Here is a 72,089-nt window from a genome sequence, read left to right as displayed (position 1 = left end):
TAGTGAGTGAATGACTGTCTCAATAGTATCTTTATGAGTAACTACATATGTTTTAAACTATATATGTGAGTATTGATGTATATAAGTGAGTATATGTGAGAGTGTGAGAGATTGGAAGAGTTCCTGTATAAATAAGTATGTGTTTCTATAAGTGATTGTTTAAGAGAGTAAGTATGAGTATGTTTCTGTAAAAGTAAGTTTAGTGCTGTGTTTATAGCTGTATATGCAAGTAAATGGATGTTTGATAGTTTATTTGCATGTGTGAGTAAGTCTATGGATGAGTATCGGTGTGTAACAGGATGTATAGGTGTATGAGTACATGTGATGAGTAAGTGCATGTATGAGTGACTATATAGAACTGTTGGCGAATGAGTGGATGTGTATGTACATTTTATTATTACTGAATAGGTTGTTGTAACTGGTATTGGTATCTCCATTGTTTAGAAAATTTTAGTTTCTATTTTTCAATGTGTTTATCAAAGGTTATATTACGGTGCGAGGAGGTCTGCCACTCTTTCACAAGGATGATGTCATCAGTGATGTCATTTGAGATGTCATCAGTGATGTCATGAGTGATGTCACTGACCATGTCATGAGTGATGTAATATGTGACGTCATCAGCAGTGCATTGCGGGCGCATGAGTTATAGTTAGCTGAACTAACTATTACGGGGAAATTTCAATGGTTTTGTATGAGTGAAATGTCCAGCTAATTATAACATGTGTGAAACCTATGTTTTTTTCAGTAAATTTCTAAGGTGTTTAAATGCTAATTCCTAACTATAACGTTGCTGAAACCTATGGTTTTCTTAGTGAATATATATATATATATATATATATATATATATATATATATATATATATATATATATATATATATATATATATATATATATATATTACCTACTGGCGGTCACAAGTAGGTATATATAGTTAGGATTTTTTCTCTATGGAACTTTTGAAAATTCCATGTCTAATAACTTTGGCGTTTGTGGACTGAATCGGCTGAAAATTTCAGGAAAATGGCACATTATGTTTCTGAGCAGCCCCTAAAAATTTGGGGGGGTTTCGTCAAGGGGGCTGAGAAAAAAGGGGGGTCCCAAAACGCGTTTTTCCCATTCATTTTTCCATAGGGCGTTTGGCCTCACTTTTAGCTCGAACGGCTGAATGGATTTACACGAAACTTGGCAAAATTGTAGGGACTGTTAGCCCGATGTGCCTTTGCTGGGTCTCAATATATGTGCTCCAGTGGATTTCGAGAAATTAACGTTTAAAAAAACAGATATATCTGTGACAGCGTCCCGGATAGCGCTCCAGATCGCGTACTTTTCGCGTAACGGAGCTTTGCGAAGCGAAGCTGATTGGCTCTCCGGCGTCTGTCAACATTCTAAACAGTCCGGTGCGGCCGCCATCTTGTCTCTCGGTAGGATCGAGGGACAAGAGGAGGAGAAAAATGAAGGGGGAATTTAATGAAAGGGGGCAAGGTAGACCCCTCTTGACCCCCTAGGAATGATGTTGGGGTTATTAAAGGGTCCCGTGGGGCAAATAAAAAAAATTAGATTTTTCGCGGTAGAAGCGCTTCTCGGTTCGCGAACCGGGTCGCAAACTGGTAGCGAAACGGGAATTCGCCATTTTGTGTTTCGATTTAATTAAATTACAAGATGGAGGAAAAGCAATGTGAGTATTGAGTATAAGGGGGTATGGGAGACAGATCCTGACCCCCTATGTTTTCTGAGGGTGGTTGAGGAGGCTCATATATGTTGATACTTGTCTTCCAGCGGGTGCGCGTGAGCGTTTTTTTTTTTGCCGCTTGACTTCTGTTAACGTTCGATTCGAAGGAAATCAGGAAGTGTTGACCGCCATTTTGACACTGTGAGTAAATATATTGTTAAAAATAATTGTTACAAATTAATCCGTATTGATAAACATTGTCTGCGCCATCTTGCTTTTTTTCCAATGCCACACTTTTGTCGTGCACGGCAGCCATTTTAGATGCCTTGACCAGACCCACTCTCTGCACGCCGCCGATCGTGACGTCTGTTAACGTTCGATTCGAAGGAAATCAGGAAGTGTTGACCGCCATTTTGACACTGCGAGTAAATATATTGTTAAAAATAATTGTTATAAATTAATTCGTATTGATAAACATTGTCTGCGCCATCTTGCTTTTTTTCCAATGCCACACTTTTGTCGTGCACGGCAGCCATTTTAGATGCCTTGACCAGACCCACTCTCTGCACGCCGCCGATCCTCAGCATGTCTCCCCACCCTCGCAAGCATCTCCCCCACGCACTGGTCCCCCCTGCTCTCTCTCTCATGCATGGGCCATAAACCTCCCCCCATCTGCGCTGCTCTTCCCTGAGTATCACACCCTGTGCCCGCCCGACACCTCCTTTTCACCCTATTCACTACCGCACCCTCTGACACTCCTCTTCCTCTGTGTCTGATTGTCCAGGCCGGTCCCAGGCTATCACCTAGCCCTGCGGATGTAGTTTATGGCCCCAACTGTAGAGAATCACCCCTGTTCAAAGGAGTTACAGTAGATCAAGGCCCCCACCTCATGAGATCCGTCACACCACACGCGTTCCTACTATCTGATAACGATCCTCTATTGTGATTGGGGAGGGGATTCTCACTGTCAGGGTGTGTGGGACCGAGCCTGAAGCGGAAGATTCCAGGGATGCCTTTTTGTACATCAAAGTCTTCACAATTATGTGTCACATTAAAAATATATAGCACTCTAACATAGTAGTAGGATTATAACACTTTAATAACTTATAAATATATACAACACTCCAACAAAGTAAACACGTTAAAAAAAAACATTTTAAAAACTATTTACATGACATTGCTTTAACCAGGATAGACAAAGAAATGACACAGTGATGTAAAAGTTTCTGAAAGAAATGCCAAGAACGTCCCATGTGAAAGTGAATTTTATCTGGCAATTTTTTTCTTTTCCTTCTCATGAAATGAAAGTTAATGCCAGGTTCGTTACCTGCCTCATCTGCAAAAAAAAAACTCTCGAGAGGGACCGAAAAAAAATATAGCTATGGTAATCATACCATGCATCGGCACATGGAGAGGTGGCACCCTCTTAATTATTCTAAAGCACAACTTCGAGATTTGGTGGATAACCCCCGACCGGCAAAAACATCCACCAATGACTTAGCAATAAGTGAGTCAGAGGCAAGGGAAACGGTCCCAAATCTGCAAAAGAACTTTGGGCAGATGAGATTGACTTGTGTAGCATGTGGAAAATTAATTTCATGCGGAGAGATGAGTATTACTTTAATAAATAGATCATATGAAAATCATCAATGTCCAAAACGTCCTAGAAAGTAATTTTTGTCATTTTTGAGGAAGAGAGATAACCTACAGTGGTACGGGGTCGTTTTCGTTCGTACTAGGGGGGCCAGGTGACATTCCTTCGGGGTGGCTTAGGGGCATTTAAAACAAATTCCCTGATACAGCTAGCAAATAAAGTAGAGGCTAAATACCAGGATCTTTATCGATTGCTTTATGCTGTACAAAATGAAAAACACATACAACAAACCTGGACCATTCATATTTTCAATGTTTCTGCGTATTATACTTTTTAACCCTTAACTAATTGAGTTGCTTCATTTCACCTGCTTTTTAAAAAAAAAAAAAAAATTCGGAAACAGTGGCCATTTATTCGAAACTTACCAATCTACACGTTACAACTACGTTTGCATTTTCAAAAACCTTTAATAAAAATGTTGGTGCACAAATGCGGGCCTACAACCCCGTGGGCCGGCCACGGAGCAGGCTGGAACTGTAAATGGGGGGGGGGGGGGGGGGTATTTATTTGTGGAAAACATAACAGAGTCAGTGGTCATTGATTTCATAGTAAAAAGTGCGACAAGTGCAACAAAATCATATCGATAATTCATTGTGAGCAAGTACCAAAAGTGTCGACAATTCGAACCTTCAATAATAAATACAGTAATCAATGATGCATTAGAACTTAATATCAATTCATTGTTCGAACGTGTAATCAGTACCCTTCCCATGTTAATTCATTGTTCGAACGTATAATCAATACCCATCCCGGATCAATTTATTGTCCGAACATATAATCAGTCTTATCCCATATCAATTCATGTGCTAAAAACTGCATACATATCTCATGATATCAAGGCTGAGCAATCGGGGCACAACAAGGAGTTGAGAGTTTCATTTGTACCGGCGCCATTTTGGGTGAGGTCAGGAAGGTCCAAGTATAGTCAAAATGTCTCCACCAACTCGTTGTTGGACCGGGACCTCTTTCGGCAGTCCAAAAGTTTTCGTTGAAGGGTAGCAGAGGGGACTGGCGACATGAACCATCAGTCAAAGTGGGGTGGGAGGCAACAATCTCTCCTACCGGGTCATACTGGTGTCCCACCGGAATTGATCAAGTTGGTAGTCTTGCAGGATTTTGATCATTTCAAGACTGAGGCCGGCGCCGGCATGAGCGCGCCGTCGTCCCTCGGCTACGTCGTGGTCGTTCCGTGGGTGATCATGGCAGTCATTCCCCATCGGGGGTCAGGAGCCCCGTGGCTCTTATAGAATCTTCAAAGTTGAGGAGAACGTTTCTGGACGCAGGAAACTAGAAGCGTCGTTGCACCGCAACAGTGGAGGAGACCCCCGCTGGGTGAGCGGAGCATCATTGCCTCGCAATAGTGGTCGAGACCTTTTGTTGGGTGAGTGGAGCGTTAGGGGTGCAGCTGAAGGGCCCCCACCTGGGGGTGTGGGAGAGGCTCGTTCGCGCCGCCTCTCCCTCCCAGCGCACCCCACGCCGACACCTGGCGTTGATATCCGTGATGTCCAGACCAGGCGATAAAAGAGGGGGGGGTCGGAGGCAGAGGCAAGACATCCCCCCCGTGGCCTGCAGGGTGCCACTTCAGGACTGAACGGGGAGGCCAGACCAGGAGATAGGAGGGGGGGGGGGGCGGGTCGGTGGCATGTGCAAGACATCCCCCCCCGTTGTCGCAGACATTAATGAAGAAAGAAGAGGGATCCCGTCGGCCTCGGCTCCTCTCCTGGCCCGGGGGGGGGGGTCAGTGGCATGTGCAAGACTTCCCCCCCCGTTGTCGCAGACATTATTGAAGAAAGAAGAGGGATCCCGTCGGCCTCGGCTCCTCTCCTGGCCCGGGGGGGGTCGGTGGCATGTGCAAGACTTCCCCCCCCCCGTTGTCGCAGACATTAATGAAGAAAGAAGAGGGATCCCGTCGGCCTCGGCTCCTCTCCTGGCCTGGGGGGGGGGGTCAGTGGCATGTGCAAGACATCCCCCCCCGTTGTCGCAGAAATTATTGAAGAAAGAAGAGGGATCCCGTCGGCCTCGGCTCCTCTCCTGGCCCGGGGGGGGGGGGGTCGGTGGCATGTGCAAGACATTCCCCCCCCCCGTTGTCGCAGACATTAATGAAGAAAGAAGAGGGATCCCGTCGGCCTCGGCTCCTCTCCTGGCCTAGGGGGGGGGGGTCAGTGGCATGTGCAAGACACCCCCCCGTTGTCGCAGAAATTATTTAAGAAAAAAGAGGGATCCCATCGGCCTCGGCTCCTCTCCTGGCCCAGGGGGGGGTCGGTGGCATGTGCAAGACATCCCCCCCGTTGTCACAGACATTATTGAAGAAAGAAGAGGGATCCCGTCGGCCTCGGCTCCTCTCCCGGCCCGGGAGGGGGGGGTCGGTGGCATGTGCAAGACATCCCCCCCCCGTTGTTGCAGCCATTATTGAAAAAAGAAAAGGATGGGACAAGGGATCCCGTCGGCCTCGGCTCCTCTCCTGGCCCACCTTACGCGACGACCTCCCCGGCCGACGGCTGTCAGCAGGACTCGCCCTACACGTGCCGAAGGCCTCGTCTTCCGGATTGGCGTAGCCGCGAACCTGTTGCACTTCGGGAGTTTCCGGAATGGGGGTAGGTATCTGCTGATTTGTATCTATTTCATGTTACCGTTATTGGGCGTGGCGGGCGGTGGGACAGACATGCTTGGAGCAGTGGGGGGGGTGGCGGAGCCTAGCTACCTCGTGGCTGCCGTAACGTTAAGCTTGGCTTCTCTCACCACTTTCATGTTTCTTATTTCTAGCGAAGTCAAAAACTCATCAGTGGCCTACTGAATATGTTCGATTTCTTTCCCTTCCTTTTGAAGTGTGTTTCATGCTAAAGTTTCTGTTTAATAGGATACAGTGATTACTTCGTATTTTACATATGTCTTCTTTATTAGGGGTACCCTCCGGTTGAGCCAGATGATGTACCTCTAATAAATGTGCCAGGTGGAACTAGTTTATCAATCAGTGGGGAGTAGATGGGCATCACAGATTACAACGGGGGACAAAGGTCCGCAATACCCACCCTTCACTACTTGCAAAGACTAGACAGAATATTTCTATTCCACGTTATTTGCAAACAGAGAATACCTCGAAAGAACTATTCCTTGAACAATAAATGTCCAGTCAATCAATCAATCAGTGGGGAGAAAAACAGGCATGACGGATTACAACGGGGGACAAAAGTCCGCATTACCTATCCTTCACTATCTGCAAAGGGAGACAGAATATTCCTATTCTTCTCTGTTTGTAGACAGGGAATATCTCAAAGAGCAATAATCGATGAAAAATTTGTAGGATTATAACACTTTAATAACTTATAAATATATACATCGCAACAAAAACAGTAAAAACCTTAAAACATTTTTTATTAAAACAGAAGCAACAATGACAACTAACAGTAGTGATATCCTGGGCGGGTGATGGAACTGGGATTGTTAATGGAAAAAGATCTACAGAGAAAGCTATTGGTGAATTATACTTCTCCAGAAATTTAAAACTCACAAATGTTTCATTTGTGTAATCGTTTCAGGTCAAACGGATTGTGGGACAATGTTCAGAATTGAAGAGTCACCAAAAGGCAAAAAGTTCTGCTTGACCCCGGGAGCCGGCCGCCTATGTCGGGGGCGATCTCAGGCCACACCAGGGCAACAAGACTTGGGGAGGGGGTCGGAGCCAAACGCCCCCTCCAAGTCCACGCCATCACATCGTCCCTCGGGGGCCTCCGTCAAGCGGTTTAGGGAGGCACCGTATCATATTGTTTTCAAATGCAGTCAGGTCCACAAACGGCCCCCACTTACTTTGAGAATAGTGAAGCTGCAGCAGGTGCAAATAAGCTTCAGACAGTGTTACAAGCGCTGCTCAGAACTCTGAACTATGGCACCCAACATCCAGGACTTATGCCATTTGTGCAAGGCAGTGACATCGAAGCAACTCAGGGACCAAAAACAAGAATGTACACTCATGTATGAAAATCTTACTATTGATGCTTGACTGAGGCCAAGGAGATTAGAGTGCATGAGTCTCATGCTCGATCGATTGAGCTAGCCGGATCGGGCAACAAAAAGTATAAAATAGTTATGTAAATAGTTATTTAATAAAATGTTTTACCCTGTTACTTTGCTGGTGTGTTGTATATATTTATAATATTTGCATAGGGTTTGTCGTTATTTTGGGTGGGGTGGGTGGCGGAGCCGAGCTGTTTTGCAGCCATCATCGTGTGGAGCTCAGTTCCTCTCACTAGTTTCGTATTTCTCATGAGGGGTTGTTCTTAATGTTTCTATTTTAGCAAGGTCAAAAAGAGATCCCATTAGTGGCCTACTGATTTTGCTCGATTCCTTTTGTTTTTTTAAATGTTTTTTTACTATCTGCAAAGACTAAACAGAGTATTGCGACTCTGTGCTTGTTTGTAAATAGAGAATGAACCAAAGAGAACCAATTCTAAAACAGTAAATGCTTGGATAACAATCAATCAAATGGAGAGAGAAGCAGGCACGACGGATTACAACGGGGGCAAAGGCCTGCGTTAACTACCCTTCACTATCTGCAAAGAGAGAGTACTCCTAAGAGAAAAGAGGGGGGGGGGCAGTGTTCAAAGCACATCAGCGTGCATAAACACGAAAATGTTTTTACCTATCACGTACTTGACATTTGACAGCTTTTGATATTTGCTACTAAAAAACCATTGAAATTCACTGAAAAAACCATAGGTTATAGACCATATATAGTTAGGAATTAGCATTTACAAAACCTTGAAAATTCACTGAAAAAACCATAGGTTATAGACCATATATAGTTAGGAATTAGCATTTACAAAACCTTAATTTACTCGCACAAAACCATAGAAATTTGCATATATAGTTAGTTGCAATAACTATATAGCGCGCACCCGCAATCCACTGCTGATGATGTCACATATTACATCATTCATGACATGGTCAGTTACATCACTGATGACTTCACTGATGACATCTCAAATGACATCACTGATGACATCACTGATGACATCATCCAGTGACTGTATTTTTCTGTAAAGTAAAATTATGTCTTACATATTGAAGAATGAGTGGATGTATAAGTGTCTGGATGAAGGATTTAGTAGGTGCATGACTGACTGTATGAGAGAATGATTAAATGTGTCTCACTGAGTGCAAGGGTTAATGACTAAACTGTCTTAATTTGTGCATTATTATGTCTGTTGTTATGTAAACTGCTGCATGTGTTGATCAGTAGCTATATGAGTAACTATATGGGTTATTGATTGGTTGCCCAGGTATTTGTATGGGAGACTGAGTATGTGTGTGGGTGGCTGGGAGGTGTATGACTCTGTGCATAGATGTGTGAGCAGTTGATTCACTAGATGTATGGGTTCAAAAGTGCAAGTGGAAACAGCTGTAAGGGCAGTTGACTGTGTGCATGAGTGTATTGGTGAATGAATGGATATCTCAGTGCTACATGTCAAAGTAAGTACATATGTAAAACACAGTCCATGTGAGAGTTGACATATATAAATAACTGTGCATAAGAGCCAGTGAATGTGTGAGTGGCTGTATGGATCATTGTGAACTTGTATCAGGGATTGTATAAGAGAGTAAATTTGTGTTAGTATATGTTTTAATAAGTAAGGTATGTATAACTGTATAGTTGAGGGAATGGAGGTGTGATTGATTCTTTGCATGACTGACTAGGTGTGTGAGTAACTCCATGGATGAGTGACAGTCTGTGAGTGTCTGTTTACACTGATTGTATCTAAGGTTATATTAGAGTCTGAAGAGATTCATCGTTTTATCACATGAATGATATCATCAATGATGTGATCAGTAATGTCAAATGAGATGTTATCAGTGATGTCATCAATGATGTCATTTGAGATGTCATCAGTGATGTTATCAGTGATGTCATTTGAGTTGTCATCAATGATGTCATTTGAGATGACATCAGTGATGTCATCAGTGATGTCATTTGAGTTGTCATCAGTGATATCATCAGTGATGTCATTTGAGATGTCATCAGTGAAGTCATCAGTGATGTCACTGACCATGTCATGAATGATGTAATATGTGAAATCATCAGCAGTGGATTGCGGGTGCGCGATATATAGTTATTGCAACAAACTGTATATGCGAATTTCTATGGTTTTGTGCGAGTAAATTAAGGGTTTGTAAATGCTAATTCCTAACTATATATGGTCTATAACCTATGGTTTTTTCAGTGAATTTTCAAGGTTTTGTAAATGCTAATTCCTAACTATAAATGGTCTATAACCTATGTTTTTTTCAGTGAATATATATATATATATAGATATATATAGATAGATATAGATATATATATATAGATATATATAAATATATATTTCATATTCTTAATGTAAAATAATAAAACTAAATTCAATGTTTTTTGTTTATTAATTACATTTTTTTTCAAAATATTAAAATTAAATTCTATATAATTCTTTTTTCATTTTTTTAGGGATAATCTTACCATACGCGTATGGTAATCGCACTATACTTTGTACAGTAATTTATACTCTGCGCATAGACGTCACGAGTGCACTTTGATTTTACGCTTCGCATCTACGCTTCCATGTGACGTCATGTATGGTGTTCCGTAAGCGTATGGCGCAAAAGTTTCTAATTGTCCCAAAAAATATATTTAGGTATTTAATGTACATATTAGGGGAAGACATTATCTGGCATAATCATGAAACTATTTTTTTTAACTTATAATAAGCGTATATTACTTTTAAAAATCGCAGAAGTACATCATTCACACTTGCATCGTAAGAGCACCGTAAACGTACGCAAAGCCATCTGACTTAAAAAGAAGAGATTAGATTGCTTCATAACACTTCCTATTCCAACTCTTGAAAGACCTCTAATATTTAACTCATTCTATTTTGACTTTCTAAGAAGAAGTATCTCTTCTCTGAAGCCTGTCAAATTAGAACGATGACAACACCTATGGACTCATCTTTCAGCCACTCCTCTGATGGAGAATTTATTGAAGGGGCAAAAAAGGTCAATGCACCTCTTGTGACCTGTAAAAGTTGCCAAACTACACTTTCCAGGGGTGATCCTGCAAAGAAATATGCATTTGGCACTGCAATTTTGCAAGAGCTGCAACACGGAGGTCGCAAGAGGACCCACCTGCTGCTGTAGCAAGTACATCAAGTGCACCACCTGTGGAAAGCAGTCCACAACCACAGATCGAACATGATTTTAGTGAAGTTAAAATCCTCTGCATTTATTGTGAAGAACGTTTATGTTACGGGGAACAGTCCATCGACCTCATAAAACGCAGGAAGTGTGAGCATTGCTGTCATCGTCATTACTTTTTTTCACATTCCATTTTGTTCCTGTTGGACACTTTTTGGGTTCCTGCTCTATTTTTTTAGCTAAAAAAAAAACTTGTTCAAAAAATACAAAAAAAATAGAAAACTAAAAACACAAAAAACTGTTCTTTTTAGAACTGCTTACACTGCTCAAAGAAAGAACAATATTTCAATGTTAGTCTGTAAAAGTCAGAATGAATGTGTAGTTCATAAATGAATGAATGAATACATTACTACTGTAAGGTGAATGTGAAACTGCATAACTATAAGGAAGTGATACAGCATAAATCTATAAGGTATTTATAGTATAGTGTAGTACTTCCGAAGCACTTGAATGTAACAAATCCATATAAATATGTTACAAGTCTATGCTTCAATTTGCACTGCTAGTGAAACTACCTGGGTAAATTTGTATGTGTTAGGAACGGGTTTACAACACCCTTGTGCCTCTTTTACACATCTGTTGCGTCACTTTCGTGATGCAGCGGTGGTGCAAAAGATGTGCCATAGTGTGTGGTATAAACAATGACATGCATATGGAAAGTACATCACATTGTAAAGCCCTGCACCAGAAGGAGGCTTTCCTGCGCAGAGAGGGGGGAGTGGAGGTGTTCTGGTGCAGGAACGCCTCCTAAAAGTCACTGAGTGAAATCTATAAGATTTCATTCAGTCACTTTTATGCTTATGCTGCATCAAAACCCTGCATCTGCTTGAAACAGGTGTGAGGATTGACACAACATTGTAAGCATAGGGCCCCAAGAGCATTGCTGGAGCTGCATGATGTTTCCAATGCAAGTCAAGCACTGTGCCACCTTCACAACACAAATACATCACATATCTGTACCGTTTTTGCCCCATAATATACCACATTGTAAATACAGTGCATCCATGATGGTGATGTCACAGTGCACAATAACTGCCATGTCTCTGGGGACGTACCACTTATTGTACATCTGCTGATTACTGTTTGAATGTAGTGAATGGATTACTACACACTGATTAATGAGTCGCTACAAAACTATAACAGGAATGACAGAGTGCTTTGTGCCAGTGTAAGGATAAAGACTGGGGAATTGAACATATAAAAGGTAAATTTGCAGATGCACATAACAGTGCATGCATAGTCTATAGGAGATTTAAGCAGTCCATGCCCTAAGGCCCACTTTGCACCAAGAGTACTTAGGTACTGACTGCATTATTACAGTTCTGCAAGCAGAGTGTGTGGCTGAATGCATAGCAGCCGTACTTTTACAACAATGTATAGATAAACACATACAACTATATGGTTCACTACAATACTGAAACAGTAGTAGGATAGTGTTTGCTGGACATGTAAGGATCCACATTGAGGAATTGAAGGTATAAAAGATAGGTTTGCTGGAGCATAGAGCAGTGCATGCACAGTCTATAGGAGTTTGAAACAGTCTATGGGCTAAGGCCGGTTTTAATCCATGAGTATCTAGATAGTGAGGGATCATTACAGTTCTGCAAAGAAAGTTCCTCACTACATTTATTACAGCTTTAGTTTTACCATGGTACAATGGAAAAGAACATACTGCTGACTGGCTCACTACAATGCTAAAACAGCAGTTTCAGAGTGTTTGGTGGAAGTCTAAGGATACAGACTTGGGAATTGAAGGTATAAAACACAAGTTTCAGGTGAATAGAAGACTGCATGTATACTCCATATGGATTTTAAGCAATCCATACCCTCAGACCCACTTTGCATATTTTAAATCGATACAACAATGTAAAGAATGTATAACTGAATCTATAAGTGCTTCACTTTTAGTACAATGCATACATTAGTAGATAGTGCTCAAACCTTTATTATTTTTAAACAATAAATGTATTCTTCTAACATCTCATAATTTAACAGACCTTCGAAAACAAGTTCATCAGTTATTTCATACCCATCAATTCCCTCGTTAGCAGTTTCGGAATAAATTTCAACATAATTTAATGCTTCCAGAAAATCTGCATCAAAGCTTTCGTCTTCGAAATCATAGCTCATGTCTGCAGCACTAATTTCCCCTTCTTCACTCTCATTGCCTGTGACAGATACGATTAGTTCTTCAATTACACTCAAAGTAAGATCCAAAATCTTCTCAGTATGAAGCTGTTCTCTTTCCATAATTTTTCCTTTATTTTGTTGCTCCTTGTATAAAAATATAAACAGTTTATTTTATCAGTTTTCGTAATATGTAATATGTAATACAAAACTATCGTTTTCACCTATTTTGGCCTAAAAAAAAATAAGGATATCCTGTTCTTAGGTTTTCTTAAATTTTGAAACAAGTCACTCCTTATGATTATAGGAAAATACTCAGGCTGTTATAGTAAAATACAGTACAAAAAAATGTACAATATGTCTATTCACCTTACCGATTCCAAAATAGTAAATGTGTTCTAGTAAAATGCAAGAGATACTATTGATTGTCCAGAATAACACTGTGTATCTGTGTGTATTTAGATATTTTATTTATTTATTTATTTTGGAGATTTATAGAGCGCATGGCTGCCCGAGAGCGTCCCAGCGCTAATTGAAATCCACTATCAACTCCAGAGGAGGGGACCGGCGGGAAAGAAGAGATCAGGGGAACAGCCATGTCTTCAGGGATTTGCGGAATGAAAGGAGATTAGGTTGGGCCCGAAGGTCTGGTGGAAGAGTATTCCACATCTTGGACGCCTGAAATGAGAACTGTCGACCTCCAAAACGTGTTTTTTTGATCTTAGGTATTTTGGTCAGGTGGGCATTGGTTGAGCGTAGGGTTCTGATTGTCGTGTGAGGGGTCACGAGATCTTTCAGGACCGGGGGGGCTTTTCCATGCAGGATTTTGTGGGTTAGGCACATGGCCTTGAACTGCACCCTTTGTTCAACCGGGAGCCAATGGAGCTCCTTGAGTGCAGGTTTGGCGGAGCAGCGTTTTTTGGTGCCAGTGAGAATTCTGGCGGCCGCATTTTGCACCACCTGCAGCCTGGAGATGACTTTTTTTGGGGAACCAAGATATAGGGCGTTGCCGTAGTCAAGTCTAGACAATATGAGGCCCTGCATGACCAATTTTCTTGACTGGAATGGTAGGAGTGGGAGAATTTTACGGATGGAACGGAGCAGGCCGAAGCAAATTCCTGCAGTTTTCTTGGCCTGCGTGTTGAGAGTAAGTTTGTCATCCAGCCAAATCCCCAGACTCTTGATATCAGTTTTGGGGATTGGTGGTGGGCCCATACTGGAAGGCCAGAGAGACTCCGGGCGGAAGTGGGACTGGTTGCCTAGTACCATTAGCTCAGTTTTTTCCCCGTTGAGCTTTAAGTGGGAGTCGCTCATCCAGCTGACTATATTCTCTAAGCAGGAATACAGATCAATGGTGGGGGGTTCTGACTGGCTGAGGGAGACGACCAGCTGTGTGTCGTCCGCGTATGTCAAGAGTTTAATGCCATAGGGGACGACGATCTGTTCCAGAGGTGCCATGTATACGTTGAAGAGTGTAGGGCTCAATGAGGAGCCCTGGGGCACTCCGCAACGTATAGGGGTTTCCCTAGAGATGCAGTCTCCTTCTGCCACCTGAAAGGAGCGATTGTGGAGGAAGGATTTTAGCCATTCAAGGGCTTTCCCAGTGATGGCGAGGTTTTCCAGGCGTTGGGCAAGGATGCTATGGTTGACGGTGTCGAATCCTGCGCTGAGGTCCAGGAGGATCACTGCCACTGATCCTCCTGCATCGATGATTTTCCTGGTTTCTTCGACTACCGCCACCATTGCCGTTTCTGTCCCTTGGCCCGGGCGGAAACCAGTTTGGGAGGTTTGGGATCATTATCACACTACTTTTTGAATACTTCATGTGTTTTCACACAAATAAACTCTTAAAAACCTATCCAGTACTCATCTTTTAACATAATTAGAAAGTAGTAATTCCTTATATAAGTCGAAAATAGTCACAACAACAGGTATATAACACTGGTACTGTCAGGAACAGTAAGCCCAGAAACTCTTACCGAACACTTGCACAGGAACAGATGACACTAGTTCCCAACTCCCTCTCCAGGGGCCTTATTTATGAAGGCCTTGCGTCAGTTTTGCGCCGCTGGTGCGTCACTTTTTGTGACGCACCAGCGGTGTAAAAAATGTGCCCTGTTGCGCCATATTTAAAAAGTGACGCATCTAGGTAGATGCGTCACTTTTTAAACCCCTGCGCCACATTATACCTGCGTCAGGTATAATGTATGCAGAGGGGGCGTTCACCCGCAAAAAGCCTCGTAATAGTGACGCAGTGAAATCTATGAGATTTCACTGCGTCACTTTTAGGACGCTGTTGCGTCAAAATCTTGCGCCTGCCTCAAGGCAGGTGTAAGACTGACACAAGCCCTTTCACATGGGGCTTTCCCCATGTGAAAGGACGCATTGCTGGAGTTGCGTCACTTTTGTGACACACTCCAGCAATGTGTCACTTTTGCGCTTACAGATACGTCAGAAATACTGACGTATCTGTAACTCCTTGCGACATGATGCGTCATACATTAAATATGACGCATCAGGAATGTCGCAATGAGTGCGCAGTGAAAAGTGTTTTCATGCAGCGATGCGTCACTTTTCATAAATGAGGCCCCAGGATCCTCCATAGACCAAACTTTTAATCTAATCTCTAAAAAAAAACACAGGAGAAGGGGGATGGGGAAAAATAATAAAGAAGAAGAGACTGGCTTGCGACCTCTGGATTTCCTCCTTGGCACCTTCTCTCTGGCTGTCTTGTTTTATTCACAGACAATCCCTTGACATGGATGCATAACGAAAACTAACAAAGAACAATTATTTAATAACCTACCCTGCTCTATCTCTATTCCTTTTCTATAATTTAGTCTAACGCTACTAATTACCTACCCCTTGGTCTTTCGAACTAGCCTCTCCTCTAGTGTTTATCTGCAACCTTGTAGCTTGCGGTTTTTTATTTTTCTCACTGCTGATAACTTATAATTACATAACATTCATTAACCTAGGCATCTCAGTTTATTGTCTAATTTTTAAATTATTAATTTCCTTTTGTTCTTCTACCAACCTTTCTTTATGCAGTTGCTAGTTATCTATTCTGTCAATCCTTGAATATCTTGCGTTTTTCACTAATGTTCCTTCTTAATTGAAGAGTCTTTCTGGTATTCCTTACTCAACGTGTAATTTTCCCTTAAGACCTTGCTTAGCACGAATTTTATCGCTTCATGTTTTAGGTTAGAGAAAATACATCGACTGAGTACATTCCATATTGTCTATAATGTCAGGAAAGTTTTGTCACTCAGTAACTTGTCATACGGTTATTTTCCAAGAATATACTTTTGTCAACTATAACGTATCACTTAGCTTTCTTGTATGGTTTCTTGATCTCCCTGCCCTTCAGGTGGCGAACACGACTGAGTCCGTCTGCCCAGAAGGAGCCGCAATGGGAAAATCAACCGCTGTGCAATGTTCTGGCTTCTTCCAACTCGGAAGCTGAATTCTAGTTGCGGGCACGATAACTAAGGTAGGTTTAACCGGGAACCTTCTTTAACTCTCTCAGAAATATTTGGGCTTTCTCTTCAGGAATATCTATGGAGCAATTAAAAACGGGTCTGAACTCGGGAACGTCCTAGGTGAAGTGCGCACTCGTTAGGGAGCGCGCAACTCACCAAGGATTCCCCACGGTGTGTGATAAATGACTAGACTGCCACTGCATCTCTCCTCGAGGCGGCCATCTTAGAATTCCTCTGTTGCACTAAAGCACTCCAAGTCTGTTTCCTTGCGGATTCTTCATCTCTCCTGCGCCAGCTAAGGTTTAGATAAGTCATTATCGTATCCAATGACAAGTGCGGAGAATCACACCGCGCGCACTTAGGACCCGGCCTCTCCGGACCCCGCCCGCCCCTGGTCTCGGGTGGTTGGTCGGGCAGACGGCCCAACCAGCGTCCGGCCGTCCCATTTCCAATCCGACGATATCGCGTGACCTGGGGGTCAGGGGGTGGAGACTCTGGGCCTATTTAGGGTCAACTCCCTGTGACTGGGGTCTCTGTTCCCGCTATCACTCCTGGATACCTGACTGCTCACGCCGGCACCTGGCCATTCTCGTGATCCGGGCCGGCTTTCCGAAACTATAGAAGCAGAAGGATTGAGCATCGTTCGTGTAGCCAGGTAAGGGGTCGAGTGCCTCGGAGGGCCTCATGGGCAGCCGTGAGTCACGGTGGGTGCTGGTAAGGGATAGGAGTGTCGCTGCCTTACGGGGTTTATGGCTGTGTGCGGGGATCCTCGTGGTACGGGCTCCTGCCGAGCGGCGTGAACGGTGCTTAGGGGTGCGGGAGCAGGGAACTCGGGGCGCGTTAGGTGTTATAGCAAGGTAGTGCGAAGCGCCATATAGTTAGCATGGCGCCCAAAAAGGGAGGACAAAAGTGAAAAGATTCTGAGCCTGAATTGGCACAGATTATGAAATTACTGCTGAAGAGGCAGTTGGCGCTCTTAGTTGAGTCGCGCAAAGCGTTGCCCAGTGTAGCGATTGGAGCCCATCCCCCCGCGACAGCGATAGCTGTAACACCTACAGGAGGTAAGCCTGGTGACGCTACAGCAAGGAACAGCGAGGTGGGGGTTAGTCAGGGGAACGTATTGTCTCAGTCAGGGATGTTAGCTACGCATGTGAGTATGGAAATGTGAGAAAAGATTTGGAAGGGTGCCTACGTAGACATATTCTCCCTTATCAGGCCAAAGAGAAGAGAGGAAGATTACAAGGACAGGGAAGGGAAAGAGCACTCCTTCCGAGATCGGAGACCTAGGATTGAGGAGACAATAACCAATTGGTTGTTCGGCTTTCACCTTTATATGACAGTGTTGTTGGAAAAAAGGCCAGAGTTGGCGATTCCGCTGGTGTTTTATACCAATAAGATCGTGAAGGCCCCCTCCACACATGGTGGTTCAGCCTGGTTGACATATGATAGGGAGTTTCGCTGGGCGAAGGAGGAAAACCCCTCCATTTGTTGGGATCAGGTCGAGGTCAATGCCTGGTTAGAGAGTGTGAGCAATAGGGAACACCCGGCTAGGCAGCCCTTTCGGACTTCCCAGGGAGGGCCGAGCGAGAAGAAAGGTACATGCTGGGCATTCAATGGCAAAGGGTGCACATGGCCCCCCGGGCTGTGCAAGTTTAAGCACGCATGCGCCGACTGCGGTCACCCGTCCCATCCCGAATCAAAGTGCAACAAGAAATCCAAGGAACGGGGGGGTGCAGCCCCTAAGGATATCAAGCCTCCCCAAGTCTAAACTGCCTACTCCAGTGGATATTGAAAAGATGATTTTTTGGTTATTTGGTACCCAGACAGGGCAGCTGCTAGGATGTTGTTTGAGGGTTTTTCCAGTGGATTTCGGATCCCAGTGTCTCATGTCCCCCCTATTAATCAGTGTAGGAACCAAGTTTCAGCAAGAACCCTTACCTCAGTAGTGGCCACAAAGGTGAAAAAAGAGCGGGCCTTAGGCCGAGTAGCAGGCCTGTTCCCGGCTCCTCCCTGGGACAACTATGTGTGCTCCCCTCTGGGAGTAGTGCCCAAGAAGGAGCCGGGACAATTCAGGATGATTCATAACTCATCTGCACCGAAGGGTGCATCTGTAAATGATGCCATCGACCCGGCAGTGTGCTCAGTGACGTACTCGTCCTTTGATGCCGCGGTTCAGAAAGTGAGGGAACTAGGCCGGGGGGCGTTGCTAGCGAAAACCGATATTGAGTCAGCATTTCGCTTGTTGCCGGTGCACCCCGAGGATTGCCATTTGCTAGGCTTTCAGGTCCAACAGCAATTTTATTACGACGGATGTATGCCTATGGGTTGTGCAGTCTCCTGCAAGTACTTTGAGACCTTTAGCTCCATGCTGCAATGGGTGTTTTCGCAAAAGTCAGGATGTACATATGTGGTGCATTACTTAGACGATTTCATGGTGATGGGCCCGCATCGTCAGATGCCTGTGCTTTGGCCCTGAGTCAGCTGGTGGCTATGTTGAAGGAATTTGGGGTGCCGCTGGCACCGGGCAAGACAGTCGGCCCTGACCCCCTGCATGTCCTTCCTGGGCATTGAAATTGACGCAGTAGCGGGAGAATGTAGATTGCCAATTGATAAAGTAAGAGCCTTTTCCCTAGCCATTGAGGTAGCCTTGGCGTGTCCGAAGGTGAAGTTGCATCAGTTACAAGTTCTTTTGGGTCAACTAAACTTTGCTTTGCACATCATTCCCATGGGACGCCCTTTCTCGAGGTCTATAGCCAGAGCGATGGTAGGACTTACCCAAAAACATCATCGGGTGAGGTTAAAATCAGGGGTTAAGGAGGACCTCAAGGTGTGGCAAGACTTCCTGGCAGATTTCAATGGGCGGGTAGTTTGGCCCGCGCCGCCGGTGTCCAGTGTTGAGCTAGGCCTATACACCGACTCAGCCGGGAGTGTTGCTTTTGGGGCAATCTTGGGCCCTGCCTGGTGCGGGCGGTCTGGCCAGCGGAGTGGCACTTAGCAGGCTTGACAAAGAATTTAGCTTTTCCTAGAGCTTTTTCCCATTTGGGTGGCAGTTACGGTTTGGGCGGAGTGCTTCAGGGACAGGGCAGGGACTTTCTGGTGAGATAACATGGTGGTGGTTCAGGTTATCAATCGGCAAGGTGCGACTTGCCCACATGTGCTGAGGTTGCTGAAGCTGTTGGTGTTGGCATGTTTGAAATTGAATTTGACTATTAAGGCTGCACATATACCTGGTGTTGATAACCATGCTGCTGACGCTTTGTCTCGTTCCAAGTTGCAGGACTTCCGGAGGTTCCATCCGCAGGCGGAAGAGCGCATGACGACGTTCCCTACGTCACTGTGGAAAATTGGGGCTGGTAGGTGCCACTCTGTGTGATCGCACCAAACGTGCCTATCAGTCACAGTTTAATGTTTACAGATCATTTGTGGAACAGATGGGAGATGCGAGGATCTTTTCAACTGAAACGATGTACGCTTTTTTACAGGTTCTGTGGGATCAGGGCAAAACAGTGTCCTATGCTAGGGCCTCCTTGGCAGCGATAGGCTTCTTTGCTAAACTGGCGGGGGAGCGGGACCCTGGGGCTCCATTCTTGATCAGGAAGGCCTTAGCAGGATGGGCCCGATTAGACGGGCCACAGCGGGACTGTCATAGGCCTTTGGATCTCCCGACCTTGATTGATATTTTGTGGGTACTGCCTGTTATTTGCCAGTCACCGTTCGAAGGAATCATGCTGGGGGCGGCCTTCTGCCTGGCCTTCTACGGGGCCTTTAGCCTGGGTGAGATAGTTGGGGCCTCCAGGGTAGACCATGGGGGGGGGCTTGCAGTTCAAGGATATCTCCCTTTCCCCGGGGGGCCTAGTATTGCGGTTGGGACGGTCCAAGACAGACCAAAAAGGAAAGGGGGTCACCATCCACTTGCTGCCAGCCCCAGGGATAGCTGCCTGCCCCGTATCCCGTATGCAGGCGTACCTGGCCCGACGCCCAGCAGGGGGGGGGGTCTGCTATTTTCGTCCATGAAAACGGGGATTGCCTGTCTCAATACCAGTTTAAGGCAGTGTTTGGGTTGGCTCTGGGGAATCTGGGTCTGGGAGCAGTGGGCTATTCTTCTCATTCATTTAGGATTGGCGCAGCAACTTTGGCGGCAGGGGCCGGTCTCGCCCCCAACGTGGTGAAAGGCGTAGGTCTCTGGACCTCTGACTGCTATAAGCAATATGTAAGGCCTGAATTGTTGTAAAACATATGTGTGCAGTGTCCAACAGCTTCATCTCTCTACTTTCTGATTAGTATGCCCGCTTCCGTGGTATGGGTACTCGGGCACTCTTTCGTGCGTCGAGCGGCGGTGCGCTTGCAGCGAAGAGAGGTGGTGAAAACGGCTGCATTGGGCGAGACCGAATTCGTATGGCACGGTGTTGGAGGGATGCGTATCCGGCACTTGAGGCGGATCGTCGAGGAGCTCAGGGCTCGAGAGCACAAATCGCCGGATTGGATTATTTTGCATTTGGGAGGCAACGACATGGTCGACAGAGTGCACTTGGCTGCCAGTTGCGAGATGCGAACCAGATGGCGTTCCTCCCTTAGGGTTGGGAAGGTGATGGAGCATGATATGCTCATAAATGTAGTTATGAATATAACTTGTGAATATTAGATATGCATGTTATTGCTTGTCATGTTTATACAATGTGGTGAATAAACATGGCCTTTTTAACCCCACCTGAATCTCTGGTGATTTCAAAATGTGGGGATCTTGCATGTCTAGGGTAGTTGGGCGGCGGGGGAATATCTGGAGGGTACGGGTCCTATGATTGATTAGGAGATCTGACAGGTACACTCAGTATATCATTTTTTGAAATGTCTTTAAAAGATACAAACCATATTTACACACTTTTGTTCTCCATCCATGTTTTGTTATTTCAGCTCGGTTGAAGCACTTTACATTGACCATTTTTAACAGTTACTTGTACTAACCTTAATAAATATTAAAAAATATATATATTATATATTTACCATCTGTGGAAGACACAAAAAAATACAGTTACAATATATCTTTTACAACACAAAATAATTTGTAAAGTATTACATTTGTCTTTTTTGCTGTTATATATTGAATTCCACTAGAAACAGTGAGTTCAATAGTACTCATCACATAACAACCTGCAAAAAAAGACAATCAATAAGGTTATCTTAAAAAATCCATTCAACAGTCTCAATAAAAATCTAAAAAATAGAAATAAAAACATATCTTAAATGTTTTTTTCTACGAGCAATTTCTTACGTAAATATGACACATCTCAAACAATCATAAAATAACAATACATTATGATAAATGTTCATACACTAAAAATAATGTTACTTACAAATATATGCTGACAAAATATACAACAAAAACACGTTATTGGTTTCACATACTTTTCTGCACGGCCAAATAATATGCATCAAATTCTTACTTTAGAAATTGTTCAATAGTAATCCTGAGCATTTGCCTCCCAGCCTTCTGATCCAAAACCACCGACATCATTTGCTCCGTCCCCCAGTGCTCATCCCTCAACCCGACACTATTCATTATCTACATGGCCACCCTCACACAAGTAGCCCACCATCACAACCTCAACAACATCTCCTACGTCAACAACACCCAGCTCATCCTCTTCCTCACCAATAAGCCACATACCACCGAAAGCAACCACCACGACACAATGAAGGACATCACCAACTACATAAAGAGCAGCTCTCTAAACATGAACTCGCACAAAATGAAGGTACTCATCCTCAGACCCACCCCCTCAGCCTCGGACGACTCCTGCTAGCTGACTACACTGTGGAAAGTACCAACACCTACCAACCATGTCCACAACCTAGGATTCATCCTCAACGCCTCCCTCTCCATGTGTAAGCAAGTCTACACCGTCCCCTCGTACTGCTATAACACCCTCCACATGCTCCGCAACATTTACAAGTGGATCCTAACCAAAAGAAGAAGAACAGTGACACAGGCCCTCATCAGGAGCAGACTACACTGTGGCAAAACACTCTACACAGGAATTCCAGCCAAACACCTACAACAACTACAACAAATCCAAAACACCTCCACCTGACTGATCTAAAATGTCCCCTGCTGCAGCCACATCACCCACCACCTGATACACCTACACTGCCTCAATATCAACAAGAAGATCACCTTCAAGCTCCTCGCCCTCACTTACAAAATACTCTACAACACCAGGCTAATCTACCTTAACAGCAGTAATCCTGAAAGGCCACATTTTGATCTTAAAATGTTGGCTTTAAAAATATTACGTAAGAATTTGGTAACTCTTTAGGCAAACGTTGCTTAAAATCTAATTGACTATCATTACAATGTATCCAACCTTTCAGACATTTTAAATAAACAGTGTAATATCCAGATGTTGTAGAAGGTCCATCATGAAAATTAATTGCAACAGCTACAGAAGTTCTTCTTGATATTGAAACTTGACCAGCTACAACATTTTTAATTAAAGTTTTCAATTTTCTTCCATCAGCTCTACACGATGGAGCATTAAAATTACATACTGTCCATATCTTTGTATAAATAATGTTGATGACATTTCTGATTTACATTGGCTACACTCCGTGTTTTGACTTGCTCCCCTAATTAGATTGTTAAAACACACTGATTCACAGTGTCTATGTTAGTGCTACATGTAAACAAACTATTTTGACAGTCATGTTGCCATTTATAAGAAAGGCCAAAAAGGTTTTCAATATCTATACCTTCATCTTCCAGTACACCAAACATAAACATTAAAAATTCCTGACAATCTTGCTGAATATTCTGCGTAAATTGACTAGAACCAGAACATATGTCCAAAAGATTTAGAATATCAGAAACACTTTATATTTTACTTTTATCACTACTACATTTCTCATAAACAGAATACAACAATGAACAGAATCTTTCGTCCCAATTTTCAACAATTTGTTGTTGCAAACTTTCAAGAACAAAAACAACATTAACAACTACATTAGCATAGCAGTTGACACCACAACTATTTTCAAACCGATAACCAACATTCTCTTCAACACTGTCCTTTTTCTTTTTGCTTGCAGGCACAACTTCATCTTGTTTTTTTTCTTTCTCTACAGTTTCACTACACTATCTTTTCAAATCTTTTTTTCTACCTACCACACGCTTTTCAAATACTGGATCTTGACCTAAATTGGGTGCATATTCTCTTCTTCACCAATTATTCTCTTTCACACAATTTGCATCTGCACTAACCTTTGTCTCATCAAAATCATCCAAGTACAATCCAGATAAAGTTCTGACTCGAGACAAAGCAACATTTTACCCATTGCTCCATTTACTAAACATTTTTTCCACATTCAAATTACGACATTAAATTACCCTACAGTTAACACATGCATACAAATTATTTTCTGAACCAGCTGTTTTACTTATCGATTTCTGTGAAGAATGCAATTTCCTCTTCAACTTTTCAGTCAAAATAATAGTGATTCCTTCATTTTTTAATTTTCCAACTTTAACATTTCTTCATTGAATATAGAACATTCACAAAGTGTTAGCATTAAGCAGATTACAGATTTGTTTTCTGCAATTCTCATGTATATTTTCTCTGGGACAATATTTTCATTTGGAAACAAATTGGAAAGTAATTGTCTCTGTAAAGTTTGTTTGCCATGTTCAGTAATTTTTCCAATTCTTATATCTTGAAGAATAGTTCCATAAGCAGCATCATTTGCCTGTCGCATATTTGTACTAAGGTCCGTGTACTCAAAATATGAACAAATGTTTAAATTTCCAATGCTCCCCAAAGATTTTCTGATATCTTCATGCGCCAGTGTTTTAAACATTGGTTGTCCTTTTACAGGAGTAAGTTGTAGAAGATCTCCAAAAACGATGACGTGTTTTCCTCCGAATAATACGTCATAATCTGTTTTAAGAATTTGCTGCATTCTTAAATGCACAAAAGCAAGCATTAAGTTTGATACCATGCTTACCTCATCAATAATGAGAAGTTTCATTTTCCTCAAGACTCTTGAAACTTCACAACAAGCTTCTCCAGATAGCTTGTGGTATTCTAATTTGTTTTCATGCTCTACTGGTAGCATTAATAAACAATGTAAAGTAATTGCTAATCCAGTTGGAGCAGTGACAACACAAGACAAATGCGACTGAGTTGTTTTCTGTAGAAAAGCTGTCATTACTTTAATTAAAAAACTTTTGCCTGTTCCAGCTTGTCCACTCTTATACATTCGGTTAGGTTCAAATGATGAGCAAGAGCACTCTTTCTTCTCATGAAGTAATCCATGGTCAATCTGTTCTCTCACTTGCTCATATATTTCTTTCTGCTCAAGATTTAGTTGTTCTTCCAAGTTTCCTAAGTTTGTTACATCTTCTTGAGCTGGATACATTGCTGTTTACACCTCTTCCATAGCAGTTGCTGCTTCATTTTGCACAATTGGTTCTCCTAGTGTGTCCTGACTCAACGGAGCAGAAGTTTGGCTGTCTTGAGAACTGTCTCTAGCAATCTCAGCTGCATTTGTAGCTTCTGGCTCAATTTCGTCATTCAACATTTTCACATAATTAGCAAAAACAGGATATTCTATAGTATCTTTAGTTGCATTTAAGGAATCTTCATAGCTCTCGAAATCTCCAAGTAATTCCAATTCTGAACTCCATGGCTTGAAAAGTTGCAAAATAGCTAAATAGTAAAATTCCCTTTTGTTAGGTGTTTCGCAACTCAGTTTCGGTGATTAATCAAATATCCTTTCCTTTGTTCACCAGACATCTCACAGAACCAATCACGGCATATATACCATTATTGATGTTTTCTGTAATATTCCGTTTAAAAATATAGTTTTGCAGCACTTCATAGAGACAAATGTTCTCAAGATGATGACTTCTATTTGGATAATTTGTATTCAACATATTTGTTTTCACAATATCTGTACTTTCTGGCTCTTTTTCAGCTAAATATTAAATTTCTTGTACAGATTTAAGAACTCGTTTCCTGTTGCAGCAAGACCTAGACTGACCCAAATGATTCTTCTACATTTAGAGTATAGACTTGCAGATGATAAGCAATCCGAGCATTCATACGCTCCAATTTCTCGATGAGATAAAATCTTCATACTGTAAGTATATAATTTCTTACTTAGACTCTTCTCTTGGGAAATCTCTTCCCACATTTCCTTCAATTCCGTCTTTTCTGATTTTGTTACGATGGTACATATCGAGTAACAGCAATGGAATTATCTGCAACATATTGAATATCCATATTAGCATTCCACATGGACAAAATGACTGGGTTATAGTCATTTACGTATTTTGACTCTTCATTTCTTCTTAAGTTGTATGTATTTTTTGGAGACTTTCTTTTGATAGTATGTCGCAAAGATGACATAAAACTGTTCACTCTTCCTTTCGATATTACTGGACATGGAAATCCAAAACGACATTTGGTGTAGAATTCGTCCTTGTATTTGAACTTCCGACGACAGTATTTCCCACAACGATGGCTTTGGAATCGTAAGACTTGTTGTCTTAAGTCCTTATCTTTTGTGCTTTTGGGTATATCAGATGTAGCATATTCTTCAATAAAAGACAACACGGTATCATCTGAGTCTGTTCCAAATTTGGGAGCATCTTTGACCCATATTAGCATGTGTATGTGAGGAGCTCCTCTTGCTTTATACTCCTTTCTCCAAAAGAAGTCCTGAACCTCTCCAAGAGAAGGATTTTTTATTGGTGATAAAAGACATCATAGCTTCAAATCTATGATTGAAATACCTGCATACATTAACTGGATCCAAAGAGCCCAATTCTCCAGTCCAGGTGTCTTGTATTCAATATTTAGTAGGTTTGGATTTGCCTCTTGAAGAAATTGAGGTAAATCATCCCAAGCATATTCAGCATAGCTTAGAGTAAGGAACCATGTAGGAGTTCCTAAGTTCCTTAGCATACATTTAAGTTCTCCATGATAACGGTACCAGTACTCAATACTACCACGCTGACATGCCATGAGATTAATTAGCTGAGATTCCAAAACATTATCTTTCGGCAGTACTTTATCCATCAATGCATTTGCCGAAACATTTTGCAGATTTACACCTGTTTTCAATATATGGTTTACTGAATAAGAAAGTCAGGACAAATCACTCTCAAACAAAAGATGAAACAAATAGGGAATACATTGTCCAAATCTTGGATCTTCTGCATATAATCTGGATGTCCGATATTCAGATGCAGGAATCTGCACCGGTCGGTAATCATATCGTCCTCCTTTTCCTGTGGGAAACAACTGAGGGAAACAACAAGCTTCGAAGCTTTTTTCCCATACACTAATGGGACTTCCTTTTGCTTCTTTCATTTGGAATAACTCTATAGTATTCCCCATCACTTCTTTAGAATGCAGTGGATTAACACTGTAATATTCGTAGATTTCTTCAGTTCTGGACACATCCACTTTTTCAATGTGTCCAGATGGCAAGTCACTATCTTCTTCTACAGGTATTTCATCTTCTCTCACATACACATTTCTGTAATATTGATTATTTTTTACCAGATACAACATTGCCTTTTTCACTTTCCTAACATCCACTAATTCTTGACAGATTTTCTTACTCTTAGTAGGAACGCCATTAACAAGAATAACTAAAGGTTCATCCTCTACATTTTGTACACCAATTGTTTCAATATTTTTCTTTAAATCTAGAGGCAAATATACAACTCTTCCCTTTAATCCTCTCTGTAAATCAGAAGGAGGCAATTTTCCTGTCTTAGGCTACATACGAACAATAGCCTGAAATGTATGCACACATTGAATAAGAGTAGACTCATAGGTATTTAAATTAATCAGTTCAGAAGGAATATTTACCAACTCAAGATTATTATGCACAGCTCTAGCAGGCATTGTGTTCTCGTCTAATTTGTTATAACAATATTTACAGATACACTGATCAGAACCCAAACAATTCTCTACCAAGAAATAAGTTGCAAAATCCTTCCACTCATTATTATTTTCCTTTTCACTTCAGTAGTTCAATAAACTTTATTCGGTTAAAAAGCAAATAACTATAAAAGTAACAGACATAAAACAAAGTACAATGATTACAGTAGTTACAATAATTACTTCTCATGATTAGTAATACAGTGAGGTGGATCGATAGGGAGTTTAAGATATTTCAATTTGAATTTGTTTCCTAAATTTAAAAACACTTTTTAAATACTTTAAAATCACAGTAACAGTTAAAATCGTGTCCATTTTCTGTAACTTCTAAAAAAGCTGGGCGACATCTGGTTAAATTCATGTTTTTTAAAAAAAGGGACAATGATTTTCCTACGTATAGCAGTATAAAATTTGCAGAAGAAAAGGATATGCATATCAGATTGTTGTGACGTACCATCACACAAACAGGTGGGCAGAATATGGTTCCATGAGTTCATGGATGGAAAAGACACTAATCTAAAAAATATACAAAATCTAAAACGAGTTAAAAGAAAACGATCATAGTTAGTCATGGACAGGGATAAATATGGCTGTACAGTATTAGTCTCACAGAGGGTAGAAAGGTGAGAGTGTACTGTAGATTTCAAAATTTCCACTCTCTTCCTCTTATCCAGCAGGTGGTCCAGGCAGATAGTTTTTAGTGTCTTCCTGGGAATAGTGTCCATTGAGGTTGGGTCCGAGAAATATGAATGTAATCCAATCTCGGTCAGAAAGTGCTTTACGTAACCCAGCCATTCCATTCTGTCCGCATGGTCCAAACTGAGGGTGTCACATAGCAGGGCCCGGTTCATAACGCATTCGTTAGTAGTCCATACCCTGTGCCACAGTAGGATAGGTTGAATTCTGATAATGTCCGTTATGTAAAGTTGGCCAAGTTCAGCGTGACAATTAAATGTGGCAGCACACTGTGGGACTGCTAGAACTCCCCTCAGAAATTTGTTCTCTACCAGCTGGATTTGATCAACATTCGCATATCCCCACAGACCTGAGCCATACATAGCCACAGACAAGCATGTAGCTTTATAGATGGTTAACATTTCTTTTATCGGCTTCCTGCCCAGTTTTATAACAAAATTCTGTAAGGCCATGATCGTTTTCATAAATAAAAGAGTTCTAGCCTTAATAGCGCTTGTCCAGGAACCTGACTCATGGAATAAAATGCCCAAATAAGAAAAGGTTGGGGTGTTATCCAGCGGCACATTGTTTAAGAAAATACGCTTCATTAATTTACCTGGTTTTAGGACACAATTCATTGTGAAAGTCTTGCTACAGTTTACTAGTAGGTCCAGGTTCAACATAAATTTCTCAAAGCTATCTACTAGTTTTTGCAGAGCGCGAGGAGTGCGTGCCATGAGTACTGCGTCATCCGCATACATGAGCGCAGGGATTTCCCTCCTCCCCACCTTGGGCATATCCCTACACTCCTGCAGCAGGTGACGCTCGAGCCCATTAATATAAAGAAGGAATAAAAAAGGTGCCAATACGCAACCTTGCCGCACTCCGCGACCTACACTAAATTGTCTGGAGCATTCTCCTCCCCTGCCGTAACAAACAGAGGCTGTGGCTCCACTGTAGAGTTTCCTCAAAAAACAGATAATGTTATTGTCCACTCCCAAACCTTTCATTATATCCCACAATTTAGAGTGTGATACACAGTCGAACGCTGAAGAAAGGTCGACAAAAGTAAAATACAAACATTCAGATTTTATCCTTATATATTTATGCTGCAAAAGCATTAGGTTTAACCCTTGCTCAATTGTGCCAATCCCTTTTTGAAAACCAAATTGCAAATCACTAATAATATCAATTTCCTCTGCCCAGCTTTGGAGTCTTGCCAACACGACGCGTCCTAAAATTTTTACTGAGGAATCAAGAAGGGAGATTGGTCTGTAACAGGCACAGCTGTTCCTATCCCCCTTCTTGTAGATCGGGACAATGACTGAGGTGAACCAGGATTCTTTCAGACCCAATGAGAGAGCTGCATTAAAAAGTTGTACTAACATTGGTCCCCAGATTTCAGTATTAGCTTTAAATAGGTCTGCCGGAATCCCATCAGGTCCGGCAGCCTTACCGCATTTAGTAGATCCCAAGGCTAAAAGCACTTCATCAATTGTTGTAACCAGGTTGTAACTCTGTTGTGCATCCAGGCTAGAGTTAAGACCCCCACCATGGATGTCTTCCTGTGCTTTATAAAGATTTGAAAAATGGTCTACCCATTTGTCCTCATCTATTGCAATCTCGATTCGCGCCGTGTGGGTTTCATAGGGGAAAGGGGTGTTAATTGCTTTCCAGAATGCAGCGGAATCTTTAGATTGCGAGGCCTCACAAAGGGAATCTAATGCCTCCTTATTCAACGTGGTTTTCCTTACTTTCAGGGCCTGAGTATATGTACTCCTACACTCTCTTATTTCATTTTTATCCCTAGGGCATCTATGTACTGCCTGTTTTAGATTTTTCAAAGCCCTTGTACATGCAGTATTAAACCAGCTCTTGGGCCCCTTGCCTCTGCGTTTTGCCTCCACCCGTAGGCTACTTTTTATGTTTGCAGCTATTGTTCCAAAGTGCTCAATAATTTGATCGTTAGTGGAGTTGTCACTTAGGCAAATCCTAAAACTATTTGAGCACACCTCCCAGAGTTTCTCAAAAAAGGTTGTGGGGATTACTTTACTCCATTTAAGTGTGTACCCATTTTGTCTCCCATGGACAACATCAACCACTGTCTCAGCTAGAGGCGCGGCCGTCGATGGGTCTGGGAACAAATCTGCTACCTTAAGAGATTGCGGAAGGTGGTCGCTTATGGGTAGTTGGATATTCGTAACCCCCAAGAGTCTATGATTAAGATTACTGGAGGTAATAATAAAATCAATAGTTGTCGCTAAGCCTCTACCAACAAAAGTCGGAGCGAAGGGTGTGGGTTCTGGGGCAGATTCATTGGCAAACCCCAAATCAAACATGAATAATAATTCATTAAGTAAGTCCCCCATCAGGGTATGATCAAAGTGTGTCAAGTGCATATCTCTCTCTGTCATTAGGCCACATAGGCCCTGATTCCCTTTAGCACATAATGAACAATTAAAATCCCCCCCCCCCATATGATTATCAGCTCCCTTTCATTTCTGTCTACCTCTAACTGAATTTCATCTTTAAGCTGCTTCATTACAACCAGAATATCATCTCTCGGGACATTATTATAGAAATTAATAATTAACACCACAGCTCCTTTATAGTTCCGTAAGGTTATAATTTGGAAATAGCAGGAATTTAAATGGCAGTGAGCTTGTTTAATTTTTAAGTTGATTTGAGACAAACGTTGTCAACCCTCCCTTAGCTCTTCCAAAATGACCTCCAACAGCTGGTGTAAAGAAGGTTCTATAGCCACTTACGTGGATTGATTCCTGTATCCAAGTTTCTTGCAAGGCCACTATATCCTGACCGTTTATTACTGACTCCCAGGCTGGATTTGTGATTTTTTGCCTAAACCCTGCTATGTTCCAGAACAACAGTACACATAGATCATTCTCTTTCTGGGTCAGGCCTTCTCCTACCTGTTCCCCACCCCTGTTATTGATATCAACTATGGGAGATTGCATCTGTTCCAGGGTATTACTGTTACATGGTAACAAACTGTCAGCATTTGGGGCCTTTTGTAGGGTTGGCAGATCTTGGGGAAACCCACTCAAAATCTCAGTACTTTTAAGGGGAACTATATCCTTAATAGAGGGGTGAAAAACTGGAGGAAGAAACTTATTCCCAACCAGATTTTCTTGAGATGTCTGAGCTTGTTGTCAATCTACTCCATCCAGACCATTGAAGATCTGGAAACGATTTTGGATAGGTAGATTATACATAGATGGGTGGAGCTCTCTGTTGTTCCATGGTCTCCCTTGCAGGAGGTTGGGCTCGGGATGTGGTGGGTATTGACTATTTATAGGGGGGTATTGATAATCTGATGCCTGATATCTGGGATAGAGCACCTCCGACCTTTGCATGTGAATATGGGGGTCCTGAGCATTTACATAAACAGGATAACCCATCAAAGGTGGTGGCCCCATTAAACCGGGCATATCCCATGGTCCCACTTTTCTAAAACCCCGCTGTCTGTGTGGTGTTTTCTTAAATAGCTGCCTATTCCAACCCTGTTTGTTATAATCTTTTGATGGTGCATAGGGATAGAAATAGGATAAAAGATGTGTGGAGATGGCATCGCTGCTACTGGCATCGAACCAATCTCCAATGTGCCTCACGGCCCTATAATCCTTAAAATTGATGACTATTACATCACCCCTTCTATCCTTAGGTCTGACTCCCACCCAGTGGGCACGCCTTACACTTAGGATTTCTCCATTGATGGATGCAGGCAACGGTCTGTTGTCTCGGAGCCAGAATGTAACCTTGTTCCGTAAGGCAACGTTGTCTTCCCATTTACCTGCAGGTAGTTCTGGGACCCCTGCCATTACAATAACGAAAGGGGCAGAATCTGGGGGTAAGTCTATAGTGTGGCTTGTTTTTTCTAAGGCAACGGTTGGTGGATTCTTATTTCTCGGATTAGTTGTTAAAGGGTCTTTTCTCCCTCCCTGTTTTTGAGATCCCCCAGGTTTAAGAGTTTGTTCTTTAGTTACTGGGGCCGCCAGCTGAATTGCAGTTTCACTTTTTAAATACAAATCAACAGTCCTGGTCTGATTTTTATAATGGGTTCGCCGACAACAGACACAACAATAATTTGGCCTTTCACCTGAAATCACCTTAAACTTTGTAATTTCTTGCGCAAAATGTTCTGTGCTACAATGTTGTACATTCTATTCTACATTTCCTTCTAATAATATCTCAATTTCTGCGCTGTCTTCCTCAGGACCAAAATAACTAACCTCAATTTCATCACAAACGTTCTTTACATTTGATACAGATCCATGCAAAAGAGCACTGTTCAACTTTTTTAACAGTAGATCTGGACTTTTTGCATAATACAATCTTCTGACTAATTTCCTCATTTCAGAATGATGTACTGCTAACATCCTGAAATGGTGAAAAACACTTTGACATACTTTTTTAGAAACACAAGCCAGAGAATGACCTTGCAAACCAGTATTTTCTCCCACTCTGCAAGGGTCTAGTCCTTGCAACATTTGAATCTTTTGTTTAACACTTTTCTTAGTATAGTTACGTAAGAAATTGAGTAAAAAATCAATAGATTCTTGCTGTACACTACAAATACTACTACAATTCCAAGTGTACACTGGATCTTTAGGGCGTCTCCCTAAAACTTCACCAGCTAATACCTCTTCTTCATTTCTAGGAACAATTTTCTCTTTCACAATAGGACAACCATTTCTACCACTAGTGTCAACTGCATGCAACAAATTATTACTCTGAAGATAACTTTTTTCATTACAAAAAGGCTCAGAGCTTGAACTATGTTTCCATTCACCCAAAAAAATCTCACAAAAATTACTTCTGTTAAATACTCTTCTCCACTTACCTTTGGCCTTCATTAAATGGATTGGCTTATCTAGTGATCGAATTCTATTAATTACTAAAATAAACAACTTGTTTTTCAATTCAAAAGCCTTCTCAACTATATTTTCCATAGATTTCTTCTTCTTATAAAATGCTGGTTTTTTTACATCCCTAATTTCTTTAATTACATTTAACACAACTCTATTATAAAACATTTTTTCCCTAATTTCCATAAATTGTTTTTTCCTCCTTTTACTATACACAATTTTTTCTGCAGTGAACTTTCCATGATTATTCTCTTTATTCTTCTTTTTCTTTTTCTTTTTCATTGCAGATACACTAATACCATTTTTCACTTTGTGCACACTACTCTTAGTCTTTAATATTTTCCTCAAAAAAGTGTTCCTTCTCTTACCAGGACTTTTTTTCTTTTTGTTAACACATGGTTCTTCATGTAAATCTTGTGGATGACTTCTCTTCAAATAATCACCTTTCTTTTGTTGTTTCCTCTTCTGAGATTTCGTAAACATGATACAGTTTTTTCAGTATTGATAAACAGAATCTATTATAAAAAATATATATAACATTACAAAAATAAATATATGAAATATTCTATAATAATACTTATAAGAACAGAGGGAGGATTATGAGGACAAATGTAAGACTATGAAATTAAAAGTACTTACAACAAGAGAGGAAGGAGTATGAAACAAGGGAAAATATAACAAAAAAGGGGAGTATCAACAGACACTGCAATATATTGGGATAAAGGAAGTATGAATAACCTGGAAAGTATGAATAGGTAAGGGAGAGTATGAAGAGAAAGATGGAAATATGAGGGAAGAAGAAAGAGTATAAGAAAAAAAGAGAGTAAGAGGACAGAGGGGGCACTATAAGAAGAGAGAGAAAAACTCTAAAGGAAAAAGAAGGAATGTGCAAAAAGACGTGGAACTATAAGAGCAAAAAAGAAATACTAGCAAAGGACATTCTGTATAAGGACAGAGAGAACAGTACCAGAAGAGAGCACGGAGAATGTGAGGAAAATTGGAGCATAAGGAAAGAAAAGGGTGTACAAGAACATAGGATACAGTCTGAGGAGAAAAGAAGGAGTATAAACAGAATTTTTATGAAGAGTGAAACGTGTATGACGAAAGAGGCAGAAGTTTGACAAGAGAAACAAATATAAAGAGAGAGGTCAGTATGAAAAGACAGGGAATATGAGGAAAGTTCTGCACAGTGTATGCAGGGAGTCAAGGAGGAGTAAGAGAAGAGAGCAAACAATATGAACAGATTTAAGAAGTATAAACAGAGAGGACAGAAAATGAAAATAGAAAAGAAATATGAAGAAAAAGAGGAAAATATGAACACAGAGAGAAGGAGTATAGGACAAAAGGAAATATAAGAAAAACTCAATAGTATGAGGAGACATGGAGAAGTAATAGGAGAGAGAGGAGAATATGAAAACAGGGGGGAGTATAAGAATAGGGGAGAAAATAAGGAGAGGATTATGACAATAAGAAAAGACGGCAATATTAGTAGAGAGTGCAAAGTATAAGAAAAGAGGAGAGAAATGTGAGTACAGAGGGAAGAGTATTAGAAGAAAAAGAAAAGTATTAGAAAACAATAGGGAGTACCTGCAAAGAACAGCGAGAATAAGAAGAAACATAGAATATAAGAACAGAAGAGTATATATGAAGAAAGGGACTATACATATTCCATGTATATAATTACTACATTTCAGTGAACAACACTGACTCATTTTCCAAATACATATGCAATTTACGACATAATTTCTGCCACTATTACATCAAAACAACTAACATAACAAAACAACAAAGACGCACAAGGGGGTTGTAAATCAACCCAGACTACATACAGAGGGAGAGAAACGAGAAAGAGGTCAGAACAGGGAGTATCAAGAAAAAAATGAAATATGAAGAGAAAGTGAAGAAAATGAGGAGACAGAAGGAATAAGAGGAGAAACAAAAAAATATAAAGAAGGACAATATGACCACAGAGGACAATATAAGAAAAAGACAGTAGTACCAAGAGAGACAAAGGAGTAAGAGGAGAGAGAGGGGAGAATAAAAAGAGACGCTAGAAATTATGGAAAAACTGACAATTATAGGGCCATATTATCAAGAAGGGGCGACACATTATCACCGCTTTTATTGGCAGGAAACTGCAGCTAAAGCGGCGATAATGGGCTTGATAATATGGCCTTGTGAATTCCCATAGAAGCCCATGTTAACACCATACCCTGGGCTTCTATGGGAATTCACAAGAGCATATTATCAAGCCCATATGGCCGGGATGCCTGTCACCCCCTCCAAACACAATCCCCAAGGATGGGAAGACGGACGCAGTTCTGAACTTTTGGAAGGCGGGAGGGAGTCACCCTCCCGGCCGTATTTATTAAAATATGAAACAAAATTAAAACATTAAAGTAAAAGTTTCATATCATGTACAATTTTCATTTATTACATTTCGATGAAGACATGTTCATTGGCTAACCTTAACAAATCTCTAGTACAAAGGTTTTCCTAGCCGAGTCTAACATCCTGCAAATGCATACTTTCTAAATTAAAATTGTACATCCGAGCATTACGGGCCAACGGCAAGGTCGCAACCGGTGTCAGATCCCTACTACCAAAACTCTCGCCCTCACAGTGTGAGTGGCGGCCACGCAGAGGACTGTACCCTCTGTGCCAACTCCAATTTCCCTTGTCTTGTTGGGGGCCCCCCATTTTAACTCAACGCCATCTTAAAGGTCGTCCGAGGACCCGTGTGAGGTGTCTGTAAGAAGGCAGCGTGGACTCCCCCTCCCACCCCACACTGTCTATCACATCCGCCGTTGCGGATATCCGGGCCCCGGGAAATTCGTAGGAGGGGCATATAGCCGCCTCCTCCCCTGGAAGGGGCCTATGGCCGTCTTCCCCTAGGCGACCCATACTTAGTGGGTGCCGCCTCCCCGTGGGAGGGGCCAATGGCCGCCTCCCCCCGGGCGCTCCCATCCATAGTGGGTGGCACCCCCCTCTAAGGACCTTGAAATTACTGCTCACCGATCATGACCTTACCGCCCGACCAAAAAATAAATACGACATTTGATTACCTACTAAGGGAGAAAAAATCATCCTGTTTATTTGCAATATTTGTCTATACTACAAGAACAGTACGTTCAGACATTAATCATATCATTAAACTAGACCTTCGCATACCGCTAAACAAAGGGAAGAAGATGTTATCCAAGAAAATTACTTTATTGCAGAGCTAACATTGCCATAAGGGGCTGGTGGGTGGGTCAAAATTGCTCCTTGTTCCGTCGAGGGCTCACGTGCAACGAGTGGGTGCAGCTTCCAAGCACAGGAACAAGAGGATGCTTCTTTGGATTCCCGCTCTCTTTATTCCTCTTCGGGAGGGCGTGAACCCTCCACTGATACGCCTACTGGGCGTGGCCATCGGTGTAGGTGTCTAGGACAACCCCTCTTGGGCGGGAAAAAGGCGCGCCCCGGCTACGCCGCTTCGGGCATACCAGCCGTGACACGCTCCCCACCCAAAATGGTTTCCCGGGAGGATCCGGGCCCCCAACCATACGTTCGGGGGGACCGAGTGGTCACCCCTTTCCATATGGCTGGGATGCCTGTCACCCCCTCCCAACACAATCCCCAAGGATGGGAAGACGGACGCAGTTCTGAACTTTTGGAAGGCGGGAGGGAGTCACCCTCCCGGCCGTATTTATTAAAATATGAAACAAAATTAAAACATTAAAATAAAAGTTTCATATCATGTACAATTTTCATTTATTACATTTCGATGAAGACATGTTCATTGGCTAACCTTAACAAATCTCTAGTACAAAGGTTTTCCTAGCCGAGTCTAACATCCTGCAAATGCATACTTTCTAAATTAAAATTGTACATCCTAGCATTACGGGCCAACGGCAAGGTCGCAACCGGTGTCAGATCCCTACTACCAAAACTCTCGCCCTCACGGTGTGAGTGGCGGCCGCGCAGAGGACTGTACCCTCTGTGCCAACTCCAATTTCCCTTGTCTTGTTGGGGGCCCCCCATTTTAACTCGACGCCATCTTAAAGGTCGTCCGAGGACCCGTGTGAGGTGTCTGTAAGAAGGCAGCATGGACTCCCCCTCCCACCCCACACTGTCTATCACATCCAACGTCGCGGGTATCCGGGCCTCGGGAAATTCGTAGGAGGGGCATATAGCCGCCTCCTCCCCTGGACGGGGCCTATGGCCGTCTTCCCCTAGGCGAGCCATACTTAGTGGGTGCCGCCTCCCCGTGGGAGGGGCCAATGGCCGCCTCCCCCCGGGCGCTCCCATCTATAGTGGGTGGCGCCCCCCTCTAGGGACCTTGAAATTACTGCTCACCGATCATGACCTTACCGCCACAGGCCGGATAGTTGACCGGCTATCCGGCCCCCCCACAAACTCCTCCTAAAGGTCATGCTTGCTTAAACCCTTTAGCCACGCCATGAAGTCTCCTATGAGTAAGACATTCCCCTCCCGGGACAAGTGGACCCCATCATCGAGATACATGTGATCCCCCCGAATACACCCATGCGGAATACTGTGCAATTGCGCTGAGCGAAACAACCTAACAATTTTGTTGTTGACCTTTTTCACTGAATGGTTCAGTGCTGACACCGAGAGGCCCCCCGCCACACCTTCCTGGGAATCATGTGGGACCATGCTATCGTGCACCCCAGGATCCTTCTCGCCAGCCAGCTAACGGTAGACAAAACTCGCTCGAGTAGTACTCGCCTTCCGAGTGTCACCATGTCATTGCCCCCCAGGTGTACTATGATTACAGATGGCGGTGACCTCTGCCGCCCTAAAAGTTCCTCGACAAAAGATTCAAACTGGTCAATACAGAGCCCGCCCCTTCCGTGGAAGGTCACTCTGTACCCGTATTCCCCAGCTGCGTGAGTCACGTCACCTGCTTTGAATACGTCCCCCGGCCCGCCTCACGTATGAGTGGCCCACGACCCACACCACTCTCTCCTCAGCCGGTGACCTCTGACCGCTGGTCCCCTGGTGCCGGGTCGACTGCAAATTCCGCCCCGCATAACATGCTCGCGAAACTGTAAATCAAACAGAAGACAAGAAGTGTGAGTGCATGTAACTTGACTTCACAACATGTGCAAACGCACATACCTTTTAAAACAATTCGAGGACCATCGTCCCAGTTGTTTCACCTCTTCAACACTCTGACCCCTGGCTGTAGCCTCAGTAGCAGCCCCTATCCTGAAGGAGTGGGTGCCAAAATCGCACGGGTCCAAGCCCGCCGCTGCGACTGCCATTGTTAGCACCCTCTGGAACTGAAACCTCGTCAGTGGGGTGGCATCAATGTGTCTCAGCAGGCTCTCCCCCCATGTATCCGCCCTTGGCGCCAAATATTCCTCAACGCACTTTACTGGGCACATGGGGGACCCTCGCATGCGCTGGACAACAATACTGTCCCCCATAGCTCTCTGGTCAGTCTTGGACTTGGCTATTGTGACTACCATTGAATCACCCCTAATCAGAATGTGATCCCGACACAGACCTCCCTTCGCATCTTTCTTATTCTGTGCGACCAGTTCGCTCACCCGCATAGCCCCATGGAATGCTAATGCGAAAGCAGCCCTGAACAGAACAGCTTCGAAATGGGAGGAACATGTCGTGGGAAGTATCGACATAAGCAGGGACAATCTTTCTAACCCGATCGGGCGCCTCTCGTCTACTGTACGACCTTCCAGGCATTGCCAACCATGAAGGGCTTTCCTTACCAAAAAGGACGATGTCGGGTCCTTGATACCATGCGCCTGTGCCGTGAATGCAATGGCGGCCCGGTGCCTATTTGCCGTCGCTACTGATCGGCCTTCCCTGTGTAATGCTACCAAAAACTTTAGGATGCAGTCTTCCTGACCCCATTTGTCCTCCCCTGCCGGACCCAAAAATGCACAATAGGAACGAAACGCTCCTTCGTATGCCTTCCTTGTCCTGGGGGCTAAGCTTGCTGCCACGAGGTCTTGTAATCCGGGGCACCGAGTAGCCAGAGTGCTTCGGGAAATGGTGCCGGTGCTAGGTCCGCAGAAGGTAGATAACCCCTGAAAGCCTGCATGTGTGAACGAGAGAGTGCATCAGCAGCCTGATTCAGTACACCCGGCACATGTTTCGCCCTGAATTGCACGTTCAGTCTCATGCAAAGTAGTACAATTTCCTTCAATAATCTCAATATCCACCTGCAGCGTGCTGCCTGATTATTTATACATTCAACAACAGTCATATTGTCGGACCAAAACACCACAGAGCGATCTCTGAACTCATCCGGCCATGCCGTCAGAGCCACCAAAATGGGGAATAACTCAAGGAACCCAATGTTACCTGTGAGACCGTTGGTGTGCCACCACGTCGGCCATGTTTGCGCCGACCATCGATTACCAAAGATGGCGCCAAATCCTACGCTCCTCGCCAAGTCGGTCCACAAACCCAGCACGTCCGAGGACGCTGGCGGCTTGTTCCACACCACTCGACCGTTGAAATCCGCCAGAAATGCCAACCATATGCGCATGTCCTGGCGAACCTCTGCAGACAGTCTCGTGCGGTGGTGTCCTTCCTTGAGACCAACCATAGCTTGCGCGATAGAGCGTGAAAAGGGGCGGGCCATTGGTATCACTCTTAGGGCGAAATTGAGCTGACCCACTGCTTGTTGTAACTGATGGAGGGCAACTTTCTCCTTTCTAAGGCACAGTTCCAGGGAAGCCCTGAATTTCGCTACTTTCCCTACTGGCAAACGGAAACATCCCTCCACAGAGTCGAGCTCAATTACCAGAAACTCGAGTGAAGTAGATGGTCCAACCGTCTTAATTGGCGCCAATGGCACTCCGAATCCCTTCATGAGGGTGCAAAATTCCTGTAGAGCCTGCGCACATTTTGTGTCGCCGGCTGCCCCCAAGAACAGAAAATCATCCAAGTAATGCATGACATGGCTATGGCCAGTGGCTTTGGTGAATGCCCATTCCAAAAAACAGCTGAATTTCTCAAAATAAGCACAAGAAATGGAGCAACCCATTGGCATACATTTATCCATGTAGTAACGTCCCTGGAACACAAAGCCTAACAGACGCTGATCCCGTGGGTGTACCGGGAGCAACCGGAACGCTGACTCGATATCTGACTTTGCCATCAGCGCTCCGGGCCCCAGGCGATTCAACATGGTGACGGCATCATCGAAGGATGCGTACCGCACCGAACAAACTCCCGGATCAATCGCATCGTTCACTGAGAGGCCCTTCGGAGCTGACAGGTTATGGATCAGCCTAAATTCCCCCGGGTCTTTTTTGGGGACCACTCCTAACGGGGAACAGACGAAATTTGTTACTGGCGGGTGCAGATATGGGCCCGCAACCCGGCCCAGGGTAACCTCTTTTGCAATCTTCCTCCCAACAACCGCTGAATAATGCTGAACCGATAGTTGGTTTCTACAAAGTGGTTCCCCACGAAAATCCCCCGCCGGGATGTGGAAACCATATAAGAATCCATCCCTCAACACCCCAGCGGAGACATGATCAGGGTATACGTTTAGCCAGGGAATCATTGCCAGGATATCAACGGGGGTAGGTAACGGTACACAGTGGTCCACCTCAGTCTTGTTTGGACCCTCCTCTACCCGACCCACTATTTTTTGATCTGCATGAACTCTCGGGGTGCGAGGAATTCCCGCAACCTGCACACGCATGTCTGAACTTACATGTCCCTTGTGGCCTGCTGCAATTGCCCCTTTTAAAGCTCCAGCAGACCCCTTTCTTCCCCCCATTCCCACCAGTCTTTGCTTGGTGGTCGCCACCGGCGCCCGCTCGAAAGGGCACTGCGGGCTGTTGGCGGGAAAATCCTGACCCATCCCCACCTGGCGAGGACGTCTTCGTCGTGCCCGGCAGGAGCTGCTTCTGCCAAGAAATCGAGTCGAGACAATCCCACGTCAGAGATGAGTCGTACTCTTTGGCCTTACGGAATTTCATATCGTAACCCATCCATGCATTCCCCTCATAAGTTTCATAGAAATCCATTATTCGTGCCTGATAGCAAGACAATTCAGGCAAAACCTCGGGCTTACGTTCCCCAATAATTGCAGTAAACATCGCAAAGGCCTTGGCCCAATTCGTGATTGTCTCATCCACCCTGAATCACGCCATCTTGGCTCGCCAGACACTCGGATGCCACAAATCTTTCTGTGTCTTAGCATATTCCATCTCGCGATGGTCAGTCAGCAGAGAAAACATATTCACATACTTATCAGCCCATATCAATTCTTTTGTGGCCAACGGGATATGTTGAACCACTCGCTCCCGTCTTGAGGGCAAAGAGCCCTCCCCCGCAATTGGCAAAGCCTGCTTACCCGGCTCGATTGTCGCTCCCGCTGTTTTCTCGACGCCAGCTGCCGGTCCCTCCGGGGTCACCTGTGGGGGGACAAGAGGGAGATTCGCCTTTGCGGCATCTCGCGACTGCCGCAACTGCTGCATTAGTAACCTTGGCTCTTCGGCCGTGTCTCCAGGTGCCGTAGCACCCCCTGTTTGTCTGCCGAGCCATGCAGCCAACCGGGCGGCCAATTCAGGAGGCATGTCCCCCTCGTTGGCGGGCGTAACAACAACCGGAATCGGCTGACCCGCGTCGGGAATCGGTACCAGTGCTTCGACCGGAACGGTAGGGCTCACCGGGGGTACCTCGGGGATCGGAACCACCCCCCCTGCCGCCCTATTCCTGACCCGTTTCCCCCTACCCTCGGGGACAACTCCCGGCAATGCCGGGCCTATCACCTTCTTTGGTCTACCCGGATTGTTCATCGCAGCCATCTGCTTCTTCATGTTCGCCATATCTCTTACTAGCATGCGAAGCATCTGGTCAGTACCGGACTTCTTTTCTGCCTTCTTGCCAGGCATAGTTATCGAATATTCGATCCAAGTTGAGCAACACGGTCCTGGATCCTTTGCTGTAAAGTCTCTGAAAGAGAAACACAAGAATTACAAGTTCTCAAAATTGCTCCTTGTTCCGTCGAGGGCTCACGCGCAACGAGTGGGTGCAGCTTCCAAGCACAGGAACAAGAGGAGGCTTCTTCGGATTCCCGCTCTCTTTATTCCTCTTCGGGAGGGTGTGAACCCTCCGCTGATACGCCTACTGGGCGTGGCCATCGGTGTAGGTGTCTAGGACAACCCCTCTTGGGCGGGAAAAAGGCGCGCCCCGGCTACGCCGCTTCGGGCATACCAGCCGTGACACGCCCCGCCCAAAATGGTTTCCCGGGAGAATCCGGGCCCCCAACCATACGTTCGGGGGGACCGAGTGGTCGCCCCTTTCCATTATCGCCGCTTTATCTGCAGTTTCCTGCCGATAAAAGTGGCGATAATGTATTACCCTTTCTTGATAATATGGCCCATAAATCCTTAATGTACACAGAAGCACAATGTGATATTAAACAAAAAAACATAACAGCATGCATTATAGCAAAACACATTTACTACTATAAAACGTTTAACAAGGGACGAATATAAGGGCATATTATCAAGACAGGCAATAAAATTATCGCCGCTTTATCGGCAGAAAACTGCTGATAAAGCGGTGATAATGTGCTTGATAATATGCTCTATGGAATTCCAATCAAAGCCCATGTTAGATGTCCTTCACATCTAACATGGGCTTCGATTGGAATTCCATAGAGCATATTATCAAGCCCACTATCGCCGCTTTATCTGCAGTTTTCTGCCGATAAAGCGGCGATAATTTTATCGCCTGTCTTGATAATATGCCCCATAATTCCTTATTGTACAAAGATGCACCACATACATTCCCATACAACTTATCAACTCACCTTTCAAATTGATTTATAGATTAAGAAGAATGCCACCCACACAGTAGATATTCTTATACAGAATCTCTCTAGTTCAGTGTTTGCAGCAGAACCACGAAATGGAACATTTTCCCTCTCATACGTACGCTTATGAAACGACTTTCAGAATTTGCACAGTACGCGTACACTAAATATACCGTACAAAGAAAGTAGCATCTATCACTAATATTTTACAATCCCCGGGGACCCCATCCCCCGGGGCTCAAATATAACGTTCAATATCGTAGGGGAAGCCCCAAAACCCCGACGATCCCAGACGGCTCCCCGCATCCTTCGAGAGCTCGCATTGCTTTATCAGAGACAACAGCTTACAAGCTGCTCTCTCTGACGAAAAACAATCTGCTTTCCTACTTGAAAGAGAGAGCAGATTAACTTGTTCTCTTCTTAAAATAGGAAAGGGGTTTGCTATGGTAAAGTGGGAGCGGCGACAGTACCCCCCTACCATAGCGAACAGCAGTGTCCTGGGAGTACGCACCCCGAGACACTGCAAGAGCCGGCCCTAGGAGATGTTGGTCCCCAGGGCCATCAAGTGTTCCAGTGAGGGGGCCACGCGACCCCCTCCCAACATTAAAAAACCCTGGGGTGTGCAGGTACCCGGGGCTGGAAGGTCATTTTACATATTACTGCCCCAGGAAGGTGGCGGTCCCAGCGACGTGTACGGGGAGAAAGGGAGGGAGAGCTGAAAACATACTTTAAAAAAAAAGAAAAAAATTAAAAAGCCCTGACGGGTTGCAGGTCCCGGAGACTGAGGGGAGGAGCACCGTAACCCACCCCGCATTCTTCAAAATAAAACCACAGAGGGGTGGCGTTCCCCGGTGCTCGGGGCACCTTATAAGCCCCCCATTATGGAAAAAAGTTGCCCCTGGAATTTGCTCCCCCTGGGACATAATGAATAAAACGGACTTCTAGTTTTTTTTCCCTTTTCCACTACGTACGGGTACACCGCGATTTTTTATTTAAAAAAAGTAAATTGAGACAAAGATTCATGTACAACCCGCTGAGAAAGCCTAAAGGGCCAGGATGTATCTACCCTTCCCCCTTTCCTTATTTCTCAACTTTGTTTTACTGTTTTCTTTTGACTCCGTTCTAGCGACGAACAAGATGTCTGCCAACACTTCCTGGTTTGGAGTGTTGATAGACAGTTGACAGCCAATCAGCATGCAGCTCGTGCTGGTAATTGTACGGATTTCCATCTCTAGATATCGCTATGATTTTGCTTCTAATTTTCTCAGAAACTACTGAACGGATTTACACCATTCAACAAAAAGTACAATCTGCAAACCGAACTCTACCTCTTTGCCAAATTGTGTGTAATTCCGTTCAGCCGTTCGGGCTGTAGCCCGGCTAAAGTTCCCTATGGAATATTGCATGGGGAAAACACGTTTTGTGACCCCCTTTTTCTCAGCCCCCACTTGACGAATCACCCCCAAACTTTCAGGGAAGGAGCGGAACTGAGCAGGGCACTATATATGTATATATTGAGCAGAACTCTTCTTCTTTTGAATTTCCCTCGCAGGACGCCAATGAAGAGCACGGACCACAGTTCTTTTAGGAATACCTTCAGTTTATTTAATCCTTTGTACAAATAGAAGGGGCAGCCATGACGCGTTTCGTCCCTAGCTTGGGTCTTGATCACATGATGCCATACCACCTATTACAATCATTTAAATAGAATACCACTTTTTTTACTTTTTTTCACTTTTCTCTTTTTTTCAACTTTTTTTCTTTATTAAACAAACAAGTGTGCACAAAGGTTTGTGGAACTCCTACACCTCCTAAAGTGTTAGTAACAGTGCTAAAGTGCTTCCAGTGATTTAAAATGCCATTGAAATAAATGTTTTGTAATACTGTTGCGTGTTTTTCATTTTAAATACAATTAGTCAATTATAAACTCGTATTCAACATCAGTTTAGCAAATACACCATCAGTAACAAATTATATTGGTCCAGACCAGTGTTTTGATATTGAGGCATAAATGCATTGGCACATCGAGTGGTGTTGTATAGTTTATGGCTTATTCCTGGTTGATCAGCAAGTTAATCCACCTATATAAGTATAAAATTAATAAATAAATAAATAAATAAATAGCATTTAGAATAGTAGATAAATAGGTACAGTTTATGAACATATATAAATGCATGTGCTAAAATTGTATAAGAGTATATATATACAAACAAAGTTTAAATAAACAAGCAATAAATACAGTATAAAATCCATTCACTACTAGGTACCTTTTACCCATGTTATTTCAAAATAATATTTTATACAATTTTCTAATTAGACCTAACCGACTGCTGCTCTATTTCCCCGATAGCGATGCAAATTTCCTACACGGTCTGGTTCATCCTCTAATTGTTGAGTCCAATATTTTAATAAACTTGTATAGAACCCCATTAGTATTTTATGGCAATATCGAAAACACCTGGAATATAAAATTAGGTGTACGTGCCTAAATATATACTATGTTTCTTATTATTTTTTTCTTATATTTTTTTGTTTGTTTTAAGAAGCCTTTGCTCTGGATAGGGAGAATAAAAAGGTGCAAGTGTATTACTTTAAAATCTAAGATAGTAAAAAAGAAATTTGCAGGGAATCAGCGGAAGACTACCATGTAAAGAATTAATAAATATCTCAGAAGGATGATATCTAAAACTCCAAGTTTAAATACTTGATTAACCAAATTGGTTAACACCATCACTGCTGCACCAATTCCGCTCCTGTGCTGAGTTTTTTAAAACCGCACTTTACGTGACGAGCTGGGCTCGTCATCAGCGTGCGAGGAGGCTACGCCATGACGAGCCCAGCTCGTCATGAGCGTGGAAGGGGTTAATGCAAAGCGTGTTGAAGTGCCCAGAAAATGCAATAGTATTCATTGTCTATTTAATTTATTCTGTGACCAGGATCTGAGGGTGATTGTACAGCAGTTGGTGTTTTTGGTTTGAAAGTCAAAGGTGTTTACAGGCTGCCATGGAGTTCCTCAGAGCTATTCAGAACATTGGGATGCTTGCTGTCGAGACTTAAGATGTAAAGCAATCTGAGGCTCCTCTCTCTGTTTCCACCACTTTTCTTCCGCAGGACAGAATCAATAAGGAAATATTTGAGGTACTTAGGATTGCCATCCTGGCATTCTTGAAAATGTCTGGCCACAGGGTATTCTTGATCATGATTTTTGATGGCTCTAATGTGTTGGAGTACCCTCTTATGTCCTGATAGGATGGTACTGCCTACATATCTCAGTCCACACGGGAACTCCAACACATAGACCACATGGTCCGTTTTGCAATTCAGTGATTTCATGATTTCTCTGTTTGGCCCTCCAAATGGTGTGGACAGCTCAGTTGTATTCACGCAATGTTGACAGGCTTTGCACACCTTACACCTAAAGGTTGAACTAATTTAAAATTGATTTATATGGGTGTATTTTATTTCCATCCCTTCATTTGTTCACAATGAATCGTGCACCAGTGTGGTACTTGACTTCCTCAAGGCTGGGCTGGAGTACATTTAACCCTTTTTGGCACTTCTAGAGCTTTGATAATTTTTGAAGTGTATTTATGAACTGCAATGATCTTGTGGGGGAGTATGTGTTTTGTATTTGTATGTCCTTCCAGCCCTCTCCCAAAAGTTCCCTAAACTCCTCCCATTTAGATGTAATTAGTCCCTGTTTTCCCACCACCTGTGGGTGCCTTCCACATTTACTGCTAACACGTAAACTTGTGTGCTGAGTTCTCAGTCACATTCATTAAGCTTCCTGTACAAAACGGCTAGTAGAGGCTGAGTCAGAGTTCTATTGTCATAGGATTTTTAATTGTGTTTTGGAATATGTAAATGGCACTACTGTAGCAGGAATACAAAACAAATCTATATACAAAACTGCTGCAAATTTGTATAAAAAACGTGATGTATCATGCAGCAAAACAACTATATGAAAACAAGCATACGAACATTGTTAAATATCCTCTTGCCCGTTCTATTGTCAAGTTCTGCTAATTTGTAGCAAGATGCTGCTTGTGTTTCTAAGTTATAAAAACAATGCACTGAACATTGTCTTTTGTACATTAATAGATAATTATTTGTGAAAAATGTTGGCTTTTACTGCCTTGCCTCAGTAATTGTTCCTACCTTTGTAATTTGCAGGATCGTCATGATATTTTCGCATATTTTTTCTTATTCCTCCATTAACATTACTTTTGAGTCCCATGCTACCAAATTTTTCCGCCTAAGTATAAATACTTTATAAATATAAAAAGAAAAATACAGCTATATTTGTCTTTAATTCATGTTAATTGTACCTCCACACACTGCTTTATACGTTTCACCTTAAAAATCGAGCAGTAGGTAATAAAAATGGCTACAACTGCATTTTTGTTTTGATAGTGTGCAAGAAGAGCTGAGTTTTGTTTCAAGAACTGGATAATCATTTTCCGTGTAATTAGGCACTTATGCCAGATGTTTAGAAAATGCAATTCCAGACTTGGGAGTTGTTGGTTTCAGAGGCATGTTGTGATAGTGCTGATTTCTGGTGGTTTCAAAGAAACTGATTAGTGTACTTCAGAAAAAAAATAACATCTCTGCAATTCTTACAATATGGTGTGTGTTTCTTAACCTGAACTGCCTGGTGTGCTGTCGCACAGAGAACCAAGGCGCACAGCCATTATTCGACAAATAAGATTCACTTTGATCCCACTAATCCATTGTTATCAATTCTTTATTTCACTATTTCACCCGGCAGTTCATGTAAATATCTTACAAACTTTTAGGGCAGAGCATAAGCCGAGTTCACACGCCGAGATTCTGGGCTTTGAGCATTTAAAAAAACTATGGTAAACATAACGGTGTGCACTCTACACTCACTTGTTTGGTGTTTCTTAACCTGCTAGGGAGAACTTAATAAGGTTGCAACTTGCTGAATGCCTTAAGGCTGGTCTCTTTGGGTCCTGTGGTCAGATTTACCAAAGTATTGTGTTGCTCTTATGCCACGCAAGGTGATGCGAGGGCAACACACTTATATTATGATTTACCATGCCCTGCATTGCTTAATTATTCCAGAGTAATGGGAAGCGGTGCTAGTCGCTGCTTTGTGATGCTCATCACCGGGAATACATTACATGGGTGTTCCCACACATCCACCCATTCTTTTTGACCATTTTGAGATTTATCAGGACAGGTAAACCTGGAATGTGTCAATATTGTACACCTGTAGAAGTGCAACGAGGAAAAATATCTTAATTTCTTATTGTTGTTTCTCTAAGTATGCTACATTAAGCAGCACAAGTAGAAAGAGGAAAAAGCCCTTAAGGATCATTTTTGTGGAGAAAGGTGACCCTTTTTTGCACAAAAACACCTACCTGCAATGCAGGCACCCTTGCACCATCATGTCTGCTTAGGTGCTTGGAAGCACATTGTTACTGGAATATGAATATACCTTTGAAAATCTAAAGACAAGAAGCGTTTGGCAAAGAAGGACCAGTTATTTAACTAAATGCAGTGGCCGGTAGATCAGGCAACACAGCCGGGGGCTGAAAGAACCATGGATTCGGCCATCATTTTATACTTTATATGACACATCATAAAAGCAATTTATGCCTTCCTTTGGCAACATACGTTTGGGCCTAATCACAGGGCCATAAATCAGGGGTTTGATAAAAAGAAAAGGTGGGCTTTGTGGGAACGTGTCCAGATATTCGGCCTGAGGAGTGCGTGATCACTGCGTGTAATGTGCATTCTGTGTTCTGATTGGCTGTTTTTTACTAACTTTGTGTGGCATCTGACTTTATGGTGTTTTTGATAATGCATGCCGCTCTGGCCAAATGTGTGGTGTCACTGCCTATCTGTGGGAACGATCTGGGTTTTCCTGTTTGTGTGTTCTATCTAAGGGTAATGTGTCCCCCCACCTGCGATCTGTCATTCATTTTTTCAGGCTTAGCTTGCAGGGCCTGTCTAACAATGTATTTCTGACTCTGGGTTGAGGGGGAGGTTACATTGGATAAATTCAACAGCAGAGCTGTAAGTTCATTTTTATACGTACATATATCATGGTGTACATCAACATCATATAGTCCAATATTAACAACATACTGTGCAGCAAAGGGACAGAGCATGAATGAGCAATATCTGGTTAGATATGACACAATCCTACCCTCTCCTTTTGATGCAGCGCAGCAAGTTGTCTTGCTGTATTGCACTGCTTCACATATTAATACATCTACCCCCTGGTTTACAATATAATTTGTGGAAAAATGTAGCAAAGCTTTAAATTGTTGTACACATACTCCACGGACTACTACTTTTAGGTATTTTAAGGTTTTGCAATTCCTCTGTCCCTTTTATTTCTATATGTTTTATTTCCAATATCAGTCTGTTATTGATGTACTACACAAGGGTATTTTGAATAAGACAATCAGAAAACAGGGGGAGGTAGAGGTATAAGCTAGGTCAACCCTCCTAGAACAATCGTAGATGTACACAATCCATGATGCTAGAAGAAGGACCTAGCTATGGGTGAAAGACTTCCACTCAATTGGAGTGGGAAAGTCTACAAACAGGAAAGCACTTTAGTGAGAAAACGTGTAGTGTAGTGGTGATGTGGAGTGGGAGAAGTGAATACTGCTTTTCACTTGGGGTATTCTTCAACCTACCTGGTCTCATTTTCAAGATGCTGGTTCCACTTTTAAGAAGCTGCTGGGCACTCCGAGCTGCTGCTCCTGTCCTCCCGACGTCGCACCTTCAACGAAAACGGCCGCAGAGTGGAGGACTATGTCTCCCAGGGTGCATAGCGGCAGAAGCCACCCTCGTCATCTCTTGCCCCCGGAGGCGCTTTCAATAAGGCTCACTCCCGGCAGAGTAGGTGTTACTGCTCTTCACTTGGGGTATTCTTCAACCTACCTGGTCTCATTTTCAAGACGCTGGTTCCACTTTTAAGAAGCTGCTGGGCACTCCGAGCTGCTGCTCCTGTCCTCCCGCCGCCGCACCTCCAACTAAAGCGGCCGCAGAGTTGAGGACTATGCCTCCCAGGGTGCATAGCGTCAGAAGCCGCCCTCGTCATCTCCTGCGACCGGAGGCGCTTTAAATAAGGCTCACTCCTGGCAGAGCGGGTGTTACTGCTCTTCACTTGGGGTATTCTTCAACCTACCTGGTCTCATTTTCAAGACGCTGGTTCGACTTTTAAGAAGCTGCTGGGCACTCCGAGCTGCTGCTCCACCTCCAACTAAAGCGGCCACAGAGTTGAGGACTATGCCTCCCAGGGTGCATAGCGGCAGAAGCCGCCCTCGTCATCTCCTGCGACCGGAGGCGCTTTAAATAAGGCTCACTCCTGGCAGAGCGGGTGTTACTGCTCTTCACTTGGGGTATTCTTCAACCTACCTGGTCTCATTTTCAAGACGCCGGTTTGACTTTTAAGAAGCTGCTGGGCACTCCGAGCTGCTGCTCCTGTCCTCCCACCGCCGCACCTCCAACGATTGCGGCTGCAGAGTGGAGGACTACGCCTCCCAGGGTGCATAGCGGCAGAAGCCGCTCTCGTCATCTCCTGCGCCCGGAGGCGCTTTAAATAAGGTTCACTCCCGGCAGAGCGGGTGTTACTGCTCTTCACTTGGGGTATTCTTCAACCTACCTGGTCTCATTTTCAAGTCACTGGTTCCACTTTTAAGAAGCTGCTGGGCACTCCGAGCTGCTGCTCCTGTCCTCCCGCCGCCGCACCTCCAATGATAGCGGCCACAGAGTGGAGAACTACGCCTCCCAGGGTGCATAGCGGCAGAAGCCGCCCTCATCATCTCCTGCGCCCGGAGGCACTTTAAATAAGGCTCACTCCCCGCATCGCGGGAACATGCGCGGGACACGCCGGGCTAAGCCCGGGCAAAGGGCGGGCCGTCTGTGGCCGTCAGGGGCAGGACGAGGCAGGGCTGGGCCACCCCTCTTGGTCCTTCTGTACTGATCAGTTTGGACCACCATTATTGTAAGCCTAAGGTTCTTTATATTTAGATCTAGAGACCCATTTATCATCTGAACCATGGGTAAAAACACCCCTGTCACAACACGATATAGTACCAGACAGAAAAAGTGCACTACTACCCCTCTACCAAGTTTGACCGCAATAGATAGAATGTTGCAGAAAACAATAGGGGTAGTTGTAACAGCTATAGAGAGCACTGAAAGACGCCTGTCACTCCCCCCTAGCATGTGTCTTCCTTCATTATTCACTAACACCACTGTAATCTCCTCTGATTCTATACTTTTGGAGTCCTATGCTGAGCTCCCAAGGACAGAGGGCAATTACACCACCTCGCCACTACAAAACCCACCCTTTGCATCACTCCCTACTGCTAGTAGACTCCCACAACCCCCAGCTCTGCAGCCCCAAGACCTACTTGTGGAGTCCTCTATCTCAAAAAACGATTCAATTTTCTTAGAGGGTTTGGATGCCTCCTCTTTAGTGCCCTTAACGCAGGTAATTCCTTAAATGTACTAGATAGGCCATTAACTCTATTAACCAATGAGGATACAAGCCATCGAAGCCGTAACGACTTGATATTAGCCCAGGGGGCTACCTTATTAAATGATGCTTCCTCCTCTTAAAACGGTTAATCGATACCCCCAAACTCGAGCAAATACCGGAGGTACTACAAGGAATAAAAAGACAGAAACCGTACAAAAAGGAAGGAAGCTAAAAACAGCGAAAAAATTGTGGATCCCGCAAAATCCGAATCGAGGTTACCTCCAGGTAGGGTTATAGTAGGGCCTGATGATGACCAAAGGAGACCTACTCGAAGCACTTTAGGCATCTGTGCAGAAACTATCTCTCCCGCCCTTACCGAGGATGTTGGAGGGTCAATGGCGCACATAGAGCATGTTGTTAGATCACTGATCCTCCCCCTCCTTGAAAGAATAAAACTGGTAAATGAAAAGTTGGAGAGATTTGAACAGTCAACTTTAGATAACTTTACCTCCCTAAAAAATATAATAAAACTTGAGGTTAGAGGGGAAATGGAGAATTCAGTACCACCGCTTGGGGATCCTGCAATTGCCACAGGAACTGCAAATGGCATAGCCCCTGCTCAACCGAGAGAGGTGGGGATTAAAAATGTCCACATCAGTAATATACAGACTAAAAAGTCCCTGGTAAAAGTGTACAAGGTACAATAAGTAGTGTGGGTAAAAGAGCGACGGAGAGGGTTGCTTCTTCTGAAGGTGTACAAAAAACAAAAGACAACTACAACATAAATCCAAAAGTCCCATTGGTAATGATTGACTTACCGCCTGAGTTGCTACCATATGTAACAGTGCTTACTGGCGTCCCAGAACTAGAGAGCGTTAAACCATAATCTTATCAAGAACTAAAAAACAAAGTGATATTCTGGTTAAATAAGAACAGGCCGATCCCTAGACACTTAAAAGGAGAAGTATTGTTTGTTAGAAGGGTCAACTGGGTAGGAAGAAGACCAAAAGATATACAGGGAGACACAATTATTGTTAACTTCAGGGATATCAATGTAGTAAGACTAATTTGCAATGAACAGCACTACATGGACAGGGGCCCTATTCGAATAAAAAACCTCATTTATTTTTATAGCCCGAAGGCTATGCGAACACCAGGGCGCCAGCAAACTATGGCTTATGAAGAGATGTCGGGAGGCTATAACACCTATCATCTGATAGCTTTAAAAAATCGCTATACATAATTGTATGGGCTAGATGAGGTCTACTGACTGGGAGAAACCAATGGAAATGAAACAAGCAACACAACAGTTATGTTATGTTATTTTATGTTATTTATGGGTTTTCTATAGCGCAACGGCTACTCCAAAGGAGTGTCCCGGCGCTTTGTGCTCCTGACCCAGAAAGGAGACTGAAAAACATAACAACAATAAAAGGAAAACAGAACCCAAGGAAAGAGAGACTCTAACCAGAAAATAACCAAGTCTTTAAACCCTTCCTGAATGCAAGCAAATTAGATGTGGACCATAAGGACAGCGGTAAAGAATTCCACAACTGAGGGGCCAGGAATCTAAAGGACCGACCACCCACACGGGCCTTCTTTATACGAGGAACTACAGCAAGTGCCAATGACTCCGATCTTAAGGATCGTGTCGGCCGGTAAAAATCCAGCCTCTTCTGTAGATATTTTGCACCTGTAGTGTGCAAGGCTTTGTGGGCTAGTGTCAAGGCCTTGAACATTACCCTCTTCCGTAAGGGGAGCCAATGGAGAGATTGCAGCAAGTTTGAGGCACTAGCTCGACGATGCAGGCCAAAAATAGCTCGAGCCGCAGCATTCTGAGTCACCTGCAAACGCTGTAAGAGATATTCCGGAAGACCCAGATACAGAATGTTAGCGTAATCCAGTCTGGATCCAATGAGGGCCTGTACAGTTATTCTCCGATGTTCCTCAGAAAGCAATGGAAAAAACTTTCGGAGCATCCTGAGGATGCCGAAACATGTTCCTGTGAGGGTTAACACCTGGGATTTGAGAGTAAGCCCGTTGTCAATTTTAATTCCCAGGTTCTTAGCCCATTCAGAAGACTGAGCTGGAGGGAACATGTCGGCAGGCCACCAACCATGCCAATCCGGATCCGATGGGCAACCAAAGAAAAGTATCTAGGATTTATCCGAGTTACACTTGAGGCTGTTCAGTTGGAACCAGTTAAAAACAGCCCCAAGGCACTCACGGATACTTTCCCCATCGAATTCTTTGCTCTTACGGCAGGTGAAGAGAAGCTGGGTGTCGTCAGCTTATGAGACGATCTGGGCCCCGTAGGACTCCACCAATGTCGCCAGAGGGGTCATAAAGATGTTAAATAGAGTAGGGCTCAATACTGAGCCCTGAGGGACTCCAACTCCCAATGGCGGCATTTCGGCAGATCCAGGAGAGGCCCAGACCGTTTGTCGGCGGTTGGCTAAGAAAGAACAAAACCAGTTGAGCACCGTCCCCCCTAGACCGATGTCAAAAGCCGCCGACAAGTCTAACATAACTAACATCACCCTGCCTCCGGCATCCAGCACCTCCTTCACAATCTCTGAAACTTCCAGGAGCGCAGTCTCAGTACTTAAGTTGGGTCGAAAACCCGATTGAGGCGCGTGGAGAAGCTCATTAGACTCCAGGAAGTTGGAGAGCACGCTGTGAACATGTTTCTCCAGGATTTTAGTGAGTGCTGGAAGGAGCGAGATCTGTCTATAATTAGCCGGGACTTCCGGGGCAAGGTTGGGCTTTTTAAGGAGAGGAATAACCATGGCCTGTTTCCAGGAATGTGGCAAGGCTCCCTGACTCAGGGAGAGATTCAGAATAGGGTTGGCTATAGGGTTAACAACATCTGCCATTCTAGCTAAGAATTTCGCCGGGCTATCGTGAGAGGCGGGAAGTCCAACAGGACAGGGCCAAGGGTGGGCAGGTAAGCTATCTCATTCGACATAGTCGAAAGAACGGCTATCGGTCTCGGAGGGAAGGAGTCCTGTATCTGCCTGATTTTAATAGTAAAAAAATTCGCAATGGTATCGCCCCAGGTCTCAGCCGGAGCTTCCTGTGCTGAATTCGATCGCAGGGTAGTGAATTCCCTAACGATCGAAAAAATCTCCTTACAGGAGTTAGCTGCTTCCTCAATTCTTTTAGCAAAATAGCACTTCTTTACCTGTAGGATTAATCCATGATAGGATTTCATCATGGATTTGTAAGTCCGTTTTGCCTCAGCATCATATTGGGCTCTCCATGTCCGTTCGGCGGCTTTACATTGTCTACGGGAGTGAGCCAGCTCCGCCGTAAACCAGGGGGCCGAGACCCGTTTAGTATCGGATCGGGGGGGGACTGTAAAGGGGCAAGCTCATTCAATCTAGCTAAAAGCCAGGTCTGCAGGATTTCAAGGTCATTATCCAGATCACCAGTGTAGGACAGAGGATGGTTCACCAGGGCCTGGGCTAACAGATCTGGAGTCACCCGATGAAACGCCCTGTAGTTACTTCCCTGCTGTCTCATAGCGCTAGTTGCTGGTTTTTCAGTGCCAGATATTTGGAAATAGGCAAGTCGATTATCCGACCATAATACCGGCAAGAGTGCAGTGACCACAATTGGTGAAGTGGAAAAGACCTGGTCTAAAGTGTGACCTTTGTCATGGGTCGGGCCGGAAAGATAAGGGAGCAAGCCCAAGGCAGACGTAATATCAAGCAACTTAATAGCATCCTGATCCTGAAGATCTTCCATATGGAAGTTGAAATCTCCTGCCAATAAACACCGCTCAGATCTCAGAACTAATACAGACAAGACCTGCTGGAGTTCCTCAAAGAAGGACCCCACAGGTCCCGGAGGCCTGTATACTACAAGACCCTTCACAGCTTGTTGAGGTGATAGGGATAGGGTAAAGGCAAGGGATTCGGCGCCCGTGATGGTCTCCGTGTAGACGACTGAACACGTGAGAGATTTTTTTACCATGAGGGCAACTCCTCCCCCTCTTCCCTTAACTCTATCTTGTCTATAGATGTTGTACTCAGGGGAAATGGCTGCAGCAATGTCCGGATGGGAGGACTCATTGAGCCAAGTCTCAGTGAGCATAAGACAGGTAGGATTATTCGTAGAGAGGAGATCAAATATCTCCTGTGTATGTCTGTGCAGCGACCTGGTGTTGAGGAGTAAGCAAAGATGTTTAATGCTACACTCCTTTGCGTGGCACATGGGAGGAGGTACGCTAGTAAGATGCCAATTACAGCCTGGGCATTTAAATTTACCCCTATAGCGACCAGGAAAAAATGAGTGACAGGACGCCTCAACAATGCGCAGGGAATGGAGCTCCTGAGATGAGTACGACAGCATTATAGTGCAGGGAGGATGTAAAGACCAAGAGAACCTGCCACGCCGTACGCCTCCGGGACGCTGACGGGCGCAGACGGGCAGGACTCTGGCACGACTCCGGCGCAGATCCGGCGCGTCCGCAGTACGCGTCCGCTGCGCGGAGGGAGGGAGGAGCTTTTTATAGCGCTACTAGAGCGCGAGGGCGGAGAGTTCTAACCCCAAGATGGCGGCCAAAATCAGATCCCAGCCCTCGGCGTCAATACTCGGCCGAGGGCGGTCTGAAAACCCAGGACAGTTAACTCTATCCAGGGGAGGGAGGTCAGGTGCAACACAAGGGAAGTAGCCAAACAGAGTTCTGATCCCGTTGTGTCGGATCAGCTGGGAAATACTAACCCACCTACATCAACAAGTCAAGGAGGTATAAATATGGACCATAATCAATCTGATGGCAAGGCAATTGCTGCGGTTAAACTAATCTTCTGGAATATTGCTGGAATAAAGAAAAATCTGTCTGACACCACATGGCACAACTACATTAATTGTGGGGACCTTATCTTATTCCAAGAAACATGGGGAGTAGAAAATCACTTTAAAGTAGGCTACAGGTCATTTTACATACCAGCAACAAACCTAAATAAAGGTAGACCTTCTGGTGGTTTGATAATCTGGGTTAAAATTACATTGGGTATTGATTTTAAACAGATAGATTCCAACAGCCCTGACATTTTGGTTATAAAATCACAAGAGGTTAAAGGAAGGACAATCTGTATTATTAACATCTATAATAGACCCCAATCGCCAAACAAAGAATCAGAGGCAATAGCCCAGCTAGATAGTATGATCTCCACCTTAGACCATAAAACCGTGTTGATCATAGGGGGAGACTTCAACAGGAATTTTGAACCAGTTATGGGCCTAGAAGATATTTATGGGGAAGAAGACGAAGCCAATAATATTCCCAGCATTGATGCAAGACATACAATAGCTTGCACAAAAGGTGCCCTTCAACTGTTAAAAATGACAATGGAACATGGTCTACGCTTTTGAAAACGGGTGACTCCCATCAGACTGCCCAAGTAAACCTACCTTCAAAAGAGGTTGCTGTGCCAGCCACTTAGATTATATACTGCTTTCTTTAAGCCTTTGGCCAATGCTTCTTGACCTGAAGGTGGATAATCGCATAGAAAGCGACCACTTGCCCCTCTCTTTGACCATTCTTAGTTCACTGTTTATGTCTCCTACCGAGATAGTCTCTCGAGATTATAATCCTTCGCATGACCCTTTAGAGTCCAACAATCGCAGGTCTTTGAAATGGCCTGCTGTGATGGGTAATGCAGGCCTCACTAAGAAAATTTACGAACTCTATGTAACACTTATATCACCTCTAGTTGATACTAACACTGAGGGTCCCTCCCTAACAGAAGTGCATGGGAATCTGATATTGCAACTTAGCGAGATTCTCTCAAAAGCGATAAAAAAAGCACAATTTGGCCGTAACAACCGTCCTAAGGAAAGAATTTGGTATAATAAAGCTTGTCTCCAGGCCAAATCACAATTAATAAAAGCTGTAAAAGGGAACCAAATAAATATTGTCAGAGACAAAAGGATGCACTACAAAAAAACCATCTTATTAGCTAAAAAGGAAAAGGAATAGGATGAAAAAGTTTGGACAGATTTGCTTCAAGCGTGCAAGCTAAATAACCAATCATTGTTTTGGAATCTCATTGCCAGAGGAACTAGGGACTCCATCTAGGGATAGGTTTTTGGAGGAAAACATCTGGGTGAAACACTTTTCTGCTTTGTACTCGAGTGGAGGGGACGAGGAAGAATGGATATACGAACACACACAATTAAACTCATGCAAAACACCCCTAACATTTAGTTTGACAGACACTATATTAGCTATCAATGTCGTCAAACAGGGCAAAGCTCCAGGCCCAGACAGAATACAGGGGGATCTTTGGAAACATGAGAATCTCCTGTGGGCTCCGTATATTAATTTGCTCAGTAATGATTTTGCAAGAGGAGCCCCAATCCCGGAGACTTGGCGAGGCGCCGAAATTGTGACTATTTTCAAGAAGGGAGATAGACTTAACCCATCACACTACAGACCTATCAGTTTGATAGATGTTCTCCAAAAAAATGTGCTCGCCAACATTTAAGTAAACTAAATACGTGGATCCAGGATAATTCTATTTTAACAAAATACCAGGCAGGGTTTAGAGTTAGAATTAGTACGGTAGACCAAGTTTTTAGATTCCTATGTCTAATCTGGAAATATATTAACATACGGAAGTCTCACTTACATTTGTGGACCTAAGAGCGGCCTTTGATCTGGTCCCCAGGGGGAAGCTATGGAAATCATTAAGGGACATGGGTGTCCCTAGGGCCATCCTTCAACAACTGATCAGGCTGCACGAGGGCAACTATGCAAGAGTGAGGTAGGGTCCTGATGGAGAGATAACAGAGAGAATAGATATAAAGAGAGGCGGCAGGCAAGGTTGTGTCATGGCGCCGACCCTCTTCTCTCTCTATGTAAATGATATTCCAGACACCATCTTGGGCTGCGAGCATGACTCTCCCAAGTTGTGTGGTCAAGCCGTTCCGGCCTTATTATTTGCAGACGACACAATTTTAATTTCCCAGACCCCCAAAGGATTACAGAACCTGCTGAATAAATTTCGGTCTTACTGTCTGGTTAAAAACCTTGAAATCAACTTTTCTAAAACTAAGGTCATGACGATCAGCTCTCACATGGGTTTTAACTAAGTTTTTATTGTAAATAATGAGAAGATTGAACACGTGCAAAATTTTAAATATTTGGGTATTCCCCTCAATACTAAAATGACTTGGAAGCCACAAATAGAAACATCGAGGTTAATCCTAACAAAAAATCAGGCCCCCATAATTAGGAAGTATAAGAATAGTACTGTTAGAGCAGTTTCGCCTGAACTAGAACTATTTAATATAAAGCTCAAATGGCCACCCTATATGGGGCAGAACTGTGGTGCCACGTAGCCAGAGATGCCTTCGCAGTACAAGAAAACAGCTTTTTTAGACAACTTTTAGCTGTCCCAGGTTGCACCCCTCTAATCCCTTTATTCAGTGATTTAAATATACGCCATTCCGATGATTATGCCTCTCTACGTACACTACTATACTGGGTTCGTCTGTGGTCTACTGATGAGCTAGTGGACTATAGAGAAGCAATAAAGGAAATAATGCAAATAAAGAACACTACTCGGTTGGCATGGTTGGTGCACATTGAAAACTGGTTCTTAAAGCTGGGCCTATATAGTTTTTGGACAGATCCTGACTCCCTTACTCATTCCTCAAAAAAATTGCCTAAGGCAAGGTACTGGGAATATACCCACAGTTGTTTAATTCAAAATTCTAAAGTTGGAATATTGACCCTTACATTTTTGGATGTTAAAATTGAAAGTAAATTTGAAAGCTCTATGGATGAAATCCAGCCCCGGTGGCTAAATCATTGTATTTAAAGTATTGTTATGGCATCCTACAATTTAAATGCAGAACATCAACGTGGGCGTGTAACAAAGGATCCTGTGGCAGTAGCAAATTCGACTTATGTGAATTGTGTGATATGAGTACTAGGGAGGATGAGGCCCATGTTTTATGTGTATGCCCCGCATACTTGCAGGCAAGGAAAAAGTGGATTAAACCAATTTGCCTTCTCTTAGGCTTTTGGCATATCAAAGATGGGGAGCAAGTGTTTAAAGCCAACACATCACAGACTATAGTATTTAGTCTGAGCCATTTCTTTCTTGCTGTGGTGATAGTTAGGAAAAGAAATGGTTTAAAAATGTGACAGTACTATCAGGACAAGTACCAATATGATATGTATTGATCTTAACCCCAATCCATTTAATGAAATTACGCTGGTTTTTATCAAGCCCTGTCTATATATTTTTAATCCTAACTGCACATGTGTAAGGTCTTATAGACTTCCATGATCCAAATACCCATACTTCTAACAATTTTAATTTAATGGTTCCTGGTATTTTCAAGTTTTAGTTTTTATCTTTTATTTATTATTATTATTTATTATTTAGAAGTTTTCTATAGCGCTAACAAGACCCGAGGGTATCAGAGCGCTTTACAGTAGAGGGAATGAAAAAGAGAACAACATGACACAAACCCAATAAAAGCGATCAGCGAGTGACAATTTTGGAATGAGGAAAAGTTCGGACAGCAGGACTTCTTGGTAACAGGATTCAATGTTACCGAATGGATTCCGGGGACGCTTGCTGATCCAAGTTACCCGCAACCAAGGGAACGGATAAGGCACAAGGATTTGAGTTGGCTCTTGAATTCTGCAAAGGACGGTATAGTTCTGATGTGCGGGGGGATGGCGTTCCATATTTTGGGGGCATTTCCTGAGAAAGAGCAGTCCGCAGGTCTCTTGTTTCTGGTTTTTGGTAGGATGAGCAGCAGGGAGTTAGAGCTTCTCAAATTTCTGGCTTGGCCTGCTTTTTTGAGCTTGTTTGCCAAGTATTCCGGTTTGCCGGTGTGGCGGGCCTTGTGGGTGAGGCAGGCCGTTCTGAAGGTAGTCCGCATTTCCGCAGGGAGCCATTCGAGTTCTTTGAGTGCTGGGGAGATGTGGTCAGATTTTTTGCTGTCTGTAATCATTCTCACTGCCACATGAAGTGTTGTTTTTAGTGGGGCCAGGTGCGATTTGGGGATGCCTGTTAGGATTGAGTTCCCATAGTCTAGTCTTGATAGAACTAGAGATTGCGTGGCTAGTTTGAGGTCCTTGTTAGGAATGTAAGGTTTGATTTTGTTTAGAAGTCTGAGGTTGAGAAATGCGCATTTCGCCGAATTCTTAATGTGGTTTGTCAGGGTTAGTTTGGGGTTTAGGGTGAATATTTATTATATTTATTCTTCTATATTGTACTACCTCGCCTATGGATGTTCGGACTTGTTACAAAGGACTGATGAATTCAAACTGTGTTTGTAAGAATCCTTAATGTCTCCTTAAACTGTGAGCTGTCCAAAGTTACATTTTCATTGAGCAGATATTAATGTACGTATGTATGCACCAAATTCATTTTCCCCAATTGGCATATCTTGCATATGATGAATGTTTTTAAATTATTGTATAGTAATCTTTTATGGTTGCTCCAACCGAAATAAAGATATTGAATTAAAATTAAATGAATTAAAAAAAACAGGGGTGAAAACTGGGACGGAAAAGTTAACCATGTTATGTTAGGGGGGTACTTTTAGAGCGCACTGACACCGTGGGTTTCCTGGCGCTGATTGGGATATCAGTGAGATAGCAGATAGAGATTAGCCGGATTGGGGAAAAAGCCAAGTTTTGAGAGATTTACGAAAAAGAATAAGAGAGTTAGCAGATTTAAGAGAAAGGGGAAAGGAATTCCAGAGTGTGGGGGCAAGGTGTGAAAAACTCCGACCTCCCACCCTCGCAAGTTTGAAAGAAGGAGTGGCAAGGAGATGAAGAGTTAAGAGTCCCCAGTATATATCAACATGCTTTGGGCATACCCAAAGCTCTTCCTCAGGACTACACAGGGACCCGCCCTGTGAGTAACACTCCAAAGGTGACCTGTAAATAAGGCATAAGTGAATAAATAAAGAAAGAACCGCATGGACGTACTGCTGCTTAGTAGACGCTATTCAGAAACTGCACAATTCAATTGTCTCCAGACTGACCCTATGGCTTCCGGTGTTTATGAATAAATCACTCAAGTTAAAGGAATAGTGTGGCAGTGACACAACCACTCAGACGCTACGTTTCTGAACTGCTACCCCTACCAGCTCACGTGCAGATGGGGTTTTCAAACCACTTGTTGCCCACTACCCTATGTGCCATGTGTCATGTGTACATATTCATACTTGGTGTTTGTTTGTTACGCGGTTTATGTTTTTGTAAATAAGCACTCACTATCTCCACTCAAGCAGACAGCCATGTGTTTTTTCCTCTTGTGTAGGACGATGGAACACAAGATAGCTGCTAAGATTTACACACACACTATAGAGGAGCATTTATATGTCATAAACTGTTCGTATTGACTTTATATGCCAGACTACAATGGTAGGCTTTTGGTACCTTAACAATGTTCTTTTTATATCCAACAGATACTACGTTACCAATGAGTCAATCGTATGTATGTCATTACAATTTCATGCATATTAGATGCACGTTTTCTTTCTTTCTTTATTTACTTTTGCCTTATCCCCAGCGGATTGACATGGCACCTATGATGAAGCATGTCACCAAGGGAAAACCTGATGAGTGAGAGGACTCAAGAAAGAGATTCTTCTTTCCAGTCTGTAGACTTTCCCACTCCTATTAAGTGGAAGTCTTTCACCCATAGCTCGGTCCTTTTTCCGGCATCCAGGATTTTATATGTGTATTTTGAATAAGACCCAGCAATTGCACTGAAAAATCCCAGCACTCTATGTAGAGAAGAGAAGGGTGTTGAAGGACTGTAATGACACGTATAGAAGTACAACTTGCTCATCAAATGATTATTAATTGAAAAGCTTACAATGCCAAAAGTCGAAATCATATCATGAACATGGTGTGCACTTTTGTGCAGAATGAAACCATACACACATCCTTAATATAATCATGCTTTGTACAGAGCATGGACTAATTAAGAAATGGTGGGAGTTAGTGTTGGAAGGTTGTTTATTAGTTGGTACAGGTAGGTACCTACATCTAGTAATAAAACCACAATCACGAATAAGGTCCAGTCAAGCCTCAATAAATTAATGCTTGCTCAACCTTTGGCAGCTTGGCTAACCAACAACTAGGAGTAGTTTAGGAGACAGGAGTGTAAAGCTTTTAATTTCACCAAAAATTAAATAACTAAGACACAAAACACAATACAAATCTAACACCAATTTATAGGATAAGAGAATATTTTTATCTTTACAATGGCACGAAAATGACAAAAATTTGCTTTCAACTCTTAAAAGTAAAACGCCACAATTAAAGCTATCTGGTCTGGCTGGACCGGGACAAAGTCAAAGCTTTAGGTCAACGACAATGTAGCACAATCCAGCTACAAAGAACAGTAGGGTTGAGTCAAGTTTTTACCTTCTAACTTAGTTACTTTTTTAGTTCTATTTCTCTAGACATAAAGCAGTCGTTTTTCAACAATCCGGCTTTCAGTTCAATGACAGTGGCCTGCTGCAGCACAATGCCTTTGTGAATCCTGGAGGTCTTTGATTCATCGCCGAAAAGCTCCAGAGCTTTCAGCGGGTGAAACGTGAAAGTCAGGAAATTTAGTGGTTTGTCGTCACCGGCTTGACTCACCCCACTGAGGTCGGTAAACTCTGAGCTTTTAACCATAAGTTATCCAAAAATGACCAAGCTTGGAATGTGGAAGGTAAGGGTGGGCGTTGTACTCCGCTCTGCCGGCTGAGTTCAAAGAGTTTTGCTATTCCGCAAGCTACTTGTGAATGTAGAATTCAGCAAAAAAACTCAGCCAGACGCTGGCAGAGCAGAGTTCAATTTACCACTCACCAAAAGCTACCAGCTGCACACTTATTCATCACCCATACTTTGTTTGTGTATGCTGAAGGTACAGCCTGAGCCAATCATCAGAGAAAGTACTAGAGGTCATGATGTCCTTTAAAGAAATATTAAATATATATGGAAGTTTCCAAAGTTCAGTAGGATAATGTACATCAAACAATAACCTGCCCCCTACACTTACTTCAGGAACTGGAACTGCTGTAATGTTCACCAAGGAAAAGTCTCTTAGTTTACGGTGGGATGATGCATGTGGTTAAAGAACCGATTTCACAAGTTGTACTGCAGAGCATTCTTGGAAAAACGTCTATTAAGAAGTAGGAAAAAGACAGTTACTATACCAATCCAAAGTTCCAGGAAAAGTAATCCAATTGTAATCTGGAGATGTATCCAGGGAACAATGAAGTAAGTCTTTTTCAGTCAAAGATAGAAAGCATAAACTTGTAGCTTGAAAGGGAGAGGCGTTATTGGCAGCTCAGGTTCACTTAGATCTGACGAGAAATCATCATAATGCACGAAGAGCCAGACGCCGTCCAGTCAATTCTTGGCAGTTCACCAGGTTTTGTAGAACTGGTAGATGACTTGGTCTATGACATGTTGACATAGACGTTGTCGATTATTCAAATTTTATTGTCGTTCACAGCTTCTCTTTGGAAAGTGGAGTTTTCAGTCGTTATTAAAGCCTCCATCTGAACTACCTGTACAGTAGAGAGAGGACTGTGGCGGGTACCCAGGAGCCCACGTGGCCTACTAGTGAGAATCAGCTACATAGTGTGGCTTGGTCAGATCAATTGAGACAAACCTTTTGTCTCAGTGGCCGGCAAGGGTTAGAAGATGAACAGTTCTAGTTCCTTCAGCAGTTAGGATAGGTATATACATTGTGCAAGATGGTCCAAACTCTTTCTTGTTCATCATTTTCTCTCTGACCAGGTCCCCTATCTCAGGGAAACAAGCAGGTCTTGCTGATACCATTTTCACTTCCCCAGTGGTGGTGCGTTTTACTTTTTTAACTTTGTAAAGCTCAGCGTTCTTTAAGGTCCTATAAAACATCCAAATGATGATTGAAGTCAAATGGGGTTTCAGCCGCCACTGTGCTGACACAACTGAGGTCAAGTACCCACATCCTCACCACAAACAGGAGTTCATAAGGTCTACAACCACTCCATAGGGATTTTCGTGGTACCTTGTTAAGTGCTCTCTGGACTCCATATAGGTAATTGACCCAACTGCCAACTGAGCGTAATACCCTTGCTGTTGAGGATTGCTGGGACCCAAACTTCCCATGGCTTCTTTGTAAGCCTGGGAGCTAAATGCCAAAGCCTAGTCAGAATGTAGTTTGCCAATTGCTTATTTGCCAATAAGGACTCGCAAATCCTTTATAACAGTTCTAGCACTGGGGCCAAACCCAGAGAAATCTAGAGCATTAATCTACTGCCTCCAAGATGTACTTATAAGCCCCATCAGAGTGTAAGGGGTGCAGTGATCTAGATATATATACACAAGAGGTTTGTGGTGGACTTGCTAAGGTGGAGCCCTTCATCTGCTGGCAGATGCCGCATTTGAGGACAAAGTCCTTGGTCTGCTGAGTAATACCTGGGCACCAATAGCACTGCTTTTGTAGTGAAACTGTATTATAGATCCCTGCAAGTGCTGAACCAAGACCCTCATGTGCAGCTAGTATTAATCCCAATCTACAATCAGTGTTTGTTATTACGCTATCTCCCACTCCTGTAATTTGAGCATACAGAGTATTTTGTGCATCTAACTTGTAGGAGTACTTGAGTGGATATCCTTTCAGCAGGGCACAGCTGTTGCACGTGGCAATGACAGTTATCACCATTGTTCCGTCTATCCTCGTACTGGAGAAAGTTAGTGCAGCGAAGGCAGCAGTGCGTACTGTTGCCTTGGAGACTTCAACCACCATTGAATTCCCTTCAACGTGAACACCAAGGAGTTAATGACTCAATGTATGTATAACAAGAGTCCGTGGCATGCCTTCCTTCAGCTTTGCCGCCTACTCCCAAATCATCTTGTGCTTTGCTGTGCAACCTTTGGAATCTTGAAATCCATTCTGGCCCCAATAGGGTAAATTTTCATTATGGGACTGGCCACAATAAAATGAATCACACACTATGACTGGGGTGAATTCATGATCCATACTTAGTAGTGCCAGATTCAGGGCTTTTAGTTCCACCAGTTGAGGCGTACAGTCTCCTAGAGACTGTGTATGTGTTTTCCACTAAGAAACTTTCCACACTACATGCGTCCTTTTACAATTGTGCATGCTGCAGAATATTCTTAAATCATTCCTATAACCGGCTGGGCAGATCCATCGGTATAATACATTAATATTGATCTAGAGGAATTATTTAATTTGGCAGAGGATATTTGTGTTCATACTGCAAGAATGCTTGTGTTTGTAATGTAGAATCAAATCTGTAATATACATCTAATGATAATGATAATTACGCACTTATATAGCGCACGACTACCCGGAGGCATCTCAGCGCTTGTACAAATACCACCGAGGACACCTGTGAGGAGCCCACTCCTGGGCACCCCCAAGGTGAAGTCAGGCATCCTCAGCGTTGTTGAGGACATTGTAGAGATTAGGCAAGCTATTGCCCAGAGGTGCAGAGTGGGGCTCATGATCACAATTGGCACCGAGGCGAGAATTATCATGTCCGAGGAAATTGAGCCAGAGACCCGCCGAGGTGGGAATTGAACCCTGGTCCCAGCCAGACTACTGCATCAGGGTCTGCCGCTCTAACCATTGAGCCACACTTCTTTACAACTGTTACAGTGACAGAGTTAGCCCATTGAATCCATTATGGATGCAATGCTTTAGCATTCCGGATGCTTGCCTTTGTAACAGCCTCTATGGTAGGTACTGGGGTAGCGACAATTATGCGTTTCCCCTGCGCTAGTGCTCTGTCTCTCACTACAGCAGTCGGTACTGCTGTGAGTATTTTTTCTGTTGGTGCAAAACAGATTTCAGCATTTGTTTACAAATGTGATTTGTATGCAATGGGTACTGTATTGTCTTCCTTGAAAGTGTTGTAGGTGAACCCAGTTGGTCCAGCGACCACACAGATCTAGGGGTGGGCGGAATTTGAGTAATCGCGTTACGCAAATCTCCGCGAAACATTAAAAAATCTCTGCGAACAAGCAGAAATTCCGCAAGCACGCGGAATTGCTTGTTCGCGATACTTTTTTACTGCTCGCAATCGCTGTTTGCGTGCTCGGGGAAAATATCTTGCGAACACGCATTTGTGAACGCGGACAAACAAAACATTTCGCGAAGTTGGGTAATTTCGCATTCTTTGCGGACGCGAAATTACCCACATTTCGCAAATTTCGTGAGCGGAACGGAATTTACCACCCAGGCCTACACGGATCACCATGTTAGTTGTTTTGACACGTGTGTGTAAATATTTAGAAGCTATCATACCAGCTTCTATGGAACATAGAATATCAGTATGTTCCTGTGTCTAATGGTACACTGAAAGATAAGGTCTATTTAAGTCATGGAAAGGTTTCACCTTTCTGCGGAATACAGAATGTATGTCCGGCCAAAATTCAAGAATCCTAAAACGTATTGTAGTCTTTTCAGAGTAGTTGGAAGTTGGAGCAGTGCACATTTTTTTTAAAAAGTGCCCCGCCAGGCTATTGTCTTTACTTGACAATTTGTACTCTAACAATAGGACACTGATGTGAGCAATTTTTGATTTTGAATTTGTATCCCAAGTGGGCAAACCCAAGAATGATGTGGTTCACCCTAGACAAGTGTCCCATTAACTCAGTGTCTATCAGATAAATGTCATCTACATAGGAAAATGACTTCTCATCAACATTTTTAGGTAACTCTGTTACACTGGCTGAAAACAATCTTGGGCTATTCTTATACCCGTAAGACAATCAATAAAATTGGCGTTACGAGCCATGCACTGAGAATGCTGTCAAATATCTACTTCCAGGTACTATATTTTGACATAAAAATCTATTTGAGATGTCTAGTGTTGTTTTGTAGTTTTTCTGCACTATGTTATTCATTAGTGCGGCACTGTGTGCATTTTGTATGGCAAATATGCATGTGGATGTGTTTAAATGTCTGTAATCTAGACTAGACAATATGAATGATCTGGTTTCATTACGGGAAACAAGGTATTATTCAAAGGTGAGGTGCAATTCTCTATCACTCCTTGGTATTCGAGTTGATCTAGGATCCCCCTGTCTTGTTCCTTTGCCTCATGTTTAATTGGGCATTGTCTGTGTGGTTGAGGAATTGATTTTAATGAGATTTAACAATGAGGTGATTCATCATCCCACCCAGCATGATTGCCAAAAAGTGCAGGAGCTAACACCCGCTCCTGCGTGTCTGGATTTTTAACTGATTCTAGTACGAGGCTGGCGAAAGCAGGTAACATAACTACTTCTGTCATTGGGCAATCCATTACAAACTCAGGTGCCCAATTGTTTTCTGCCAAAAGGATATCATAACCATGGGTCTGGTTCTCCCCAAAAAGAAACTTTACCTTCCTGGGTATGTCCCCCTCCATTTGGAGCGTTGTTTCATATAAATGATGTGTTTCCACCATGACATGGAGACTCAGGGCTACTAAAATCTGATAATCCATCAGGTTCTGGCGAGCTATTGTGACTTTTGCCGCTCTGTCGAGCATCACCACTGCCCACCTCTCATTTAGAAGCAGAGTACTCAGTAGCTTGGGCATTTCTAACTTTAATCCCGACTACCTTCTTCTTTTTTAATTGAGGTTTTGAAGTCAGGTGTTAGTCTTCCTGTTTATTGATGTAGTCCAAAGTGTGGTGTGTCTCCCGTTTTGGCTTGACTCGCTCTTCTGATCTGCATTCCGACCACTTGTCTCTCTCCGAATGCTTTTCAGGTGTCTGGTGAAAGGAACAAGATGAATGTGTATCATTATCCTGATACATGTAAGGTTTTCTACTATTGTCACGGTTTCTCAAATTGTATTTTCTTTCAGTTTGTTCGTGTTGGGGAAACTAACACTGTGACTGTGTTTTGCTTTGTTTCTTTTTCTGTTAATTATCCCATGTTTTCTTTGAATTACCGGGTGCTTGCTTAGAATTATCCTTTTCAGAACTGCTCTTAACTATTGGTTTCCCAGGTCTGGCTCCCAGATTATCTCTGCCAAGTGAGGTAAATGTATCTTCAATAATCTTAGGCAATTCTATGTCCTGTTGTGTAGGAGAGAATGTCCTCAATCGTTGGAGTATAGCACCTGCTGATGCCTCCCCTTTTATGTTACACAACATAATAGCTGAGACTTGGGCAAAATTTCCCATCAGTTTCATCCCCAGATCTAAGGCAGGCTCTGCCCCGTACTCATTCTGTATTTGCTTCAGTACATCTGGTATGACCGCTATCGAAAGGGTACCATGTATTCTGGTATATAAAATAGTGAAGATTGCACACCAAGTGGCCCAAACTTCTATCGGGGGAGCCATCCCCATTGGCAAGCAAATGAAAAGTATTTTGTGTTTTTCTTGCGGGCCCAGCGGGGAAAGCAGTGCTTCAATTTGTGCTGTTTTTGTGCTATCCAGAACAGAATTTTCTTCTGGCTGGTGGGAACCTCTCCCATAATGGCATTGAATGTTTGTGGGCTAATACCTGTAATAGCCATGGGTTCTTGTGTAGCCTGAGAAGGCCCTGCAGGTTGGACTGAATATGTTCTCATTACGTATTGTGTAAGATTTCAGTACATTTTTACTAGATTTCTGTAAAGCAGCTACGGCCCGTGGAGGGAGTTGCGGTGGGGCAGAGAGGTTGGGGCAGGGAGGGGCAGGGTGGGGGTTGCAAAAAACCGGAATATGGATAATTGGAGGTAAGTAAACAATTTAATTAATAAAACAAATTTCGTAGCGCTCGCTGCATCGCATTTTGCGATGCAGGGCACGCTACGAAATTCGTTTTATTTAATAAATTGTTGACTTACCTCCAATTATCCATATGACTTTTTTTAGCACCCCCCACCCTGCCTTTCCCCCGCTCCGCCTCTCTGCCCCACCGCAACTCCCTCCAGTGGCCGCGGCTGCTGTAAAGTGTGTGCATTCCTGCTACTGATAAAGTAACACTGTCAGTATGCTGTGTAAAAGAAGCTAAGACTGGCCAAGTTGCTCTTTCTCTGCTGAGCGGACAGAGTCTCACATTTTCTGTGGTATGGGGTAAAGTACTTTTAAACCAATTAATATGCCTTTGGTATGTTAACAGGACTTTATAAGTCCACGTACAGGAAATACTCGTGCAGTTCATTTTCAATATATTTTCCTGAAATACCAATGTGTGTGCATCTGCAGGCAGGAAATTAACCCAAGGATAGAATACCCTTGTTCTGAATGCTTCATGTGCATCAAACACAAATAGGACCTCTCCCCTATTGCCAGGAGGCCATCTTGCAATAATTTCATGGTAACTGCCTGTATGCAAATTGCTGAAATATTTAGCCCAACTATATATTCTTCAAAGTCACCTGCTTGTTTGGTCATTGTTAGAGTAGTAGTCTTTTAGCCAAAATATTGTAGAGATATGGTAGGCACAGTGTTAGAACTTCTAATACTCCAAACTTGATTAACCCCCAGCCAATACATAGGGCAGAGGTCTTCAAACTTTAGTCAGCCGAGCCCCCCCATCTAAACCTTTTTACAGGTCGAGCCCCCTCCACCGCCACTACCACCCGACAAAAAAGTTCTGGAAGCTGGTACTCTGCATCACTGATGGTCATGCCCTCCTGCAGAGCCCAGGTTGTATAGGGCAAATAATATTAAATAAAGTAAGAGTGATTAGTAAACTGAAGTTTTTGTAGTGCATGTGCTTATTCTAAAGTTAAAATGCAAAGTCTCCAAGAAAAAAATTAGCACAAAAAATTACATTGTTGCTTTATTTTTCACATTAAACACAAAATTTAGGATAGGTTAGCAAAAACACTCCCAAAACACAAGGGTGGGAGTGCTTGTTTTTCTCCAAAGAGACAACATGTGGATGGATTCTTGCTTCTGCCATCCCTTTGAGCTGTGCCTGGAAACGGGAGTTCTCACAACATTTTGCAATATATTTATTGTAGTTTCATATAGGGCGAAAATGACCTAAATGTATTGGAGAGCTTTACTGGAGCATCTTTTACATTACACAAGCACACATTCATTTTGTGTAAGCACAGGGAGATTAAGTGATTTGCCCAGAATCACAGGATGTTGAGCAGACATCAAGAATTGAACCTGGTTTCCCAGCTCTACAGTCATCAGCTCCGGTTGTTGTGCCACATCCTTGCCCCTAAACAAGATATCAGAAAAAGAAGTTTCAAAAAACATGCTTTCTGACGTAATCGAAAAATCCATGATTATGTGGAGTATGGACAGGTGTTGCCAAGTCAGTCGGAGGCCAGCCGCAGTTTTCCAAGAAGGCCTAGGGGACATTTACATCATACACATGTGATATAAGTGGTTCAAGAGGATATATACATCTTTATTCTCCAGCAGCATCAAGAGTCAATTTGTTAGCAAAGTTGGTTTACAAAGAAGAACGCCTTCCTAAGCTTCAGAAATAGCTGCACAAGAAAACATTTACATTTGGTCTACGAAGAAGCGAGGGCAGATGGTAGGCACAGTTCACATTATTTGTTATATTTGACTTGTGGACTCAGCTCTAGGATTTGGAACATGTTAAACAAGCACCAGCGACTTTAATCAAGGTCAAATTCATTTTTTGTAAGTCACTGGTAAATTAAGTGATTTTCCCAGGATCACACAATGCTGAGCCGAACCCATGACTCGAACCTGGATCCCCAGAACCAAAGGCAGAACCTATTGCATTAATGCCAAATCCACTCCTCCTTGAAATATCCAATGTTCCCACTAGTATTGGGGCGAAGGGGAAAGGAGCGAGGCTTTAAAAAAATAATACAAAAAGCTCTTCACTTTTACCTGCCAGAGAATGGAATCTTCAGGGAAGATGTAACCGTTGAAAATTCCCTGCAGTGAAACGTATTCCGACGTGGGAAGCAACATGGGGCGCAACTAGATAGAACTTCGGGCGGGGGGACTATGATTACCAGCCAGGGCTGGCCTAACTCTGGTCGCCAGTGCTTTAAATGGGCCAGGTCTCACCAGTACTGAGTACCAGCACTTCTGAATTTTCTAGCTGTCAGTACCAGCACTTTTTTTTTGTCAAGGTTGAGTACCCGTACCCTGACAGGTGGCATGGCAGGATAAAGTTTGTTATCGCTATCGCCTCCAATGCGGGACAAATGCCGCCCTGCTTTTGGATCTTGCAGTCGCACGGAGCCCCTGAAGGAGCCTTTTGCATAGATGCTGCTAACTTTCAGTAGTGCCCATTAGAATTTCCCCACACTGCAGGGGTTGGAGAGGGCATGCTTAACGCCGTGATTGACAGTGCAGGGTCTAGGCAGACCCTGCACTGTTGATTGGGAGTGAAACAACCATTGTGCTGAAAGTGCTTTAGTCCACCCCCCTCCCCTCGTCCCCCTCTGGAAGGTGTGTAAAATACATAAACAAAGTAGAATCCACTCTAGTGGTGGTAGTGGTCCCTACAGTGGTGGGGAGCACACAGTGTTGTGTAGAATACCCCTCAAACACCAACAGGCCCCTTGGTGTCATGCTTCATCATCAGGATCTTCGCACCCCTCTACGGGATGTGGCGTGCTGCGACTTACGACTACGTAGGAGCACTTGAAGTGAACTATGTGTTGGTGAGTGTGGGGGGATTTTATTGTGTGAGTACTGAAGTGGTGAGAGGTGAAAGTTAAAAAATACCTGGCTCGTAGGGTAAAAATAAAATGTATTAAGCCCTCGGCTGGTTTTGTTAAAAGGGGTGCAGGGTGAGGTTGTTACTGTATTTTAATGTACATCAACCTCAGAAAGTGCGTCGACATGACATGTTTCGGAGTGTGGAAACTCCTTCTTCAGGACGAGGGAGTGCACAAACCTCCTCACCTTACTCACATGCATTGTAGATGTTAAAGTGTTAATTACAAAAATCTACAAAAAATTAGGTGTAATGTTCCTAATTATGTTTTTATGATACAAAGGTCTGTAGTGCCCAATTGGCGGTAATAGAACAAGACCTGTGAAGATAAAGTGCATAATAAATCAAGACATCACATTAGGATAAAGAATATCATCAGAAAATGTCTGTTCAGAAAATAGGGCAATCTGTGACCTAGTGTGGTCTGGAACCCTGTAAGAAAAGACAAGGAGACACATGTAGACTAATACACACACATTTACAAATGGTAAGT

This window comes from Lissotriton vulgaris, chromosome 3_1 (genome assembly GCF_964263255.1).
Source record: "Lissotriton vulgaris chromosome 3_1, aLisVul1.2, whole genome shotgun sequence".
NCBI classification, from domain to species: domain Eukaryota; kingdom Metazoa; phylum Chordata; class Amphibia; order Caudata; family Salamandridae; genus Lissotriton; species Lissotriton vulgaris.
Note: the sequence above shows the minus strand (reverse complement) of the source record.